This window comes from Lampetra fluviatilis, unplaced genomic scaffold (genome assembly GCF_964198595.1).
Source record: "Lampetra fluviatilis unplaced genomic scaffold, kcLamFluv1.1 SCAFFOLD_245, whole genome shotgun sequence".
NCBI classification, from domain to species: Eukaryota; Metazoa; Chordata; class Hyperoartia; order Petromyzontiformes; family Petromyzontidae; genus Lampetra; species Lampetra fluviatilis.
In genome coordinates, this window is record NW_027621754.1 from 1 (window position 1) to 55,000 (window position 55,000).

The 55,000-nt window shown below is 57.1% G+C and overlaps 3 protein-coding genes across 3 annotated transcripts; all 3 read right to left on the reverse strand.

Moving 5' to 3' along the window:
• Positions 1–796: 796 nt before the first annotated feature.
• LOC144955656 (ephrin type-A receptor 4a-like) lies at positions 797–2,182 on the reverse strand. Its single transcript, XM_078885817.1, has 2 exons — positions 2,111–2,182; positions 797–1,048 (listed from the first exon to the last, which is right to left on the reverse strand). The coding sequence occupies exons 1-2, from the start codon at positions 2,159–2,161 to the stop codon at positions 797–799; spliced, it is 303 nt and encodes a 100-aa protein (XP_078741943.1). The 5' UTR covers positions 2,162–2,182.
• Positions 2,183–2,473: 291 nt separating this feature from the next.
• Positions 2,474–19,513, reverse strand: LOC144955659 (ephrin type-B receptor 1-B-like). The gene is made up of 8 exons (XM_078885821.1): positions 19,459–19,513; positions 14,072–14,300; positions 10,688–10,806; positions 9,838–10,063; positions 8,257–8,377; positions 7,069–7,139; positions 5,217–5,339; positions 2,474–3,011 (listed from the first exon to the last, which is right to left on the reverse strand). Exons 2-8 carry the CDS (start codon positions 14,208–14,210, stop codon positions 2,743–2,745), a joined length of 1,068 nt encoding a protein of 355 aa, XP_078741947.1. The 5' UTR covers positions 14,211–14,300; positions 19,459–19,513; the 3' UTR covers positions 2,474–2,742.
• Positions 19,514–19,739: 226 nt separating this feature from the next.
• On the reverse strand, positions 19,740–53,470 carry LOC144955657 (ephrin type-B receptor 1-like; the record flags this gene model as incomplete). The annotated part of the gene is made up of 8 exons (XM_078885818.1): positions 53,422–53,470; positions 30,006–30,070; positions 28,647–29,139; positions 27,038–27,807; positions 26,827–26,956; positions 25,004–25,267; positions 21,440–21,595; positions 19,740–19,960 (listed from the first exon to the last, which is right to left on the reverse strand). Coding segments are annotated over exons 1-8 (2,148 nt in total), but the record flags the coding sequence as incomplete, so codon positions are not given.
• Positions 53,471–55,000: the final 1,530 nt, after the last annotated feature.

Genomic DNA, 55,000 nt, shown 5'->3' on the forward strand with positions numbered 1-55,000 from the left:
ATCATCAGCAGTAGCAGTGTCATCATCATCAGCAGCAGCAGTAGCAGTGTCATCGTCATCAGCAGCAGCAGTAGCAGTGTCATCATCATCATCAGTAACAGTAGCAGTGTCATCGTCATCAGCAGCAGCAGCAGCAGTAGCAGTGTCGTCATCATCAGCAGCAGCAGCAGTAGCAGTGTCATCATCATCAGCAGCAGTAGCAGTGTCATCATCATCAGCAGCAGCAGTAGCAGTGTCATCGTCATCAGCAGCAGTAGCAAGGTCATCATCAGTATCACCACAACCTGTGCCACCATGTCCATATCTTCGCCACCACCTCCACCATCACCACCACCACCTCCACCATCACCACCACCACCATCTCCTTCACCATCTCCTTCACCATCACCACCACCACCATCTCCTTCACCATCACCACCACCATCACCACCACCACCACCATCTCCACCATCTCCACCATCTCCACCACCACCATTTCCACCACCATCTCCACCACCACCACCATCTCCTTCACCATCTCCTTCACCATCTCCACCACCACCACCATCTCCACCACCACCACCATCTCCACTACCACCATCTCCAACCCCACCACCATCTCCACCACCACCACCTCCACCACCACCATTTCAACCACCAACTCCACCACCACCACCACCACCACCACCACCCCCACCACCACCACCACCACCTTCACCATCACCTTCACCACCACCACCCACCACCACCATCTCCACCACCCCCACCACCTTCACCACCACCCCCACCACCATCACCACCACCACCCCCACCACCTTCACCACCACCACCACCACCCCCATCCCCACCTCACCCACGAGCTGACGTATGCCGGGTCAACGTCCTGGTCGTCCACGGCCCTCGAGAGGCCGAAGTCTGACACCTTGCAGGCCACGCCGGAGTCCACGAGGACATTGCGAGCCGCCAGGTCACGGTGCACGTAGCCCATGGCAGACAGGTAGCACATGCCACTCGCCACGCCCGCCAGCATGCCCAGCAGGGCACCCTCAGAGAGTTGCCCATCACGACGCTGGAGAGGGGGGGGAGAGGTGGGGAGAGGGGAGGTAGGGGTGGGGGTGGGTGAGAGGGGGGGAGGGGGGGAGTGGGTGGGGGGGGGGTGAGGGGGGAGATGAGGGGGGGACGGGGGGAGGGACGGGTGGGGTGGGTGGGGGTGAGAGGGGGGAGGGAGTGGGTGGGGGGGTGGGAGGGAGAGGGGAGGAGGAGAGGAGGGGGAGGGGTGGGTGGGGGGGTGGGAGGGGAGGGGAGGGGAGGGGAGGGGGAGAGGAGGGGGAGGGGTGGGTGGGGGTGAGAAGGGGTGAGCGGGTGGGGGGGTGGGAGGGGAGGGAGGATATGAGGGGGGGAGCAGGGAGAGGAGGGGGGAGGGGTGGGGGTGGGTGGGGGTGAGAGGGGGTGAGCGGGTGGGGGGGGTGGGAGGGGAGGGTGTGAGCGGGAGGGAGAGGGGGATAGGAGGGGGGGAGGGGGAGAGGAGGGGTGAGGGGTGGGGGAGGAGGGGTGGGGTGAGAGGGGGTGAGCGGGTGGGAGGGGAGGGAGGGAGAGGGGGGATAGGAGGTGGGAGGGGGAGAGAGGAGGAGGAGCGGGAGGGGAGGGGAGGGGGGAGGAGGAGGAGGGGGTGAGTGGAGGGCGTTGTTGATATTTGGATATTTTGTTGGGATCAGAAAACGTGCATATTGGGATCTGGTGGGATTCATTGGGATCGCATTGATGAACCCTAAATATTCACTCACTCCCATCCACCCACCCACCCATTCACACACCCACCAACCCACCCCACTCACCCACCCACCCACTCACCCACCCACCCACTCACCCACCCACCCACTCACTCACTCACTCACTCACCCACCCACCCACCCACCCACTCACCCACCCACCCACCCACTCACTCACCCACTCACCCACCCACTCACCCACCCACCCACTCACCCATCCACCCACCCACCCACTCACCCACCCCGCCCCACCAACCCACACACCCACTCACCCACCCACCCACTCACCCATCCACCCACTCACCCATCCACCCACTCACCCCACCAACCCACTCACTCATCCACCCACCCACCACACCCACCCGCAGGTACGCATCGAGCGAGCCGTTCTCCATGAACTCGGTCACGATCATCACGGCGGGTCCTCTCGTCACGACCCCAGCATGCGCACCCTCTCACCCACTCACCCACCCACCCACCCACTCACCCACCCACCCACTCACCCACCCACCCACCCACTCACCCACCTACTCACCCACCCACCAACCCACCCACCCACTCACCCATCCACCCACCCACCCACTCACCCACCCCGCCCCACCAACCCACACACCCACTCACCCACCCACCCACTCACCCATCCACCCACCCACCCCACCAACCCACTCACTCATCCACCCACCCACTCACTCACTCACCCACCCACCCACCACACCCACCCGCAGGTACGCATCGAGCGAGCCGTTCTCCATGAACTCGGTCACGATCATCACTGCGGGTCCCCTCGTCACGACCCCCAGCATGCGCACGACGTTCGGGTGACGGAACTGGCCCATGAGGCTGGCCTCGCACAGGAAGTCGCGCAGCTGACGTGCGGTGTGACCGGACCTCAGCGTCTTCACGGCCACAACGACACCTCCACCACCACCACCACCACCACCTCCACCACCACCGCGTCGACTCAACGTGGAGGTCTCCTGCTGTTGCGTTGGGCTCAACGTCGCAGGAGGAGATGACGACGACGACGACGATGGCGGGTGACGACTGCGGCTGCCGCTGACGCCGCCGCTGTTTCGTCGATGCTGACGACTGCTGCTGCTGCTGCTGCTGCGGTGGTGACGATGGAGAGCTGGCACGCGGGCGGGCAGGTGCAGCAGGCGCCAGGGTGCAGGAGGTGGAGGAGGGGGGTGGCGAGAAGGAGGACGCTGCCGCTCTGGATGCCGTGACCCACAAGAGTGCCGCGGTAGACCTCGCCAAACTCGCCTGGGGTGGGGTGGGAAGGGGGGGGGGGTGGGGAGGGGGGGGGTGGTGGGGGGGTGGGGGTGAGGAGGGTGGGGTGGGGGGGTGGGACAAGGCGGTGGTGAGGAGGGTGGGGGCGGTGGGGGGGGGTGGGGGCGGTGGGGGGGGGGGCAAGGCGGTGGTGAGGAGGGTGGGGAAGTGGGGGGGTGGGAAGGGTGGGAGCGGTGGGGGGGGGGGGGCGGTGGGGGGTGGGGAGGGTTAGGGCGGTGGGGGGGGGGGGTCCGGAAAGAGTTGGGGGAGGGAGGTCGGGCGGACGGGTGGGTGGGTGAGTTGGTGGGTGGGTGAGTTGGTGAGTGGGTGAGTTGGTGGGTGGGTGAGTTGGTGGGTGGGTGAATTGGTGAGTTGGTGGGTGAGTGGGTGGGTGAATGGGTGGGTGAGTTGGTGGGTGAGTTGGTGGGTGGGTGAGTAGGTAGATGAGTGGGTGGGTGAGTTGCTGGGTGGGTTAGTGGGTAGATGAGTGGGTGGGTGGGTGGGTGAGTGAGTGGGTGGGTGAGTTGGTGGGTGGGTGAGTGGGTAGATGAGTTGGTGGGTGAGTGGGTTGATTATTGGGTGGGTGAGTTGGTGGGTGAGTTGGTGGGTGAGTGGGTGGGTGAATGAGTTGGTGGGTGAATTGGTGAGTGGGTGGGTAGATGAGTGGGTGGGTGAGTTGGTGGGTAAGTTTGTGGGTGGGTGAGTGGGTGGATGATTGGGTGGGTGAGTTGGTGGGTGAGTGAGTGGGTAGATGATTGTGTGGGTGAGTTGGTGGGAGAGTTGGTTGGTGGGTGGATGTCTGAGTGGGTGGGTGAGTTCGTGGGTGAGTTGGTAGGTGAGTGAGTTGGTGGGTGGGTGAGTGGGTAGATTAGTGGGTGGATGAGTTGGTGGGTGAATTGGTGGGTGAGTGAGTGGGTGGGTGAGTTGGTGGGGGTGGGTGAGTGGGTGGGGTGAGTTGGTTGGTGGGTGGATGGGTGAGTGGGTGAGTTGGTGGGTGGGTAGATGAGTGGGTGGGTGAGTTGGTGGGTGAGTTAGTGGGTGGGTGAGTGGGTGAGTTGGTGAGTGAGTGGGTAGATGAGTGGGTGGGTGAGTTGGTTGGTGAGTGGATGGGTGAGTTGATGGGTGGGTGGATGGGTTAGTGGGTAGATTAGTGAGTGGGTGGACGAGTAAATGAGTGGGTGGGTGAGTGGGTGGGTGGATGAGTGTGTTGGTAGGTAAGTGGGTGGATAGGCGAGTGATTGAGTGAGTGGGTAACTGAGTGAGTGAGAGGGTGGATAGGTGAGTGGGTGAACGAGTGGCTGGGGAAGTTGGTGAGTAAGTGAGTGGGTAGATGAGTCACTGAGCGAGTTGGTGGGTGGGTGATGTGAGTGGATGATTGGGTGAGTGAGTGGGTGGATGAGGTAGACAAGGTGGAAGTGGTGGTGGAGGTGGTGACGGTGTTGGAGGTGATGGTGGGGATGGTGGAGGTGATGTTGGAGTTGGTGGAGGTGATGGTGGAGGTGGTGGTAGAGGTGATGGTGGAGGTGATTGTTGAAGTGGTGGTGGAGGTGGTGGTGGTGGAAGTGATGATGGAGGTGATGGTGGTGTTGATGGTGGTGATGGTGGAGGTGATGGTGGATGGTGGTGGAGGTGGAGGTGATGGTGGTGGTGTTGATGGAGGTGATGGTGGATGGTGATGGTGGTGATGGTGGTGGTGATGGTGGAGGTGGTTATGGAGGTGGTGGAGGTGATGGTGGTGGTGGAGGTGATGGTGGTGGTGGTGGTGGAGGTGATGGTGGTGTTGATGGTGGAGGTGATGGTGGTGTTGATAGTGGAGGTGGTGGAGGTGATGGTGGAGGTGATGGTGGTGGTGATGGTGATGGTGGAGGTGATGGTGGTGTTGCTGGTGGAGGTGATGGTGGTGTTGATGGTGGAGGTGTTGGAGGTGGTGGAGGTGGTGGAGGTAATGGTGATGGTGGAGGTGATGGTGGAGGTGATGGTGGAGGTGATGATGGAGGTGGTGGTGGTGTTGATGGTGGAGGTGATGGTGATGTTGATGGTGGAGGTGATGGTGGAGGTGGTGGAGGTAATGGTGGTGGTGATGGTGGAGGTGTTAGTGGAGATGGTGGAGGTGATGGTGGAGGTGATGGTGGTGGTAATGGTGGAGGTGGTGGTGATGCTGGAGGTGGATCCAGAGGTGGAAAATCGCCCATGTCCCACCTGATCCGATGACTCGCTCGATCTGGACGCTCTCTGGATCGATGTCGCGGGCAAACTCCTGGACAGCCTCGTTGGGGTCTTCGTAAGTGTAGGGGTCAACGTACACCTTGGCATGCCGGGACGCTGGGGAGTAGGGCGGGTGGGGGGGTATATGGTAGTCGGGTCAAAAGGTTATAAAATCACGTGGTAGTCAGGTCATATGGTCAGAAGGTTATATAGGTAGTTAGGTCAGAAGTTCAGGAGGTCACAGGTTATACAGTCAGACGGTGATGTGGCTGTCACAATGTGTTATCGAGCTATTTTTCACAGTAGGGGCACTCATCCACCCACCCACCCATCCACCAACTCACTCACTCACTCACCGACCCATCCACTCGCTCACCCACTCATTCATTCACTCACTCACTCACTCACCAATCCACTCACTAACCAACTCACTCACTGACCCATACACTTGCTCACCCACTCACTCACTCACCCACCCACTCACCCACGCATCCACCCACCCACCAACTCACTCACTCACTAACCAAATCACTCACCGACCCATCCACTCGCTCACCCACTCACTCATTCACTCACTCATTCACCTACCCACTCACCCATCCACCCATTTACTCATCCACCCACCCACCAACTCACTCACTCACTAACCAACTCACTCACTGACGCATCCACTCGCTCACCCACTCACTCACCCACCCACTCACCCACCCACCCACCAACTCACTCACTCACCGACCCATCCACTCGCTCACCCACCCACTCATTCATTCACTCACTCACTCACTCACTCACCAATCCACTCACTAACCAACTCACTCACTGACGCATCCACTCGCTCACCCACTCACTCACCCACCCACTCACCCACCCCACCCACCAACTCACTCACTCACCGACCCATCCACTCGCTCACCCACCCACTCACTCATTCACTCACTCATTCACCTATCCATTCACTAACCCATCCACCCATCCACTCATCCACCCACCCACCCATCCACCAACTCACTCACTCACTCACCGACCCATCCACTCGCTCACCCACCCACTCACCCACGCATCCACCCACCCACCAACTCACTCACCGACCCATCCACTCTCTCACCCACCCACTCACTCATTCACTCACTCATTCACCTACCCACTCACTCACCCATCCACCCGTCCACTCATCCACCCACCCACCAACTCACTCACTCACTACCCAACTCACTCACTGACCCATACACTTGCTCACCCACTCACTCACTCACCCACTCACCCACTCACCCACGCATCCATTAACTCGTCCACCCACTCACTTGGTCAGTCACGTTACAATAACAGCAAGCAATGACAGAAATACACACTACAGGAGTGAAAAGTAGATGGAAGAGAGAGACGCAGACTCCAAATACACAGCAGCAGGCAGGCATCGTCAGGGGTTGGGATCGAACCTACGACCTCCTGCATACCAGGCGAGGTAGTTAACATCTCATCAGGGTCGCGATCGAACCCACGACCTCCTGCGTACCAGGCGAGGTAGTTAACATCTCATCAGGGTCGCGATCGAACCCACGACCTCCTGCGTACCAGGCGAGGTAGTTAACATCTCATCAGGGTCGCGATCGAACCCATGACCTCCTGCGTACCAGGCGAGGTAGTTAACATCTCATCAGGGTCGCGATCGAACCCACGACCTCCTGCGTACCAGGCGAGGTAGTTAACATCTCATCAGGGTCGGAATCAGAGGTCGCAAACGGGTTTTGATTCCTTACCCGTACCCGTACCTGGCCGCACCAGGGTCGCAAACGGGTACGGGTATCGGGTATCCGGTCGCGACCTCTGGTGTTAGCCTCGGACATACCGTATCGCGACTTGTAGTGAGCCACCTGGTCGCTCATCTCGTACACTTGCTGCTTCTGGACGTTTCTCCGTCTGAGACACACGGACACAGACACGGGAGTCCCCTTCCCCCCCCCGTCCCCCCCCCCCGTGTAGACTTCACGCAAGTTGAATCGGGGGTAATTGTGACGGGGGGGGGGGGGGGTGGTGTCGTCAGGGTCCGGGATCGAACCCACGACCTCCTGCGTGCCGGGCGAGGTAGTTAACATCTCGTCAGGGTCCGGGATCGAACAGACGACCTCCTGTGTACCAGGCGAGGTAGTTAACATCTCATCAGGGTCGGGATCGTACCACACTCACTCACATTTATTCACCCAAACCAACCCACTCACCCATCAATTTACTCACTTACCCACTTCAACACCCACCCACTCACCATCCACCCACCCAATCATCCACCCACTGACTCACCCACCCACTCACCCTCTCACCCACTCACTCGCTCACCCGCTCACCCACGCACTCGGCACTCGCTCACCTGCTCACCCACCCACTCACCTTCCCACGTGCTCACCCACTCACCCACCCATTATCGCACCCACCAACCCACTCACCCACCCACTCACCTACCCACCCACTCACCCACCCACCCACTCACCCATTCACCCACCCACTCACTCACCCACTCACTCACCCACTCACCCACCCACCCACTCACCCACCCACCCACCCACCCACCTACCCACTCACCCACCCACCCACTCACCCACCCACTCACCCACCCGCCCACCCACTCACCCACCCACCCACTCACCCACCCGCTCACCCACTCGCCCACCCATTCACCCACTCACCCACCCACTCACCCACTCACCCACTCACCCACCCACCCACTCACCCACCCACTCACCCACCCACTCACCCACCCACCCACTCACCCATCAACCCACCCACCAACCCATCCACCAACCCACCCACCCACTCACCCACCCACCCACTCACCCACCCACCAACCCATCCACCAACCCACCCACCCACCCACTCACCCACCCACTCACCCACCCACTCACCCACCCACTCACCCACCCACCCACTCACCCACCCACTCACCCACCCACTCACCCACCCACCCACTCACCCATCAACCCACCCACCAACCCATCCACCAACCCACCCACCCACCCACTCACCCATCCACCAACCCACTCACCTGGAGCAGCAGAGTGCTATGACCACAGCGGTGACTGCGAGGATGAGAGCCACCGCCGCTGAGGCCAGGCCGACGATCAGGGCGATCTTCTCCCAGGCCCGCGTGCCTGATCCTGACCCCCCTGCAAACACAGAAAGTTCACCACACCCCCGGTAGTAGCCCCAACCAGGCCTCGGCAAGGTAAGGTGAAAGGTAAAAGGTCAAAAACAACGAGCCTACCTTTTACCCTTACCCCATACAAATTACCCGATTTACAGGGTAATTACTGGGATACGACTACTTTTCCTGAAAGACCCAACGAACATGAGTTCCTGCATCCACGAAAGCTTTGAGTCAAGATTTAAAGAAAAATAAAATGGTATCCGGCATTCACAAGTGAAATCACTTTTCACTTGATCTTTGGTAGAGGCCCCTGGGGCTACAGGTACTGTGAGTCCCCCCAGTGATATTTTCAAAAGGAAAACAGTTAAAGACAAATCATCTTTTTTGGGGTCTTTCGGTTAAAAGTCGCGTAGATGGGTCCAAAGAAAAATAACAAAAAAAAACGCGGCGTTTTTCGATCGCAATAAAAAAAGGTTGTCACCCTTTTCCTGATGAACATGAGTTCCAGCAGCCACGAAAGCTTTGAGTTAAGATTTTAAGAAAAAGAAAATTGTATCCAGAACCACCCCCGACCGACCGCCTTTGTCTCCCCAGTGGCGATGTTCACTACACACCGCTACACGAGGTACTCGTTTGAGGCTGAGTCGACCTAGGGGAGGCCCAGGACTGGTTTAGATAGCAGCATCATCACTATCACCTCCCTCCACCACCTCCACCTCCTCCATCCTCCACGACTTCCACCTCCTCCAACTCTTCCACGATTTCCACCACCTCCTCCACCTCCACCACCTCCTCCACCTCCACCACCTCCTCCACCTCCTTCTGCTCCACGACCTTAACCACCGCCACCTCCTCCTCCACATCCTCCACCTCTTCCACCTCCTCCACCTCCCCGTGACTCTCACCCCCCTCGTCACCAACACGCTCACTCACCGTCCATGCCGTCAGTAGGCCTCGTGTCTCCACCACCTCCACCACCACCTCCACCTCGTCCACCTCTTCCACCACATCCACCTCCACCACCTCCCCGTGACTCTCACCCCATCGCCACCAACACGCTCACTCACTCACCGTCCATCCCGTTCGTAGGCCGCGTGTTTCCACCTCCTCCACCACCTCCTCCACCACCTCCTGTTCCACGACCTTAACCGCCACCTCCACCACCTCCTCCACCACCTCCTCCACCTCCTCCTCCACCACCTCCCCGTGACTCTCACCCCCCTCGCCACCAACACGCTCACTCACCGTCCGTCCCATCCGTAGGCCCCGTGTCTCCACCTCCTCCACCTCCTCCACCTCGTCCACCTCTTCCACGACTTCCATCACCACCTCCTCCACCTCCTCATCCTCCACCACCTCCACCACCACCTCCTCCACCACCTCCTTCTGCTCCACGACCTTAACTACCGCCACCTCCTCCACCACCTCCAGCACCTCCCCGTGACTCTCACCCCCCTCGCCACCAACACCTTCACTCACCGTCCGTCCCGTCCGTAGGCCCCGTGTCTCCACCTCCACCACCTCCTCGCCCCCCCGCGGCTTCCGTCTGGAAGTACATCTCCCCGCTGAGCTGGCCGTATCCGCCGCCGGGCGTCACGGATCGCACGCGGAAGGCGTAGACGGTGGCGGGGGAGAGGCCACGCACCTCGGCACGGGCGGTGGGCACCTCCAGGAGGCGAGACGCGTTGCCGTGGCGGTCCTGGCCCTGGCGGGGGGTCGTGGAGGGAGGGAGGAGGAGGAGATGGTGGAGACGGTGGAGATGGTGGAGGAGATTGAGAGGGATGGTGGAGGAGATGATGGTGGAGATGGTGGGGGAGATGGAGGGGATGGTGGAGATGGTGGAGATGGTGGGGGAGATGGAGGGGATGGTGGAGATGGTGATGGTGGAGGAGATGGTGGTGGAGATGGTGGGGGAGATGGTGGAGATGGGAGATGGTGGAGATGGTTGGAGACGGTGGAGGAGGAGGAGATGGTGGAGATGGTGGAGATGGTGGGGGTGGATATGGTGGAGGAGGTGGTGGAGATGGTGGGGGAGATGGTGGGGGAGATGGAGGGGATGGTGGAGATGGTGGAGGAGATGGAGGAGGAGATGGAGGAGGAGATGGTGGAGATGGGGGTGGAGATGGTGGAGGAGATGGTGGAGATGGGGGTGGAGATGGTGGAGGAGGTGGTGGAGATGGTGGAGATGGAGGTGGAGATGGTGGAGATGTAGGAGATGGTGGAGAGGGTGGAGATGGAGGAGGAGATGATGGTGAAGATGGAGGAGGAGATGGATGAGGAGGAGGTGGTGGTGGAAGTGACAGTGGACGCTGGAGCCCCCCCCCCCCACCTTGATGTAGTAACACAGCTGGTAGCCCTGCACGGGGTGGTCAGGTGGAGGCCAGACCAGGGTCAGGCTTTGAGGCCCAGCTTCTTCTTGGTGCATTATGGGAACGGCCGGCATGGATTCTAGATTGGCGGACGGGCGAGAATGGAGACGCGCCATTATCATCACCATCATCACCATCATCATCACCATCATCACCGCCATCATTACCATCATCATCACCGCCATCATTACCATCATCATCACCATCATCATCACCATCATCACCATCATCATCACCATCATCACCATCATCACCATCATCATCACCACCATCATCACCATCATCACCATCATCACCATCATCACCGCCATCATTACCATCATCACCATCATCATCATCACCGCCATCATTACCATCATCACCATCATCATCACCATCATCATCACCATCATCATCACCATCATCACCATCATCATCATCACCATCATCATCACCATCATCACCATCATCATCATCACCATCATCACCATCATCACCGCCATCATTACCATCATCATCATCACCATCATCATCACCGCCATCATTACCATCATCACCATCATCATCACTGCCATCATTACCATCATCACTATCATCATCACTGCCATCATCACCATCATCGTCATCACCGTCATCGCCATCATCACCATCATCACTATCATCATCATCACCGCCATCATCATCGCCATCACCGTCATCATCATCACCATCATCGTCATCACCATCATCATCATCACCGCCATCATCATCATCACCATCATCATCATCGTCATCACCGTCATCATCATCACCATCATCGTCATCACCGTCATCGCCATCATCATCACCGTCATCACTATCATCATCATCACCACCATCATCATCACCATCATCATCACCATCATTGTCATCACCGTCATCGCCATCATCATCACCGTCATCACTATCATCAACATCGCCATCATCACCACCATCGTCATCACCATCATCATCACTATTATCATCATCGCCATCATCATCATCACCATCATCATCACTATTATCATCACCATCATCGCCATCATCGTCATCGCCATCATCGCCGTCATCGTCATCATCACTATCATCATCATTACCATCATCATCACCACCACTACCACCACTACCATCATCATCACCATCATCACAATCAACACTACCACCACTACCACCACTACCATCATCATCACCATCATCACAATCAACACTACCACCACTACCACCACTACCATCATCACCACCATCACCACTACCACCACTAACACCACTACCATCATCACCACCATCACCGCCACCACTACCAACACGAATACCACCATCACCCTCATCCAATACCCGCTATTCGCCACTAAGTGGCGGTGACGTCACCACAGCGCCTGTTCGAGGCCAGGCCCACGTGACAGGAGGTCACGGGACAGACCCAGCAGGTGCCATGGGTTGACTGCTGTGCCAGGCTAGGTGCATGAGGAGGTCACGTGACAGACCCAGCAGGTGCCATGGGTTGACTGACTGAGATCACCACTGGTAGATGCACCACACCAAGCTGTACCCCCTACTGTGCCAGGCTAGGCGTAGGAGGTCACGGGGCAGACCCAGCAGGTGCCATGGGTTGACTGCTGTGCCAGGCTAGGTGCATGAGGAGGTCACGGGGCAGACCCAGCAGGTGCCATGGTTTGGCTGACTGAGATGACCGGTAGATGCACCACCAGCTGTACCCCCTCCTGTGCCAACTCGCTGCGTTTTACCTGCCCGGCGCTCTGCTCATTGTTGTGAGCGTCGCTCCTCCGCCCTCCGTTGTTTTGGAGGGCGACTGCCTCCAACTGCCCAGTAGCGTCCTTCACGAGCCTCCTCCACAGAAGGCCGATCTTGACACCGCTGATACCGGTCGTCGGCAAGCCCACTCAGATGCACATTTACCTGTACCGCATCAGCTCCATCTCTTCTCCAACCCATGTCGTGCCCAATTAGCTTCCTCTATGCGGCCAAACAGAAGCTGCTTGGGGGCATGCGGTGACTGGGCATGTGGGGGAGCGAAAGACCAGGTAGCTTCCACACAGCATTGAACCTGACTGATTCAGAGTGAGACCTCTGCTGTCAAACCAGGATGGATCGTAGGCAGGCCAGCCTAAATGTTTCTAACCGGTGAAGATGTTCCATTAGGGGGGTCCACGTTTTGCAAGCGTAGAGAAGGGAGGGAATGACTATGGCCGAGAAGACACTGAAGCTTCGTGCGGAGCGACAGACCAGGTAGCTTTCCACACAGCGTTACGCAACCGATGAAAAGATAATGCCGCTCGACTGAATCGGAGTCAGACCTCTGCTGTCAAACTGGAGCTGTTCATAAGCAAACTGCCCAGGTATGGGAAACTTTCCACAACTACCCAATCACCAATTGGGAGTTGTGGGGGTGGAGTGTCCGATGGTACAAAACACCCAGGCACGTGCTTAGTTTTGGTGGGGCTGATGGTAAGGCCCCACCTGTTAGTGGAAAGCTCCAGTTTCAGCATCAGAACCTCCAACTTATTCTCTGAGTGAGCAGCAATTACCAGATCATCGGCATACATCACGTGGTTGAGCAATAGGGATCCATCGATCAGCCTCCCATTGTATGTGTCAGATGGAGATTCTTCTGGTACATCCATCGAAGGCTTCACGAACTACGTGGTCGAAATGGATGTTAAATAATGTGGCGAGCCAGAGGACATCCCTGTCGCACCCCAAGGTGTACAGGGAAAGGCTCCGACTCCCGGCCACATAGTTTTACCCGGGCCCGCTCACCATCATGAAAGTCCTTAATGATCGTGAGCAGAGGGTTAATCACGCGATGCCTCTACCGCCTCAAACGCTCAGCCGCTATCCATACAGCCATGATCTTTCACCATCACCACCGCCGCCACCACCACCTCCACTACCAACACCATTGTCTTCACCACCACCACCATCTCCTCCACCATCACTACCACCTCCACCACCACCACTACCACCTCCACCACCTCCACCACAACCATCACCACCTCCACAACCACCACCACCACCATTGTCTCCACCTCCACCACCATTGTCTCCACCACCACCATCTCCACCACCACCACCACCACCTCCACCCCCACCACCATCACCACCACCACCACCTCCTCCACCACCATCACCACCACCATCACCACCACCTCCACCACCACCACCACCTCCTCCACCACCACCACCGCCACCTCCACAACCACCACCACCATTGTCTCCACCACCATCTCCACCTCCAACACCACCACCACCTCCACCGCCTCCACCGCCACCACCACCATCACCACCACCACCTCCTCCACCCCCACATCCCCCACCACCACCACCACCGTCACCACCACCACCATCACCTGCAGCGGGCAGGCTGTACTGCGCCGTGGCTGAGCGTGGAGGCAGCGGGCTGAGTGCGGACACCCCGTTCAGGGACTGCACCTCGAGTGCGTAGAGGGTGAGTGGCGCCAGGCCGCCCACCTCCACACGGGTAACCATCAGGTCGAGTCGGCCGGGCCAGAAGGTCAGGTGGGAGTCACAGCGGATGCAGCCGGCGGTCGTGCCGGAGCCGGTGATGCCGGTGATGCCCTACGGAGGAGATGGGATGGGGGGGGGCGGAGCGTCATCCTTCTGTCGTTCGCGTGTGTGGTGGTGTGTGTGTGGTGTGTGGTGTGTGTGGTGTGTGGTGGTGTGTGTGGTGGTGTGTGTGTGTGGTGTAGTGGTGTGTGTGTGGTGGGTGGTGTGTGGTGTAGTGGTGTGTTTGTGGTGTGTGTGGGTGGTGTGTGTGTGGTGGTGTGTGTGGTGTGTGTGTGGTGCGGGGGGTGTGTGTGTATGTGTGGTGTGTGTGTGTGTATGGTGTGGTGTGTGTTATGTGCTCACCGCCAACACCACCAGTGACGATTATCTGAACCCAGGCCTGGGCCTCCCCTAGATTGACTCAGCCTCAAATGAGTACCTGGTGTAGCAGTGTGTAGTAAACATCGCCACTTGGGAGGCAAAGGCGGTCGGGCGTGGCACTGGCCACCCACCCCCTCGTGTGCCGTGCCGACCTCCATAGGCGCTCGCTAACAGCACTTGCCCCTACAGTCTGTCTGGTTCATACCATCTGGCCCGTTCCATCTGCCTCGTTCCATCTGGTTTGTTTAATGTGCCTGTTCCATCTGGTTCGTTCCATCTGGTTCGTTCCATCTGGTTCGTTCCATCTGGTTCGTTCCATCTGGTTCGTTCCATCTGACTTGTACCGTCTGGTCCATTCCATCTGGTTCGTTCCATCTGCCTCGTTCCATCTGGTTCGTTCCATCTGCCTCATTCCGTCTGGTCCGTTCCATCTGGTTCGGTCCATCTGGTCCGTTCCATCTGCCTCATTCCGTCTGGTCCGTTCCATCTGGTTCGTTCCATCTGGTTCGTTCCATCTGCCTCATTCCGTCTGATCCGTTCCATCTGGTTCGTTCCATCTGGTTCGTTCCATCTGTTCCGTTCCATCTGGTTCGTTCCATCTGGTTCGTTCCATCTGCCTCGTTCCATCTGGTTCGTTCCATCTGCCTCGTTCCATCTGGTTCGTTCCATCTGCCTCGTTCCATCTGGTTCGTTCCATCTGGTTCGTTCCATCTGGTTCGTTCCATCTGGTTCGTTCCATCTGCCTCGTTCCATCTGGTTCGTTCCATTTGCCTCGTTCCGTCTGGTCCGTTCCATCTGGTTCGTTCCATCTGCCTCGTTCCATCTGGTCCGTTCCATCTGCCTCGTTCCATCTGGTCAGTTCCATCTGGTTCGTTCCATCTGCCTCGTTCCATCTGCCTCGTTCCATCTGGTTCGTTCCATCTGGTTCGTTCCATCTGGTTCGTTCCATCTGGTTCGTTCCATCTGCCTCGTTCCATCTGCCTCGTTCCATCTGCCTCGTTCCATCTGGTTCGTTCCATCTGGTCCGTTCCATCTGCCTCGTTCCATCTGGTTCGTTCCATCTGGTCCGTTCCATCTGCCTCGTTCCATCTGGTTCGTTCCATCTGGTTCGTTCCATCTGGTTCGTTCCATCTGGTTCGTTCCATCTGACTCGTACCGTCTGGTTCGTTCCATCTGGTTCGTTCCATCTGCCTCGTTCCATCTGGTTCGTTCCATCTGGTCCATTCCATCTGCCTCGTTCCATCTGGTTCGTTCCATCTGGTTCGTTCCATCTGCCTCGTTCCATCTGGTCAGTTCCATCTGGTTCGTTCCATCTGGTTGGTTCCATCTGGTTCGTTCCATCTGCCTCGTTCCATCTGGTCCATTCCATCTGCCTCGTTCCATCTGTAGTAGGTTCAAATTAGGTGCACACACACGCAACTTGGAGGCAACACTATTTATTAAACGGTAAATAATATAACACTCTACATGAGGTGGTGACCACCTTCCTCAACTCACTAACACTCTGGAACACGACACAGACTGGACCAGGCAGGCATCGGCCTGCCTGGCCCAGGACGACGACTCGGGACTTGACGACCGAAGATGTCTTCACCTTGGAGTACAGTACAACAGCAGCCTCGCTCTGCGTTCACACCACGCTTATATTTGGTTTGGCGTGGCTGGCTCCGCCCCGGCGTGGCTGGCTCTCTTCAGGCCACGCCTCCCTTCCCAGGACACGCCTCACTTCCCCCACCTCTGGGAGGGTCCGGATCCCTCCACCACGCGACCCCCCAGGCACCCCCTTGGGGCCCCCAGCCTTCGTACGGGCCGACACAGTAGTGACCTTTCTCTGTCACTACACATCTGGTCCATTCCATCTGGCCCGTTCCATCTGCCTCGTTCCATCTGGTTCGTTCCATCTCGTTCGTTCCATCTGGTTCGTTCCATCTGGTTCGTTCCATCTGGTTCGTTCCATCTGGTTCGTTCCATCTGGTTCGTTCCATCTGCCTCATTCCGTCTGGTCCGTTCCATCTGGTTCGTTCCATCTGGTTGGTTCCACCAGGTTCATTCCATCTGCCTAGTTCCATCTGGTTCGTTCCATCTGACTCGTACCGTCTGGTCCATTCCATCTGGTTCGTTCCATCTGGTTCGTTCCATCTGGTTCGTTCCATCTGGTCCGTTCCATCTGCCTCGTTCCATCTGCATCGTTCCATCTGGTCAGTTCCATCTGGTTCGTTCCATTTGCCTCGTTCCATCTGCCTCGTTCCATCTGGTCAGTTCCATCTGCCTCGTTCCATCTGCCTCGTTCCATCTGGTTCGTTCCATCTGGTTCGTTCCATCTGGTCCATTCCATCTGCCTCGTTCCATCTGGTTCGTTCCATCTGGTTCGTTCCATCTGCCTCGTTCCATCTGGTCAGTTCCATCTGGTTCGTTCCATCTGGTTGGTTCCATCTGGTTCGTTCCATCTGCCTCGTTCCATCTGGTCCATTCCATCTGCCTCGTTCCATCTGTAGTAGGTTCAAATTAGGTGCACACACACGCAACTTGGAGGCAACACTATTTATTAAACGGTAAATAATATAACACTCTACATGAGGTGGTGACCACCTTCCTCAACTCACTAACACTCTGGAACACGACACAGACTGGACCAGGCAGGCATCGGCCTGCCTGGCCCAGGACGACGACTCGGGACTTGACGACCGAAGATGTCTTCACCTTGGAGTACAGTACAACAGCAGCCTCGCTCTGCGTTCACACCACGCTTATATTTGGTTTGGCGTGGCTGGCTCCGCCCCGGCGTGGCTGGCTCTCTTCAGGCCACGCCTCCCTTCCCAGGACACGCCTCACTTCCCCCACCTCTGGGAGGGTCCGGATCCCTCCACCACGCGACCCCCCAGGCACCCCCTTGGGGCCCCCAGCCTTCGTACGGGCCGACACAGTAGTGACCTTTCTCTGTCACTACACATCTGGTCCATTCCATCTGGCCCGTTCCATCTGCCTCGTTCCATCTGGTTCGTTCCATCTCGTTCGTTCCATCTGGTTCGTTCCATCTGGTTCGTTCCATCTGCCTCGTTCCATCTGGTTCGTTCCATCTGGTTCGTTCCATCTGGTTCGTTCCATCTGCCTCATTCCGTCTGGTCCGTTCCATCTGGTTCGTTCCATCTGGTTGGTTCCACCAGGTTCATTCCATCTGCCTAGTTCCATCTGGTTCGTTCCATCTGACTCGTACCGTCTGGTCCATTCCATCTGGTTCGTTCCATCTGGTTCGTTCCATCTGGTTCGTTCCATCTGGTCCGTTCCATCTGCCTCGTTCCATCTGCATCGTTCCATCTGGTCAGTTCCATCTGGTTCGTTCCATTTGCCTCGTTCCATCTGCCTCGTTCCATCTGGTCAGTTCCATCTGCCTCGTTCCATCTGCCTCGTTCCATCTGGTTCGTTCCATCTGGTTCGTTCCATCTGCCTCGTTCCATCTGCCTCGTTCCATCTGGTCCGTTCCATCTGGTTCGTTCCATTTGCCTCGTTCCATCTGCCTCGTTCCATCTGGTCCGTTCCATCTGGTTCGTTCCATTTGCCTGGTTCCATCTGCCTCGTTCCATCTGGTCAGTTCCATCTGCCTCGTTCCATCTGGTTCGTTCCATCTGGTTCGTTCCATCTACCTCGTTCTATCTGCCTCGTTCCATCTGGTCACTTCCATCTGCCTCGTTCCATCTGGTCCGTTCCATCTGCCTCGTTCCATCTGGTCAGTTCCATCTGGTTCGTTCCATCTGGTCTGTTCCATCTGGTTCGTTCCATCTGGTCTGTTCCATCTGCCTCGTTCCATCTGGTTCGTTCCATCTGCCTCGTTCCATCTGCCTCGTTCCATCTGGTCCGTTCCATCTGCCTCGTTCCATCTGGTCAGTTCCATCTGGTTCGTTCCATCTGGTTCGTTCCATCTGGTTCGTTCCATCTGCCTCGTTCCATCTGGTCAGTTCCATCTGGTTCGTTCCATCTGGTCTGTTCCATCTGCCTCGTTCCATCTGCCTCGTTCCATCTGGTTCGTTCCATCTGGTTCGTTCCATCTGCCTCGTTCCATCTGCCTCGTTCCATCTGGTCCGTTCCATCTGCCTCGTTCCATCTGGTCAGTTCCATCTGGTTCGTTCCATCTGGTTCGTTCCATCTGGTCCGTTCCATCTGCCTCGTTCCATCTGCCTCGTGCCATCTGGTTCGTTCCATCTGCCTCGTTCCATCTGCCTCGTTCCATCTGGTTCATTCCATCTGCCTCGTTCCATCTGCCTCGTTCCATCTGGTTAGTTTAATGTGCCTGTTCCATCTGGCTCGTATCGTCTGGTTCGTTTCATCTGCCTCGTTCTATCTGGTCAGTTCCATCTGGTCAGTTCCATCTGGTTCGTTCCATCTGGTTCGTTCCATCTGGTCCGTTCCATCTGCCTCGTTCCATCTGCCTCGTGCCATCTGGTTCGTTCCATCTGCCTCGTTCCATCTGCCTCGTTCCATCTGGTTCATTCCATCTGCCTCGTTCCATCTGCCTCGTTCCATCTGGTTAGTTTAATGTGCCTGTTCCATCTGGCTCATACCGTCTGGTTCGTTTCATCTGCCTCGTTCTATCTGGTCAGTTCCATCTGGTTCGTTCCATCTGGTCAGTTCCATCCGGCCGCGCCCCACCCACCCACCCGCGTCGCCGCCCCACTCACCGCGGTGCCGCCGTGTCGCGAGCGTGGCTGCGGTGGCTGTGGTGGCTGTGGGGCGAGGGGGCACCCACCCACCCACCCACTCAGCCACTCACCCACTCAACCACCCACCCACCCACACACTCACCCTCCCTCCCTCCCACCCACCCACCCACTCACCCATCCACCCACCCACTCACCGTGTTGCCGGCGTGTCGCGAGCGTGGCTGCGGTGGCTGTGGTGACTGTGGGGCGAGGGGGCACCCACCCACTCACTCACCCACCCACCCACCCACTCACCCACTCAACCACCCACCCACCCACTCACCCACCCACCCACTCACCCACCCACTCACCCACCCACTCACCCTCCCTCCCTCCCACCCACCCACCCACCCACTCACCCACCCACCCACCCACTCACCCACTCACCCACCCACCCACTCACCCACCCACCCACCCACTCACCCACCCACCCACTCACCGTGTTGCCGGCGTGTCGCGAGCGTGGCTGCGGTGGCTGTGGTGACTGTGGGGCGAGGGGGCAGGCGCGGCAGATAATGTTGTAGCGCAGGTCGTCACGGCCACCCGTGTCGGCCGGCGGCTGCCACTCGAGGGCCACAGACGACGACGATGATGATGATGACGACGACGTTGTCGGTAGCGGGGACACGGAGAGAGCACGAGGCTCGGACGGTACCCCTGTGGGGGGGAGGGGGGGGAGGAGGGGGGGAGAGGGAGGGAGTGAGGTGGAGAGGGGGGAGGGAGTGAGGTGGAGAGGGGGGAGGGAGTGGAGGTGTGAGGGGGAGGGAGTGAGGGGGGGGAGGAGGGGTTGAGGGGGGGGAGGGGACGGGGGGGGGGGGAGTGAGGGGTTGAGGGGGGGTGAGGGGGGAAACAGCTCCCATCTCCCTTGGCAACAACTCCCATCTCCCTTGGCAACAACTCCCATCTCCCTTAGCAACAGCTCCCATCTCCCTTGGCAACAGCTCCCATCTCCCTTGGCAACAGCTCCCATTTCCCTTAGCAACAGCTCCCATCTCTCTTGGCAACAACTCCCATCTCCCTTGGCAACAGCTCCCATCTTCTTTGGCAACAGCTCCCATCTCCCATGGCAACAGCTCCCACCTCCCTTGGCAACAGCTTCCATCTCCCTTGGCAACAGCTCCCATCTCCCTTGGCAACAGCTCCCACCTCCCATGACAACAGCTCCCATCTCCCTTGGCAACAGCTTCCATCTCCCATGGCAACAGCTTCCATCTCCCATGGCAACAGCTTCCATCTCCCTTGGCAACAGCTCCCATCTCCCTTGGCAACAGCTCCCATCTCCCTTGGCAACAGCTCCCATCTCCCATGGCAACAGCTCCCACCTCCCTTGGCAACAGCTCCCATCTCCCATGACAACAGCTCCCATCTCCCATGGCAACAGCTCCCATCTCCCTTGGCAACAGCTTCCATCTCCCTTGGCAACAGCTCCCATCTCCCATGGCAACAGCTCCCATCCCCCTTGGCAACGGACCCCCAGCCAGCCTGAACACCTCTGTCAGCCAGGGTCAGACGCTCACAAACAATCTTGCGATGGCTTTACCGCCTCAAACGATCAAACTATCATTACAGCCACGATCTTTCACCACCACCACTGCCGCCACCACCGCTATCACCGACACCACCACCACCGTCACCACCACCGTCACCACCACCGCCACCACCATCACCACCACCGTCACCACCACCGTCACCACCACCGCCACCACCATCACCACCACTACCCCCCCCCACCACCCACACCACCACCACCCACACCACCACCGTCACCACCACCGTCACCACCACCGTCACCATCACTGCCACCACCATATACACCACTACCCCCCCCCTACCACCCACACCACCACCCACACCACCACCCACACCACCACTGTCACCATCACCGCCACCACCATAACCACCACTACCCCCCCACCACCCACACCACCACCCACACCACCACCCACACCAGCACCCACACCACCACTGTCACCACCGCCACCACCACCACCCCCCCACCCCCACCACCCACCCCCCCACCACCAACCACACCACCCACACCACCCCACCATCACCGTCACCACCATCACCACCACCCCACCATCACCGTCACCACCACCCCCACCACCCCCACCACACCCCCCCCCCCCCCCCCACCTGTACAGGCGAGGTGAGCTCCGTCTGTGTCAGCTCGGTAGTAGCCCGGCTCACAGGCGCACGCCGTGGCCCCCAGCGACGTCGCGTGACTCCGCGGGGGGCACGGACCACAGCCCCCCAAGCCGCCCTCCGCCTTGTACAGACCCACAGCGCACACTGGGGGGGTAGGGGGGGTGGGGGGGGTGGGGGGGTGCAAAGGTGAAGGTGTCACTCTCAACCCACCCGTCCATCCACTAACCCACCCGTCCATCCACCCACCCACCCACTCACCCACCCACCCACTCACTCACCCACCCACTCACTCACTCACTCACCCACCCACCCACTCACTCACCCACCCACCCACCCACTCACTCACTCACCCACCCACCCACCCACTCACCCACCCACTCACCCACCCACTCACTCACTCACCCACCCACTCACTCACCCACCCACCCACCCACTCACCCACCCACCCACCCACTCACTCACCCACCCACCCACCCACTCACCCACCCACCCACTCACTCACCCACCCACCCACCCACTCACTCACCCACCCACCCACCCACTCACCCACCCACCCACCCACTCACTCACTCACTCACCCACTCACCCACCCACTCACCCACCCACCCACTCACTCACCCACCCACTCACCCACTCACCCACTCACCCACCCACTCACCCACCTACTCACTCACCCACCCACTCACTAACCCACCCACTCACTAACCCACCCACCCACTCACCCACCCACCCACCCACTCACCCACCCACCCACCCACCCACTCACTCACCCACCCACTCACTAACCCACCCACTCACCCACCCACCCACCCACCCACCCACTCACTCACCCACCCACCCACCCACCCACTCACTCACCCACCCACCCACTCACTCACTCACCCACCCACCCACCCACTCACTCACTCACTCACCCACCCACCCACTCACCCACCCACCCACTCACTCACCCACCCACTCACTCACCCACCCACCCACCCACCCACCCACTCACCCACCCACCCACTCACCCACCCACCCACTCACTCACCCACCCACCCACCCACTCACTCACTCACCCACCCACTCACCCACTCACTCACTCACCCACCCACCCACTCACTCACTCACCCACTCACCCACCCACTCACCCACCCACCCACCCACTCACTCACCCACCCACTCACCCACTCACCCACCCACTCACTCACCCACCCACTCACTAACCCACCCACTCACTAACCCACCCACCCACTCACCCACTCACCCACCCACCCACCCACTCACCCACCCACCCACTCACTCACTCACCCACCCACTCACTAACCCACCCACTCACCCACCCACCCACCCACTCACTCACTCACTCACTCACCCACTCACTCACCCACCCACCCACCCACCCACCCACTCACCCACCCACTCACTCACCCATCCACTCACTCACTCACCCACCCACCCACTCACTCACTCACCCACCCACCCACCCACCCACCCACCCACCCACTCACCCACCCACCCACTCACCCACCCACTCACTCACCCACCCACTCACTCACTCACTCACCCACCCACCCACCCACTCACTCACTCACCCACCCACCCACTCACCCACCCACTCACTCACCCACCCACCCACTCACTCACTCACCCACCCACCCACTCACTCACTCACCCACCCACCCACTCACTCACCCACCCACCCACCCACTCACCCACCCACCCACCCACTCACCCACCCACTCACTCACTCACCCACCCACCCACTCACTCACCCACCCACCCACTCACCCACCCACCCACCCACTCACCCACCCACCCACCCACTCACTCACCCACCCAGAAGAGGAGGAGGTGGAGGAGATAGTGTAGTAGTGTAGTAGTAGTGTAGTAGTAGTAGTGTAGTAGTAGTAGTGTAGTAGTAGTAGTGTAGTAGTAGTGTAGTAGTAGTAGTAGTGTAGTAGTAGTGTAGTAGTAGTAGTGTAGTAGTGTAGTAGTAGTGTAGTAGTAGTGTAGTAGTGTAGTGTAGTAGTAGTGTAGTAGTGTAGTGTAGTAGTGTAGTGTAGTAGTGTAGTAGTAGTGTAGTAGTAGTATAGTAGTAGTAGTAGTGTAGTAGTAGTAGTGTAGTAGTAGTAGTGTTGTAGTAGTGTAGTAGTAGTAGTAGTGTAGTAGTAGTAGTGTAGTAGTAGTAGTGTAGTAGTAGTAGTGTAGTAGTAGTAGTGTAGTAGTAGTGTAGTAGTAGTGTAGTAGTAGTAGCAGTGTAGTAGTGGTAGTAGTGTAGTAGTAGTGTAGTAGTAGTAGTAGTGTAGTAGTAGTGTAGTAGTAGTAGCAGTGTAATAGTAGTGTAGTAGTGGTAGTGTAGTAGTAGTAGTGTAGTACTAGTAGTAGTGTAGTAGTAGTAGTGTAGTAGTAGTAGTGTAGTAGTAGTGTAGTAGTGGTAGTGTAGTAGTAGTAGTAGTGTAGTAGTAGTGTAGTAGTGGTAGTGTAGTAGTAGTAGTAGTGTAGTAGTAGTAGTGTAGTAGTAGTGTAGTAGTGGTAGTGTAGTAGTAGTAGTGTAGTACTAGTAGTAGTGTAGTAGTAGTAGTGTAGTAGTAGTAGTGTAGTAGTAATGTAGTAGTAGTGTAGTAGTAGTAGTGTAGTAGTAGTAGTGTAGTACTAGTAGTAGTATAGTACTAGTAGTAGTGTAGTAGTAGTGTAGTAGTGTAGTACTAGAGGTATAGTAGTAGTGTAGTAGTGTAGTAGTAGTAGTGTAGTAGTAGTGTAGTAGTAGTGTAGTAGTGTAGCGGTAGTAGTGTAGTAGTGTAGTAGTAGTGTAGTAGTAGTCTAGTAGTAGTAGTGTAGTAGTGTAGTAGTAGTGTAGTAGTAGTGTAGTAGTAGTCTAGTAGTAGTAGTAGTGTAGTACTAGAGGTATAGTAGTAGTGTAGTAGTGTAGTAGTAGTGGTGTAGTAGTAGTAGTAGTGTAGTAGTAGTAGTGTAGTAGTAGTAGTGTAGTAGTAGTAGTAGTAGTGTAGTAGTGTAGTGTAGTAGTGTAGTAGTAGTAGTGTAGTAGTAGTAGTAGTGTAGTAGTGTAGTAGTAGTAGTGTAGTAGTAGTGTAGTAGTAGTGTAGTGTAGTAGTAGTGTAGTAGTAGTAGTGTAGTAGTAGTGTAGTGTAGTAGTGTAGTAGTAGTGTAGTGTAGTAGTAGTGTAGTAGTGTAGTACTAGAGGTATAGTAGTAGTGTAGTAGTAGTATGAGTACTCACACTGACAGGATGACAAGCTCTGATCTGGACTGGCCCCTGGACTACAGGCGCACTAGTGTAGTAGTAGTGTAGTAGTAGTGTAGTACTAGAGGTCTAGTAGTAGTGTAGTAGTAGTAGTGTAGTAGTAGTAGTGTAGTAGTAGTCTAGTAGTAGTAGTGTAGTACTAGTAGTAGTATGAGTACTCACACTGACAGGATGAGAGGCTCTGATCTGGACTGGCTCCTGGACTACAGGCACACTAGTGTAGTAGTGTAGTACTAGAGGTATAGTAGTAGTGTAGTAGTAGTAGTGTAGTAGTAGTGTAGTAGTAGTATTAGTAGTGATAATACTCACGTTGACAGGATGAGAGGCTCTGATCTGGACTGGCCCCTGGGCTACAGGCGCACCGCCCGGGCCCGACGGGGCCGCTCCAGGCTCCCTCGGGGGTGCAGCGGCGCAGGACGGGGCCCCACTCCTCGGCCAGGCGCACGCACGAACCTCGCACCAGGGAGCCACCACCACCACCGGCACCACCGCCACCACCGCCACCACCGCCGGCACCGCCGCCACCGGCACCGCCGGCGGCGACACCACCGGCGACACCGCCAGGAGCACCGCCTAAACCAATACACCACCAGCAACATCATTGTCGACACCAGCACATACACCACCACCTACACCACCACCACTACCACCTACACCACCACCAGCACCATCATCTATACCACCAGCACATACACCACCACCTACACCACCACCTACACCACCATCAGCACCATCTACACCACCACCAGCACCATCTACACCACCACCTACACCACCACCACCTACACCACCGTCCAATACCACCTACACCACCGTCCAATTCCACCACCACCACCTACACCACCTACACCACCTACACCACCACCACCTACACCACCTACACCACCACCACCTACACCACCACCAGCACCATCATTGTCGACACCAGCACATACACCGCCACCAGCACCACCACCTACACCACCACCAGCACCATCTCAAACCACCACCACCTACTCCACCGTCCAACACCATTTAAAACCACCACCACCGCCACCTACACCATCCAACAACACCACCACCTACACCACCACCTCCACCACCATCTACACCACCACCTACACCACCACCTACACAACCACCTAGACCACCGTCTAACACCACCACCTACACCACCACCAGCACCATCTCAAACCACCGCCACCTACACCAACAACAATAACAACAATCGCCATTCGCCACTAAGTAGTGGTGACGTCACCACCTACAACACCACCACCACCATCTCAAACCACCACCTACACCACCACCACCTACAGCACCACCACCTACACCACCACCTACACCACCACCTACACCACCTACACCACTACCAACACCACCACCACCTACACCACCACCACCTACACCACCACCTCAAACCACCACCACCTACACCACCTACACCACCACCTACACCACCACCTACACCACCGTCCAACACCACCACCTACACCACCACCATCAGCACCATCTACACCACCACCTACACCATCAACTACACCAACAATACACCACCAGAACCATCATCATCTACACCACCACATGCACCACCACCGCCACCTACACCACCACCAGCACCACCTACACCACCTACACCACCTACACCACCTACACCACCACCACCTACACCACCACCACCTACACCGCCACCACCAGCGCCACCACCTACACCACCGCCTACACCGCCACCTACACCACCTACACCACCGCCACCACCTACACCACCACCGCCTACACCACCACCGCCACCACCTACACCACCACCAGCATCATCATCTACAACACCAGTGCCACCTACACCACCACCAGCACCTCCACCACCACCACCAGCACCATCATCTACAACACCAGTGTCACCTACACCACCACCACCTACACCACCACAGCCTACACCGCCACCACCACCTACACCGCCACCACCACCGCCACCACCTACACCACCACCAGCACCATCATCTACACCACCACCATCTACACCAGCACCTACACCACCACCACCTACACCACCACCAGCACCATCATCTACACCACCAGCGCCACCTCTAGAGCTCACGACTGGACGGACACTGGACCGACCCGGCGTTGACCCTCGGCTCCTGCGACTCCCTCACCGGCGCCCCTCTCCTCTACCGGTGCCTCCGCCGCCTCCTCCTCCGCCTCCTTCTGCCGGCCCTCACCATCCTCACCATCCTCCTCCTCCTCCTGCTCCTCCTCCACCACCACCACCGCCTCCTCCTCCTCCTCCCCCCCCACCACCTCGGCCGCCACCCCCGCCCCACCGCCTCCTCCACCACCGCCGCCTCTTGCCCCTCGCCCCGGGACTCTCCAGCGGCCCACGCGACCACCACCCCCTCCTCCTCCTCCTCCTCCTCCTCCGGCCCAGCCCGCCGGGGTCTCGGGAAACACGGCGAGCCAGCGCGCCGACCTCGGGCACTTGCGCTGGAGCACCCGCACGGCCACCACGGCCGCGCAAGCGCCCCGGTCCAGGAAGGCCAGCCGGAAGGCCGGCCGCGACAGGCCGCTGTAGCCGAGCACTCGCCGGGCCAGGCGCGGCGAGCCCGGCGATTCCGCACGGCGCCTCTTGCGCCCCGGCCCCGCGTTCGATCCTCCTCCTCTTCCTTCTCCGGCGGAGGCGGCGGAGGCGGTGGATCCTCCCCCGCCCTTGAAGGCCACAGCGGCGGCCACGCTGACGCCGTCGGCTAGGCCCGAAGCCTTGGCCTGGCCTAGGTCTTTGCCCGGCAACTTACCGCCGCCCCCCTTAGTCGGGGAGGCCAAGATCGAAGCCTTGGCCTGGCCTAGGTCGTTGCCTTCGACGGGGCCGCCGCCCCCCTTAGACGAGGATGCTAGGCCCGAAGCCTTGACCTGGCCTAGGTCGTTGCCTTCGACGGAGCCGCCCCCCTTAGGCGAGGAGGCTAGGCCCGAAGCCTTGGCCTGGCCCAGGTCGTTGCCTGCGACGGCTGCGGCCGAGGAGGCTAGGCCTAAGGCTTCGCCTGCATCTGCGTCTGCGGAGGAGGAGGAGCTGGTGGCCGACTCGGAGACGCGGAGGGTGCCGATCTTGATGAGGGGGAACGGAGAAGAACGCCAGTTGGTGTCTGCGGGAGGAGGGGGGGGCATCAGGGGAAAGGGGGTTGGAGGTTTACGTTGCGAAGGGGGGAACGGAGGACGGAGGTCAGTTCAAGTTTATGTATTAGGTGTAGCCCTGTGAGCCATTCGGCTCTTGAATCGGGTGCAACCGCAACAACAAACAAAAAACAAAAACACGAACAAAAAACATCTTAAAGTGAATATGTGACCGAGTGCAAACAGAAAATCCAAGAAAAGACAGCAAAATGTTGCAGAAAAAAATCACCGTACACCAACGCTGAATCGGGTGCAACCGCAACAAACAAAAAACAAAAACATGAACAAGAAAACATCTTAAAGTGAATATGTGACTAAGTGCAAACAGAAAATCCAAGAAAAGACAGCAAAATGTTGCAGAAAAAAATCACCGCACACCAACGCTGTGTGCAAAAATCCCAGTGGGATGCAAGTCAAACAACCAACAACAACAACCACAAGACAACTTAGATTAATTCTAGATTTGAAGCTTTCGTGACTGCAAGGATTCATACTCTGAGTTCTTTCGGTAAAGTCACCGTGTAGGTAAAAAAATGAAATTAAAATGAATAATAATCATTGTTTTATTAATTTTAATTTCATTTTTTACCTACACGTAAAGCCACCGTGTAGGTAAAAAAATGAAATTAATAATAATCATTGTTTTATTTTCATTAATTTTTATTTCATTTTTTACCTACACGGTGACTTTACCGAAAGAACTCAGAGTACGAACTTAGATTAAGGCCATCGGTGACCTCCGGCAACAGTTTGCCAGATCTCCGCGCGACGATCGCCGGACAACGTAGGAGACACCACGGACTCGTCTCACCTCTCAGCGACGGCCCGGCCGCCACTCCACCTCCATCACCACCACCACCACCACCGCCACCACCACCCTCATCGTCCTCCTCCTCCCGCACAAACACGGCAAGCGCCTCCTGGCAGCCGGTGCCGGCACCGGGGATGGTGGCGCAGTCCCGCACCGTGAAGCGCACGTCCACCAGCACCCGGCGGGCACCGCTGCGGCGAATTACCGGAGTGACCAGCCAGTTCTCCTGCGCCAACAGCACCGCCTCTGCCGGTGCCGGTGCTAACGCCGGTGCCTCCCGTGCCACGCCGTCCACGCCACCGGCTTCGCCGCCGGTTGCCGCCGCCGCCGCCGCCCGGTGTTTGCCGAACCCCGGTGGGGGAGATGGCGAGGGGAAGGAGGCCGTGCCGGGGGGAGAAGCCGGCGGTCCGGTGAGTGGACCGGTGAAGACGTTGCACACCTGGTAGGTTCGCACCATGTTGAGGTGCTCATCGTAGCCGCTGACCTCCTCCCACTGGGGCGGGGAGGGTGGGTGGGGTGAGATAGGGGTCATGGGGGAAGGGAGTAAGGGAAGAGGTGAGGAGTGAGTCTGTGGGTCTCTATGTGGTGAGTCTGTGGGTCTCTGTGTGGTGAGTCTGTGGGTCTCTGTGTGGTGAGTCTGTGGGTCTCTGTGTGGTGAGTGTGGGTCTCTGTGTGGTGAGTCTGTGGGTCTCTATGAGTGAGTCTGTGGGTCTCTGTGTGGTGAGTCTGTGGGTCTCTGTGTGGTGAGTCTGTGGGTCTCTGTGTGCTGAGTCTGTGGGTCTCTGTGTGGTGAGTCTCTGGGTCTCTGTGTGGTGAGTGTGTGGATCTCTGTGTGGTGAGTCTGTGGGTCTCTGTGTGGTGAGTCTGTGGGTCTCTGTGTGGTGAGTCTGTGGGTCTCTGTGTGGTGAGTCTGTGGGTCTCTGTGTGGTGATTGTGGGTCTATTTGTGGTTAGTCTGTGGGTCTCTGTGTGGTGAGTCTGGGTCTCTATGAGTGAGTCTGTGGGTCTCTGTGTGGTGAGTCTGTGGGTCTCTATGAGTGAGTCTGTGGGTCTCTATGAGTGAGTCTGTGGGTCTCTGTGTGGTGAGTCTGTGGGTCTCTGTGGGGTGAGTCTATGGGTCTCTGTGTGGTGAGTCTATGGGTCTCTGTGTGGTGAGTCTGTGTGTCTCTATGAGTGAGTCTGTGGGTCTCTGTGTGGTGAGTCTGTGGGTCTCTATGAGTGAGTCTGTGGGTCTCTGTGTGGTGAGTCTGTGGGTCTCTATGAGTGAGTCTGTGGGTCTCTGTGTGGTGAGTCTGTGGATCTCTGTGTGGTGAGTCTGTGGGTCTCTATGAGTGAGTCTGTGGGTCTCTGTGTGACTCACTCCGGTGTCTGGGTCTGTGATCCATCCCAGTTCGGAGAGTTCCTGAGTGCTGTCCAGAAGCGTCTCTGCGGAACATCGACATCAACATCATCATTAACATCATCATCATGAACATAATCAACATTAACATCATCATCATTAACATAATCACCATCAACATCATCATCATCATTAACATCATCATCAACATCGACATCATTAACAACATCATCAACATCATCATTAACATCATCATCATCATTAACATCATCATCATTAACATCATCAACATCATCATCATCACCATCAACATCATCATCAACATCATCAACATCATTAACATCAACATCATCGACATCATCATCATGATCATCACCATCATCATCATTGACATCATCATCGACATCATCAACATCATCATCATCATTAACATCACCATCATCATCATCCTCATTGACATCATCATCATCACCATCATCAACAACAAAATCGACATCATCATCATTAGCATCATCATTCACATCATCATCATCAGTATCATCATTATTGAATGACATGGCGAGTTCTGTCCAACGTGAGCTCACAGACACACCTGAGACTCACTCACACCTGGGAGTGATGGATGGGTGAGTGGGTGGGTTGATTGGTGAGTGAGCGTGTGTGTGAGTGAGCGTGTGTGTGAGTGAGTGTATGTATTTCCATTTGGTACAGATGTAGTAATTACTCAGGAGGCTTGACGACGGGATCGGAGGCACACTTATTTATTAACACAACTTGTATACAGTTAGCGAGTATACACAGGACCTAAGGGGTAACGTCCCCTTACTCGGCTAACAGGGAGACACAACATCTAAGCCCCGCTAACCTAAGCCCAAGTCCTCCACTAGGGAGCTAGGGGAGGCTACCTGTCCCAGCCCTGGTCAAGCTGGGATCCGACCCCCCTGAGTTCCCAGACCTGCTCGTCAGTCTGGGCTCTCGGGGCCACGCCACCGGCTTGCCCTGGTCGGCCCTGATAAGGACAGCGAGCCAGGGGAGCTCCGGGGCCTATGCTAGCTGGTCTTCCGTCTTCGCTGGTTAAAGCTGATACCTCGACCTCGAGCCCTCCGGCTCACCCCCTCTTATAGTCCGCGGCCCCCCCGGGAGGGGCCCGTGGGGGATGCAGGTGCGGACGTCGGTGTGGCCACCTCCTATGTGTCCGGCCCTAACCACGCCCCTTGTGTTTGTTTGCCATCCGCTCCCATACACAATTACACCTCTACATCACCCCCCCCTGTACAGCTCGCAGCCGTCCCCGGCTGCAACAAAACCAGAATAAAGGTGCATGCCTCCCCAAAACCGTGTGTGCCTCGCGTAAATTTAACAAGAACGATAACAGTCATAACAACAACAACAACAACAGGAACAGGTAGAAGAAGAAAGAGAAAAAAAATAACCCGGCGCACCCTCCCGAATAAATACCCCATTCCGCAAACCCAACATATATACATGCGCTCCGAATGTCCCTCCCCCACTGTCCGCAAGGGCCCCCCAACGGCCGACCTCACAATAGTCTGCGCGTTTTGGCGCGCGTTCTCGCGGCGGGCCCGTCACAAGGGCTCGACCCGGCACGCTCAGTGGTGGTTGGTGACGGTCCGGGTGCAAGAGAGTCTGGCGTCGCTGCCGAGTGACCCCCGACCCCTCCGGGAGGGGTTGGCGGGCGTGGACCCGTCACTCCTGTTGCACCTGGAGATGGAACAGTTGATGTCATGTTAGGCGAGAGCAGCGACGTCGGGGAGTCGGCGGACCCCTCACACGTTTGGCCATGCGTGTGTGTGTGTGAACCACGGGCCGGCGCAATGAACGGTTTCAACCTTGAGGGGTGCACGTACCACCGACGCCTCCCCCATTTGACGCGAACACATTGCGGCCGTAAGACCTGTACGACCTCCACTGGCCCCCGCCACGGCCGTACCAACTTTGACGAGGTTGCCAGTGGCACCTGGGGACAGTGCAACCATGCCCTGTCCCCTGGTTTCCATTTGAACACATGTACCCGCCCCAGCCGAAGCCTCTCGTTCGCCTTCTGGCGGAGTTCAGAATTTTGCACGGCCGCTTCCCGCGCCTCAGACAATTTGCTGATGTTAAATTTAACGTGTTCGGACAAGGTAGACTTCGCCTGAGGCGCCGAGAGCTTCAGCTGGGTCGTCACAGGGGGGTTAGCCTCGCGGCCATACATTAAAAAGAAAGGGGAAAATCCGGTGGCCGCATGGGGAGCCATCCTGTAGGCCTGCAACACACCGGCTATGCGAAGGTCCCAATCTGTCTGGGATTCGGACACCTGTTGGGACAGCATAGACGTGATGGTCCGATGTAGCCGTTCCACCATCCCGTCAGTTTGAGGGTGATACGGGGAGGTCCGAATTTTCTCCGTACCCAAGAGGTCGCACACCTCGCGGAGGAGTTTTCCCGAAAAATTCTTACCCTGGTCAGTAAGCAGCCGTTCCGGAGCACCTTTGTCGAGGACATAGCCCTGGACAAAGGCCTCCGCGATGGCTGCTGCCGACTGGTTGGCCAGGGGCCAGGCCATAGGCCATCTCGTGAAGTATTCGACCCCTGTCAATAAATACCTATTCCCCCTGGGTGTAGCGGGAAATGGGCCGAGTATGTCTAGCGCAACGAGCTCGTTAACCCGGGAAACCTTTATGGACTGCAGCGGAGGGTTGGACCCCCTAGCTGGTGGCTTTCGCTGCGCGCATTGTGTGCACGACCCCAGGAGATCCCCCACGTCCTTTGCCATGCCCGGCCAGAAGAAATCCAGCTGGAGCGTGGCAAAGGTCTTGTGAACCCCCAAGTGCAGAAGCCGCTCATGAACAGCCCATACCACCTTACCCCTCAATGCTGCAGGCACCACGAGCTGCTGGCGGCGGGTTTTTCCGTCCCAGTGCATTAAAAGACCCTGGAACAACCCCCACGAGTCAATGTTCGCCACCCCCTGCCCAACCCCCCCCTGCGCGACGGCGCAGAGCGAGGAGGGAGGTGTCCTCCATTTGGAGGCGTCCCCATTCCGCGACCGACAACCCCAGCAACGAATCCCTCCCTTCTTGCTCGATAGGACCCGAAGCCAAAGGCGCATCGGCGGCGGCCACGAGGACCGAATCGGTGGTGACGTTCGGGGGCCTACAACGCCCCGAACCCAGGAGGCAAGCGCACTCCGAAGTGGGTGGCAACCGTGACAGGGCGTCAGCGTTCGTGTGGCGGACGCCCTTACGATATGTGGTGACAAAGTCGTAGTCCTGGAGAATCTCCAACCATCGAGACAACTGGCCCGATGGTTGTTGAACCCGCAGAGCGTACTGTAGGGCCGCATGATCTGTACGGACGGTGAAACGCCGACCGTACAGATATGGGCGGTACTGCTGAATGAAATAAACAATTGCCAATAATTCCCGACGGGTAACGCAGTACCGTTGTTCCGCTGGAGACAGTACCCGACTACCGTAAGCCACCACATGCTCTACGCCCCCAATGAGTTGGGACAGCACGCCCCCGATGCCCGTGTTACTTGCATCTGTATCGAGCAAGAAGGGTTGTGAGAAGTCGGGGTAATTCAACGGCGGAGCCCCCACCAGGGCATTCCGGAGGGCGTGAAAAGCAGCCTCCTCCTCCAGCCCCCAATGAAACCTGACTCCCTTGGACGTCAAGGCATGCAATGGTTTCGCGATCGTAGCGAAGTCAGCCACAAACCGTAGATAGTACGACGCGAACCCAATGAAACTCCTGACCTCTCCCACCGAGGTGGGAGTCGGCCAGGAGCTGACGCATTCCGTTTTGGCGGGATCAGTGGATATCCCCGAGCGCCCAACAATGTGACCCAAATACCGCACCGATTCGCGGAGCAAATGGCACTTCTGCGGTTTAAATTTTAAATTGGCAGCCCGCATTTTGAGAAAAACAGCACGCAGCCTCTGGAGGTGTTCCTCGAAGGATTTGCTAAAGACGATGACATCGTCCAAGTAAATTAAACACGAATCCCATTGCAAGCCTGCCAAGACCAGTTCCATTAACCGCTGAAAAGTTGCCGGCGCAGAATGTAAGCCCATCGGCAAGCGGTTAAATTGGAAGAGACCTTGCGGTGTCCGAAAAGCAGTTTTAGGTTTTGATTCGTCATCCAGAGGAAGCTGCCAGAATCCAGATAGTAAATCGAGGGTGGAAAAGAATCGCGCCCCCGCCACGGCATCGAGCGACTCATCCATTCGAGGAAGCGGGTACGCATCTGCCACAGAAATTTTGTTCAATCGCCGAAAGTCGACACAAAACCGCAGTGAGCCGTCGTGTTTTTTCACCAAAACGATCGGTGCGCCCCACGGGCTGTTGGAAGGGGAAATGATATCGGCGGCTAGCATGTCATCAACAGCCGATTTGACATGATCCTTTTCGGCGGGACTGAGCCGAAAGGGATTCTGGCGGATTGGCGCGCTGTCACCCGTGTCAATATGGTGTCGCAGCAATTTAGTACAACCAATATCAAATTTGTGTTTACTAAAAACGTCGGCAAATTCTTTCAGGAGAACTCGCAGCTGCGCACGCTGCGTGTCGGACAGATCCACAGATCCCGCGCAAAGTGCATCCAGCCATCCGTCATCACAGTCCGAATGCGGTCGCGACGGAGGATCGGTGGTTACCTGACCCACGAGTGGTTCCTCATAGGGCGCCGGCGTTGCGTGTGCAAGCACGGTCCCTTGAGGAACCACGGCCGTTCGCGATCCTACATTAAGGACTGCAATGAAGGGGTCCCCATCCCCTTTCACCATGGTCTGAGCCGCTAGCAAATCGGGTCCATTGACCCCGGCCCGAGATGGTCCCAACAAGACCCCCCGATCCGCAACCCCTTTAGCAAACGGCCGACGCAACCTAAGAGGGACGAGCATCTGAGCCCCCGGGGGTACGCGCACAGTTTTTGTCACGAGCGCCTGCACGGTGGCAAACGCCCGACGCTCCGTGGTGGGGGAAGACAAAAATGTAACACGTCGGCCCGATGGGAGCTCGATGCACCCCTGGTCAATCAAGATACGGATGGGCATTTTGGCCAAGAAATCCGTCCCCAACAGGCACGGAACCGCGAGTGAGGAGGAAACCAAAACAGGCCCGGATAATTTAATGTCTCCAATGCAAATTTTGGCGCGGATTTGCCCAATAATGCCCAGCGAGCCCCCGTTAGCAGCATAGCATGGCACGTCAACAGGGAGCAAGGGACGACTTTGAACGGGAAGGATGTTATAAATCAAATCAGATATAATGGTCGCCGATGCCCCTGTGTCAATTAAAATCCGCACCTCTACCCCATCAATATGACCGACCACAACCGATGATCCCGCCGACGCAGCAACGACACGATGGGCGAGCTCCGACCACTGACCCGGTTGGAGCGCTCGCCGCATTTCAGAACAATCGCGCGCGATGGGCGGCGATTTTCGAACCCTGTTCAGTTGAGCGCGTGAGTGTGTGTCGGATGTGTGCATGGGCCAAACGTGTGAGGTGCCACGACTCGCCGGATTTCTCTGCTGGAGCTTGGGTGGAGACGGCGTGGCGTCCTGACGAGGTGTCGCTCCGCGCTGACGGGGAGCCCGGCATCCTGACGCAACGTGGCCTTGCAGGCCACAGTTGGAGCAGCGTGTGAGCGCCCCAGATGGCCTGGGCTGCTCCTGGCGGCTCGGTCCATTCCGAGCCTGCGGTGCCGCCGATCTCCATTCCCCCCGCCGCTCCACCCCGCAGACCTCCTCTGATGGGAGGGCGGTGGCCGCCATGGCATGGCCGGCCACCCCCTTGGCAGCCTTGCGACGCAGGGACCGCAAGCCCCCGTGGATGTGGCGCGCGACCAGCAGGGACGACATCTCTCCGTCGTCTTGAGCCAAGACGGCGATGTCCAGCTCATCGGCGAGTAGCAGCAGCTTTTCAGCCACCATGGCGTCCACTCCCTCCTCGTCCATCCGCGGGAAAGCTGCCTTTGCCAGGGCCAGGAGAGCCGTTCGGAAGGCCAGGGGCGATTCGTTGGCGCCCCGATGCCGATCGTGGAACAGCTGCCTGCAGTCCGAAGGCGGCCCATAGACGGCTGACAGCAGCTGCAGCGCCAGGTGCAGCGTGGCGCGCTTTTCCTTAGGCGCCGAGGTGAGGGTAGCCAGGGCGTCGTCGTCCAGCATCGCCGGCAGCGCGCATAGTGCCTCGGCGTCCGTCCAGTTCGCCATCTCTTGATGAGCGATGAACCGCCTTTTGAAGCCACCCCAATCTCCAGCCGCTCCCGCGAACTCCTTGAGAGGCGGCAGTCGCTGTTGTAAGGCGACGTCCGTGGCTGCGGATCTCGCTCCCTCGTTCCCAGCCGACGTTACAGTGTGGGCGGGCTGTGAGCATGGCATCGCCGGTCGCTCCGTTGTTGACGCGCTGGCCGGCGTTGATGATGTCACGGCTCGTGCTTGGCCCTCAGCAGTCACCTGACGCAGGCCGGCCCCGCCCTCTGCTCGCACTGTAGTGATGGCGGGAAATTTAACCGCGAGCCGCGTCGGGGTGGCGGGAAATGCCGGCGTGCGTCGGCTGCTGCCGTCTTCCCGCGCAGCCCCTCCAGCTCCCAGCCGCGTGATCTCCTCCAACACGGCGGCCGCGGCGTAGAGCAGCTCCGCCAGGCGGGAGTGAGCCAGCCGAAGTCCCTCGGCCGACGCATCCCCCCCCTCCTGTCGTAGCGGCGCGGGTGTACTCGGCCCCGGCTGCTCCGATCCGACCTCGGCCATCTCTGGTGGTGATTCGGCCGCGGTGTCCTCCCTCTCCGACTCCCTGGTACGTGTCGTCCCTCGTGTGTCCATCTTTGGACGTTTTACTTCTGACACCAGATGTAGTAATTACTCAGGAGGCTTGACGACGGGATCGGAGGCACACTTATTTATTAACACAACTTGTATACAGTTAGCGAGTATACACAGGACCTAAGGGGTAACGTCCCCTTACTCGGCTAACAGGGAGACACAACATCTAAGCCCCGCTAACCTAAGCCCAAGTCCTCCACTAGGGAGCTAGGGGAGGCTACCTGTCCCAGCCCTGGTCAAGCTGGGATCCGACCCCCCTGAGTTCCCAGACCTGCTCGTCAGTCTGGGCTCTCGGGGCCACGCCACCGGCTTGCCCTGGTCGGCCCTGATAAGGACAGCGAGCCAGGGGAGCTCCGGGGCCTATGCTAGCTGGTCTTCCGTCTTCGCTGGTTAAAGCTGATACCTCGACCTCGAGCCCTCCGGCTCACCCCCTCTTATAGTCCGCGGCCCCCCCGGGAGGGGCCCGTGGGGGATGCAGGTGCGGACGTCGGTGTGGCCACCTCCTATGTGTCCGGCCCTAACCACGCCCCTTGTGTTTGTTGCCATCCGCTCCCATACACAATTACACCTCTACACAGATACAATGGGAGGCTGATCGATGCCCGGGTGCGGTCAAGGGATGGCTCCCTATTGGTCAACCACGTTATGTATGCTGATGATTTGGTAATAGCTGCTCATTCAGAGGAGGAGTTGGAGACGCTTCTTCTGAAACTGGAGCGTGCCACTAAGAGGTGGGGCCTTACAATCAGCCCCACCAAAACTAAGCACCTGCCTGGGTATTTTGTACCATCGGACACTCCACCGCCACAACTCCCAATCAGTGATGGGGCAGTTATTGAGAGAGTGGAGAGTTTCCCATACCTGGGCAGTGTGCTCATGACCGGCTCCGGATTAACAGCAGAGGTCTCACTCTGAATCAGTCGAGCGGCATCATCTTTGCATCGGTTGCGTAACGCTGTGTGGAAGCTGCCTGGTCTGTTGCTCCGCACGAAGCTTCAGGTCTTCTCGGCCACGGTCATTCCCTCCCTTCTCTACGCTTGCGAAACGTGGACCCCCCTAATGGAGCATCTTCGCCGGTTAGAAACATTTAGGCTGGCCTGCCTACGATCCATCCTGGGTTTAAACAGGCTGGATTGTGTGAGGAGCTTACAAATCATCGAAAGATCTGGACAAAGTCCCATCGGTGAGCTCCTCCGGCAGGCAAGGCTGCATTGGCTGGGTCATGTTGCCCGCATGCCCAGCCACCGCATGCCTAAACAGCTTTTGTTCGGCCGGATCGAGGGGGCTAAACTGGCGCAGAACGGGCTAGAGAAGAGATGGAGTGATGTGGTACAGGAGGACGTGGAGCTGAGTGGACTTGCCGATGACTGGTACCAGCGGTGTCAAGATCGGCCTCTGTGGAGGAGGCTCGTGAAGGACGCTACTGGGCAGTTGGAGGCAGTCGCCCTCCAACAACAACGGAGGGCGGAGGAGCGACGCTCACAACAACGAGCGGAGCGCCGGGTGGCTAAAGCACAGCAAGTTGGCACAGTAGGGGGCACAGGTGGTGCATCAGCCAGTCATCTCGGTCATCTCAGTCAGTCGACCCATGGCACCTGGGTCTGCCCTGTGACCTCCTGCCAGCGGGCGTTCGACACTTCACGTGGCCTCAAGGTGCACATGGCCTGGCACAAGCGTCGTGGTGACGTCACCGCCACTTAGTGGCGAATGGCGGTTGTTGTTGTATGAGTGAGTGTGTGGGTGAGCGAATGAGCACCCTTCCAATCCTGCAGAACCCGTCTAGTGGTCCAGATTGTTGTTATGATGTCATATAGGGCAGTCTGTGCACAAACGCCACCCTCCCTCAGCAATTCGCTTGGGAGATCATCTCTGCCCGGTGCTTTTCCTGGTCTTAGACTCCGGATCGCGTTCAGTAATTCTTCAACGGATGGCACCTCAGCCAGCCACTCACAGGGGGTGACTTCCTCCTCCAATATTTGAGGCACCGCAGCCTCAGCAGGGTCATCCCCACTTTGTGCCACGTTCTTTTCCAGGCTGAGGGATGTCCCCTCCCCCAGGAGCTCACAGAAATGCTCAGCATATCTGCAAACCTGTTCCTGGGGGTCGGAGATTGGATCACCGTTCTTTCCCCTAATGATGGTAATAGGTGTGGCGCTGTAAGTTACTTTTTTGATGGAATTAAAGAGCGATTTTCGCGATCGCGGGCCACTGAGCAAAGACTGTGGCAAGCCGCATCATTCTCCGACGTGGGATGCTGTAGCCGATGAGAGTGGGCCTGTCGCTTTTTCTCAACCATCCTGAACACCTCTGTCAGCCAGGGTCTCTGGGGAGGTCTGGACCGTGTACCCAAAGCAGCCATTGCAGCTGCATGAGTCACAGTCCTAAACCTCGCCCATTTACCCTCGACATCAGGAGGAGTGGGGGACGATGCCAACCCCAGCCGCAAGCGATGATGAAATTCTCGCTTGCAACTTTCATCAGCTAACTGAGACCAGGCCACTAAGGGTTTTCAATGGGGTCCTGGGTGTACACCCACCACCGGAGTGGAAGAATGGCAGGTGCATCTTACAAATGACTAGTCGATGGTCAGAGGTCAGATCAGCCCCACGGTAGGTCCTGATGTCAAGGACATGGGCCCGCATCTGCTGTTCCGTCATTACATCGTCCATCAGATGTTTTTGCTTGGACCCGGCATGCATCCATGATGTTGTGTGGATGCACCGATGCCGGAACAGCGTGTTGGTAATCACAAGGCTGCTAAAAAATCTAGCAGCCTCCTACCGTTGTTATTGAGCTGATCTGGCCCATGCCTTCCAATCACTCCAGACCAGGTGCCAGCATCATGTCCAACTCGGACATTGAAGTCACCCAACAAGATGACTCTATCCTGAGGGGCCACTGTAGCCAGCACCTGTTACAGGAGGTCATGGAAGGCATCTGACTCATTGGCCTTGCCTGCATCCCTCCACAGATGTTCGTCTTCAGTGGGGGCATAAGTAACCACGACCACCACTCCTCGCCTCCGGTTGATGGGATGGTGAACCCAAAGTATCCTGGGGCTTACAGCTTCCCACACCTCACCGCCACGCTCCCACGCCCCCTTAATTCATTTGTGCAGAAGAAGAGCCACACCCTGTTGTTTGGCAGTCTCCTGCCCCGAGTAGAGGACTGTCCACCCCTCATGGTGGCAGGAGCCAGAGCCGGTCCACCGGACCTCCTGAATGCCACAGAGATCCAGGCGGTACCGGTCCAGCTCTCGACAGAGGAGTGGCATCCTCTCCTCCGCAGTGAGCGTTCGAACATTCCACGTGGCCACCCGTAGTGGCTTGTTCTTGTTTCTGGAGGAGCCCCGAGGGTGAAGATTCAATCTCCTGGCTCCGCCAAATGGGGTTTGGCCAGGAGACGTCACAGACGCCTGTCCCCCCGGGGCCTCTGGCACAAGCTTATTAGTTAGATATTTTAGTCGTAGTTTAGTGGTAATATATGCAAAGGTGGAGGGGTTACCATCCGCCCGCACCCGTCCAGAGCCCCCATTTAGCCGCTGTGGTGGTCACAGACGCCATGAGGGGAGAGGGCCAATCGGAATTGGCCCTCCCCCCCACAGCACTGTCCACGACAGCGTTGCCTATCCGGCACCGCGAGGAGGTAGGAGGTTATTTTGCAAGGAATCATGCTTACATTAACCACAATACTTGCAGTGAAATGCAAACAAAAAACAATACTCTTATAATTTACTCTGACAATGTATGCATTGTCTTTGAAATTGATTGGTCCACACCATAGACAGCTTTCTCTGGTGTGGACCAATCAGTTTCAAGGACAATGCACACATTATCAGAGTATTGTTTGCATTTGACTGCAAGTATTGTGGTTAGTGTAAGCATGATTCCTTGCAAAAGGTGTCAGTTTTGTTGCCAGAAAAAAGGGGAAACCCCTATTAGTATATTTTGGTACTGGCAAAGGAGGTCCCATGAGGTAGGGGGTTGTTATTGCCTACACACTCACCTACACACTCACCTACACTCGCTCACCTACACACTCACTTGCTCACCTACACACTCACTTACACACTCAACCACACACTCACCTACACACTCCTAACTACACTCGCTCACCTACACACTCACTTACACACTCACTCACTCACACCCTCACCTACACACTCACCAACTCTCACCTACACACTCACTCACACCCTCACCTACACACTCACCTACACTCTCACCTACACACTCACCCATTCTCACCTACACACTCACCTACACTCGCTCACCTACACACTCACACACTCAACCACACACTCACCTACACACTCCTAACTACACTCGCTCACCTATACACTCACTCACTGACCTACACACTCTCACCTACACACTCACTCACTCATACCTCACCTACACACTCACCCACTCTCACCTACACACTCACCTACACACTCACCTACACACACCTAACTACACTCGCTCACCTACACACACCTAATTACACTCGCTCACCTACACACTCACTTGCTCACCTACACACTCACTTACACACTCAACCACACACTCACCTACACACTCCTAACTACACTCGCTCACCTACACACTCACCTACACACTCCTAACTACACTCGCTCACCTACACACTCACTTACACACTCAACCACACACTCACCTACACACTCCTAACTACACTCGCTCACCTACACACTCACTTACACACTCACTCACTCACACCCTCACCTACACACTCACCCACTCTCACCTACACACTCACACACTCACCTACACACTCACCTACACACTCACTCACACCCTCACCTACACACTCACCCACTCTCACCTACACACTCACCCACTCTCACCTACACACTCACTCACACCCTCACCTACACACTCACCTACACACTCACCTACACACTCACCCATTCTCACCTACACACTCACCTACACTCGCTCACCTACACACTCACACACTCAACCACACTCACCTACACACACCTAACTACACTCGCTCACCTACACACACCTAATTACACTCGCTCACCTACACACTCACTTGCTCACCTACACACTCACTTACACACTCAACCACACACTCACCTACACACTCCTAACTACACTCGCTCACCTACACACTCACCTACACACTCACTCACACCCTCACCTACACACTCACCCACTCTCACCTACACACTCACCCACTCTCACCTACACACTCACTCACACCCTCACCTACACACTCACCTACACACTCACCTACACACTCACCCATTCTCACCTACACACTCACCTACACTCGCTCACCTACACACTCACACACTCAACCACACTCACCTACACACTCCTAACTACACTCGCTAACCTACACACTCACTCACTGACCTACACACTCACCTACACACTCACTCACTCACACCTCACCTACACACTCACCCACTCTCACCTACACACTCACCTACACACTCACCTACACACACCTAACTACACTCGCTCACCTACACACTCACACACTCAACCACACTCACCTACACACTCCTAATTACACTCGCTCACCTACACACTCACTTGCTCACCTACACACTCACACACTCAACCACACTCACCTACACACTCCTAACTACACTCGCTAACCTACACACTCACTCACTGACCTACACACTCACCTACACACTCACTCACTCACACCTCACCTACACACTCACCCACTCTCACCTACACACTCACCTACACACTCACCTACACACACCTAACTACACTCGCTCACCTACACACACCTAATTACACTCGCTCACCTACACACTCACTTGCTCACCTACACACTCACTTACACACTCAACCACACACTCACCTACACACTCCTAACTACACTCGCTCACCTACACACTCACTCACTCACACCCTCACCTACACACTCACCCACTCTCACCTACACACTCACCCACTCTCACCTACACACTCACTCACACCCTCACCTACACACTCACCTACACACTCACCCATTCTCACCTACACACTCACCTACACTCGCTCACCTACACACTCACACACTCAACCACACACTCACCTACACACTCCTAACTACACTCGCTCACCTACACACTCACTCACTCACACCCTCACCTACACACTCACCCACTCTCACCTACACACTCACCCACTCTCACCTACACACTCACTCACACCCTCACCTACACACTCACCTACACACTCACCCATTCTCACCTACACACTCACCTACACTCGCTCACCTACACACTCACACACTCAACCACACACTCACCTACACACTCCTAACTACACTCGCTCACCTACACACTCACTCACTGACCTACACACTCACCTACACACTCACTCACTCACACCTCACCTACACACTCACCCACTCTCACCTACACACTCACCTACACACACCTAATTACACTCGCTAACCTACACACACCTAATTACACTCGCTCACCTACACACTCACTTACACACTCACCTACACACTCAACTACACACTCACCTACACACTTACTCACCTACACATTCACCTACACACTCACTCACCCACACACTTACTCACTCACCTACACACTCACCTACACACTCACCCACACACTTACTCACTCATCTGCCCACTCACCCATCCACCAACCCACTCACTCATTTACCCACGCACAGTGCGCTAACCACTGCACCACCGCTCCCCACACACACACACACATAGTGCGCTAACCACTGCACCACCGCCCCCCACACACACACACAGTGCGCTAATCACTGCACCACCGCTCCCCACACACACACACAGTGTGCTAACCACTGCACCACCACTCCCCACACACACACACAGTGCGCTAACAACTGCACCACCGCTCCCCACACACACTGTGCGCTAACCACTGCACCACCGCTCCCCACTCACACACACAGTGCGCTAACCACTGCACCACCGCTCCCCACACACACACACAGTGCGCTAACCACTGCACCACCGCTCCCCACACACACACACAGTGCGCTAACCACTGCACCACGACTCCCCACACACACACACACAGTGCGCTAACCACTACACCACCGCTCCCCACACACACACAGTACGCTAACCACTGCTCCCCACACACACAGACACACACACTGACACACACACACTGACACACACACACTGACACACACACACTGACACACACTGACACACACCGACACACTCAGAGACTAACACACACACACCGACACACAGACACACTCAGAGACTTACACACACACACTGACACACACAGACACTGACACACAGACACTGACACACACACTGACACACTGACACACGGACACACACTGACACACACACTGACACACACACTGACACACACACACACAGTGACACACACACACACACTGACACACACACACACACAGTGACACACACACACACTGACACACACACAGTGACACACACACACACACTGACACACACACACACACTGACACACACACACACACAGTGAAACACACACACTGACACACACACACACAGTGACACACACAGTGACACACACACTGACACACACACTGACACACACACACACAGTGACACACACACACACACTGACACACACACAGTGACACACACACACTGACACACACACACACTGACACACACAGTGACACACACAGTGACACACACACACACACTGACACACACACACACAGTGACACACACACACACACTGACACACACACTGACACACACACACAGTGACACACACAGTGACACACACACTGACACACACACACACAGTGACACACACACACACACTGACACACACACACACAGTGACACACACACACACTGACACACACACACACACACAGTGACACACACACACTGACACACACACACACACACTGACACACACACTGACACACACACACACACTGACACACACACACACACACAGTGACACACACACACACTGACACACACACTGACACACACACACACACAGTGACACACAGTGACACACACACTGACACACACACAGTGACACACACACACACTGACACACACACACACTGACACACACACACACACAGTGACACACACACACACACACTGACACACACACACACACAGTGACACACACACACACACTGACAGACACTGAAGCCATCATTCTCAGTATCGTCGCTTGTGGTTGCTGGGCACCCTAATTTGTGATGCTAATTACACCCCCAGACCCTCCCCATCACCCCCTTCCCCCATCACCCCCCTCCCCCATCACCACATCACCCCTCCCCCATCACCCCTCCCCATCACCACCCCCTCCCCCACTCCCCTCCCCCACCACCCCCTCCCGCGCCCCTAACGACCCAAAGAGAACCCCTCCCCCCATCACGCATGGCGACCGTTACCACGACAACGCTCGCTCCCCCCCATCAGCACCAAACCCCCCCTCCACCCCCCTCCTCCACCCTCCTCCACCTCCTCCTCCACCACCTCCTCCACCTCCCCCTCCACCTCCTCCTTCTCCACCTCCACCTCCTCCACCTCCCCCTCCTCCACCTCCTCCTCCACCTCCACCTGCTCCACCTCCTCCTCCTCCACCTCCTCCACCTCCTCCACCTCCTCCACCTCCACCTCCTCCACCTCCTCCTCCTCCTCCACCTCCTCCTCCTCCTCCACCTCCTCCACCTCCTCCCCCCCTCCTCCCCCCCTCCTCCTCCACCTCCTCCTCCACCTCCTCCACCTCCTCCACCTCCTCCCCCTCCTCCACCTCCTCCACCTCCTCCTCCTCCTCCTCCTCCTCCTCCTCCACCTCCTCCCCCTCCTCCTCCACCTCCTCCTCCACCTCCTCCTCCTCCTCCACCTCCTCCCCCTCCTCCTCCACCTCCTCCTTCTCCACCTCCTCCACCTCCTCCACCTCCACCTCCTCCTCCTCCACCTCCTCCTCCTCCCCCTCCTCCTCCTCCACCTCCTCCTCCTCCACTTCCCCCTCCACCTCCTCCACCTCCTCCACCTCCTCCTCCACCTCCTCCTCCTCCCACCCTCCACGTGTCCCATGTGCTCGCTCTCTCTCCAGAGATTCCAGCAGCAGTAGCTGCATCAGCAGTAACATCAGCAGCATCATCAGCATCATCAGCATCATCATCAGCATCATAACCAGCATCATCAGCAGCATCATCAGCATCAGCAGCATCATCAGCATCATCAACAGTAACATCAGCAGCATCAGCATCAGCAGCAGTATTCTTAGCAGCAGTAGCTGCATCAGCAGTAACAGCAGCATCATCATCATCAGCAGCATCATCATCATCAGCAGCAGCAGGAGCGTCATCAGCAGCATCAGCATCATCAGCAGCATCAGCATCATCAGCATCATCATCAGCCGCAGCAGCAGCAGCATCATCAGCATCATCATCAGCATCATCAGCAGCAGTATCCTCAGCAGCATCAACATCATCATCATCAGCAGCATCATCAGCAACATCATCAGCAGCAGCGTCTCCAGAATGAGTATTTGTGCTGGAGGAGCGATAAAGTTATTGTCCATCGTGAACCCCCTGAAACACCCAGACCCAGGCTCTCAGTGTCTCAGACACGGCCATCGTGAACCCCCTGAGAGAGACACCCAGACCCAGGCTCTCAGTGTCTCAGACACGGCCATCGTGAACCCCCTGAGAGAGACACCCAGACCCAGGCTCTCAGTGTCTCAGACACGGCCATCGTGAACCCCCTGAGAGAGACACCCAGACCCAGGCTCTCAGTGTCTCTGACACGGCCATCGTGAACCCCCTGAGAGAGACACCCAGACCCAGGCTCTCAGTGTCTCTGACACGGCCATCGTGAACCCCCTGAGAGAGACACCCAGACCCAGGCTCTCAGTGTCTCTGACACGGCCATCGTGAACCCCCTGAGAGAGACACCCAGACCCAGGCTCTCAGTGTCTCTGACACGGCCATCGTGAACCCCCTGAGAGAGACACCCAGACCCAGGCTCTCAGTGTCTCTGACACGGCCATCGTGAACCCCCTGAGAGAGACCCCCAGACCCAGGCTCTCAGTGTCTCTGACACGGCCATCGTGAACCCCCTGAGAGAGACACCCAGACCCAGGCTCTCAGTGTCTCTGACACGGCCATCGTGAACCCCCTGAGAGAGACACCCAGACCCAGGCTCTCAGTGTCTCTGACACGGCCATCGTGAACCCCCTGAGAGAGACCCCCAGACCCAGGCTCTCAGTGTCTCTGACACGGCCATCGTGAACCCCCTGAGAGAGACACCCAGACCCAGGCTCTCAGTGTCTCTGACACGGCCATCGTGAACCCCCTGAGAGAGACACCCAGACCCAGGCTCTCAGTGTCTCTGACACGGCCATCGTGAACCCCCTGAGAGAGAGAGACCCCCAGACCCAGGCTCTCAGTGTCTCCGACACGGCCATCGTGAACCCCCTGAGAGAGAGACACCCAGACCCAGGCTCTCAGTGTCTCTGACACGGCCATCGTGAACCCCCTGAGAGAGAGAGACCCCCAGACCCAGGCTCTCAGTGTCTCTGACACGGCCATCGTGAACCCCCTGAAACACCCAGACCCAGGCTCTCAGTGTCTCTGACACGGCCATCGTGAACCCCCTGAGAGAGAGAGACACCCAGACCCAGGCTCTCAGTATCTCCGACACGGCCATCGTGAACCCCCTGAGAGAGAGAGACACCCAGACCCAGGCTCTCAGTGTCTCTGACACGGCCATCGTGAACCCCCTGAGAGAGACACCCAGACCCAGGCTCTCAGTGTCTCTGACACGGCCATCGTGAACCCCCTGAGAGAGAGAGACACCCAGACCCAGGCTCTCAGTGTCTCTGACACGGCCATCGTGAACCCCCTGAGAGAGACACCCAGACCCAGGCTCTCAGTGTCTCTGACACGGCCATCGTGAACCCCCTGAGAGAGAGAGACACCCAGACCCAGGCTCTCAGTGTCTCCGACACGGCCATCGTGAACCCCCTGAGAGAGAGAGACACCCAGACCCAGGCTCTCAGTGTCTCTGACACGGCCATCGTGAACCCCCTGAGAGAGAGACACCCAGACCCAGGCTCTCAGTGTCTCCGACACGACCATCGTGAACCCGCTGAGAGAGAGAGACACCCAGACCCAGGCTCTCAGTGTCTCCGACACGACCATCGTGAACCCCCTGAGAGAGACCCCCAGACCCAGGCTCTCAGTGTCTCTGACACGGCCATCGTGAACCCCCTGAGAGAGACACCCAGACCCAGGCTCTCAGTGTCTCTGACACGGCCATCGTGAACCCCCTGAGAGAGAGAGACCCCCAGACCCAGGCTCTCAGTGTCTCCGACACGGCCATCGTGAACCCCCTGAGAGAGAGACACCCAGACCCAGGCTCTCAGTGTCTCTGACACGGCCATCGTGAACCCCCTGAGAGAGAGAGACCCCCAGACCCAGGCTCTCAGTGTCTCTGACACGGCCATCGTGAACCCCCTGAAACACCCAGACCCAGGCTCTCAGTGTCTCTGACACGGCCATCGTGAACCCCCTGAGAGAGAGAGACACCCAGACCCAGGCTCTCAGTATCTCCGACACGGCCATCGTGAACCCCCTGAGAGAGAGAGACACCCAGACCCAGGCTCTCAGTGTCTCCGACACGGCCATCGTGAACCCCCTGAGAGAGAGAGACACCCAGACCCAGGCTCTCAGTATCTCCGACACGGCCATCGTGAACCCCCTGAGAGAGAGAGACACCCAGACCCAGGCTCTCAGTGTCTCTGACACGGCCATCGTGAACCCCCTGAGAGAGACACCCAGACCCAGGCTCTCAGTGTCTCCGACACGGCCATCGTGAACCCCCTGAGAGAGAGAGACACCCAGACCCAGGCTCTCAGTGTCTCCGACACGGCCATCGTGAACCCCCTGAGAGAGAGAGACACCCAGACCCAGGCTCTCAGTGTCTCCGACACGGCCATCGTGAACCCCCTGAGAGAGAGAGACACCCAGACCCAGGCTCTCAGTATCTCCGACACGGCCATCGTGAACCCCCTGAGAGAGAGAGACACCCAGACCCAGGCTCTCAGTGTCTCTGACACGGCCATCGTGAACCCCCTGAGAGAGACACCCAGACCCAGGCTCTCAGTGTCTCCGACACGGCCATCGTGAACCCCCTGAGAGAGAGAGACACCCAGACCCAGGCTCTCAGTGTCTCCGACACGGCCATCGTGAACCCCCTGAGAGAGAGAGACACCCAGACCCAGGCTCTCAGTGTCTCCGACACGGCCATCGTGAACCCCCTGAGAGAGAGAGACACCCAGACCCAGGCTCTCAGTATCTCCGACACGGCCATCGTGAACCCCCTGAGAGAGAGAGACACCCAGACCCAGGCTCTCAGTGTCTCTGACACGGCCATCGTGAACCCCCTGAGAGAGACACCCAGACCCAGGCTCTCAGTGTCTCCGACACGGCCATCGTGAACCCCCTGAGAGAGAGAGACACCCAGACCCAGGCTCTCAGTGTCTCCGACACGGCCATCGTGAACCCCCTGAGAGAGAGAGACACCCAGACCCAGGCTCTCAGTGTCTCCGACACGGCCATTGTGAACCCCCTGAGAGAGAGAGAGAGACACCCAGACCCAGGCTCTCAGTGTCTCAGACACGGCCATCGTGAACCCCCTGAGAGAGAGAGACACCCAGACCCAGGCTCTCAGTGTCTCTGACACGGCCATCGTGAACCCCCTGAGAGAGAGAGACACCCAGACCCAGGCTCTCAGTGTCTCTGACACGGCCATCGTGAACCCCCTGAGAGAGACACCCAGACCCAGGCTCTCAGTGTCTCCGACACGGCCATCGTGAACCCCCTGAGAGAGAGAGACACCCAGACCCAGGCTCTCAGTGTCTCTGACACGGCCATCGTGAACCCCCTGAGAGAGACACCCAGACCCAGGCTCTCAGTGTCTCCGACACGACCATCGTGAACCCCCTGAGAGAGACACCCAGACCCAGGCTCTCAGTGTCTCCGACACGACCATCGTGAACCCCCTGAGAGAGACACCCAGACCCAGGCTCTCAGTGTCTCCGACACGACCATCGTGAACCCCCTGAGAGAGACACCCAGACCCAGGCTCTCAGTGTCTCCGACACGACCATCGTGAACCCCCTGAGAGAGACACCCAGACCCAGGCTCTCAGTGTCTCCGACACGACCATCGTGAACCCCCTGAGAGAGAGAGACCCAGACCCAGGCTCTCAGTGTCTCTGACACGGCCATCGTGAACCCCCTGAGAGAGAGACACCCAGACCCAGGCTCTCAGTGTCTCCGACACGGCCATCGTGAACCCCCTGAGAGAGAGAGACACCCAGACCCAGGCTCTCAGTGTCTCTGACACGGCCATCGTGAACCCCCTGAGAGAGACACCCAGACCCAGGCTCTCAGTGTTTCTGACACGGCCATCGTGAACCCCCTGAGAGAGACACCCAGACCCAGGCTCTCAGTGTCTCTGACACGGCCATCGTGAACCCCCTGAGAGAGACACCCAGACCCAGGCTCTCAGTGTCTCCGACACGGCCATCGTGAACCCCCTGAGAGAGAGAGACACCCAGACCCAGGCTCTCAGTGTCTCTGACACGGCCATCGTGAACCCCCTGAGAGAGAGACACCCAGACCCAGGATCTCAGTGTCTCCGACACGGCCATCGTGAACCCCCTGAGAGAGAGACACCCAGACCCAGGCTCTCAGTGTCTCTGACACGGCCATCGTGAACCCCCTGAGAGAGAGGGACACCCAGACCCAGGCTCTCAGTGTCTCCGACACGGCCTCTATGCACCACGTGGGCCAGTTAAAGGGGTGGCTATTAATTAATTAATTATCGCCACCCCCGTATATCCCACAGAGACTGCAAATCGATTCCATTTTCACGTGGTGGGGGTGAATCCCAGTCACGTGACCGGCCCCTACCCCCTATCCCTCCTTAGCCCCGCCCACTTACCTATAGCCCCGCCCACCCACGGCTCCCATCACCCTTAGCCACGCCCACTTACCTCTAGCCCCGCCCAGTCACCTCTAGCCCCGCCCGCGTACCTCTAGCTCAGCCCACTTACCTCTAGCCCCGCCTACTCACCTCTAGCCCCGCCCACTTACCTCTAAGCCCCGCACACTTACATCTAGCCCCGCCCACTCACCTCTAGCCCCGCCCACTTACCTCTAAGCCCCGCACACTTACCTCTAGCCCCGCCCACTCACCTCTAGCCCCGCCCACTTACCTCTAAGCCCCGCACACTTACCTCTAGCCCCGCCCACCCCTCCCACGTGGTGCTATACACGCAAAGGTCCCCCAGGTAGCTCAGCGCAGGAGGGGTGCAGGGGCAAGCGCTGAGCTTGTTAGCAGCACCACAACCACAACCACCACAACAACAACCACAACAACCACAACAACAACCACTACAACCACCACCACAACCACCACAACTACCATAACTACCTCCACTACCACAACGACCTCCACTACCACCACAACAACCACAACAACCATCACAACCACCACGAAAACTACCACAACTACCACAACTACCACAACTACCACCACAACCAATACCACTACAACCACCACAACCACCACAACCAATACCACAACCACCACAACTACCACAACCACCACAACTACCACAACTACCACAACCACCACTACCAATACCACCACACACAGACAAACACAGATATACACACAGACACACAATAAACAATAGACACACACACACAGACACACTGACACACACACACAGACACCGACACACACAATAAACACACACACACAGACACACCGACACACACAGACACACCACACACTGCCACACACACACTGACACACACAATAGACACACACACACACAGACACACACACTGACACACCACACACTGCCAAACACACACTGACACACACAATAGACACACACACAGACAGAAAAAGACACACACAGATACACATACAAACACACACAGACACACACACAGATACACACAGACACACACAGACACACAGACAGACACACACACAGACACACACACAGACACACACACACAGACACACACACAGACACACACACACAGACACACAATGAACAATAGACACACACACACAGACACACACACAAATACACACAGACACAGACAGACAGACACACACACACAGACACACACACAGACACACACACAGACAGACACACACACAGACAGACACACACACAGACACACACCGACACACTGACACACACACACCACACAATAGACACACACACACACCGACACACACTGACACACAGACACACTGACATACAGACACACCACACAATAGACACACACTGACACACACACACTGACACACCGACACACAGACACACACTGACACACACACCACACAATAGACACACCGACACACACAGACACACAGACACACACACAGACAGACACACACACAGACACACACAGACACACACACACAGACACACACACAGACACACACACACAGACACACAATGAACAATAGACACACACACACAGACACACACACAAATACACACAGACACAGACAGACAGACACACACACACACAGACACACACACAGACACACACACAGACAGACACACACACAGACACACACACACAGACACACACCGACACACTGACACACACACACCACACAATAGACACACACACACACCGACACACACTGACACACAGACACACTGACATACAGACACACCACACAATAGACACACACAGACACACACACACTGACACACCGACACACAGACACACACTGACACACACACACACACCACACAATAGACACACCGACACACACACAGACACACACAGACACACCGACACACTGACACACACACCACACAATAGACACACACACACCGACACACACACAGAGACACACACACACACCACACAATAGACACACACAGACACCGACACACAGACACACACTGACACACACACACAGACACACACAGACACACCACACAATAGACACACACACCACACAATAGACACACACACACAGACACCGACACACAGACACACACTGACACACACACACAGACACACACAGACACACCACACACAGAGACACACTGAAACACTGACACACAGACACACACTGACACACAGACATACACACACAGACACACTGCCACACCACACAATAGACACACACAGAGACACACTGACACACTGACACACACAGTGACACACAATAGACACACACACACCGACACACTGACACACACACACACCACACAATAGACACACACACAGACACTGACAAACAGACACACACTGACATACACACACCACACAATAGACACACACACACAGACACCGACACACTGACACACACACACACCACACAATAGACACACACACAGACACTGACAAACAGACACACACTGACACACACACACCACACAATAGACACACACACACAGACACCGACACACTGACACGCACACACACCACATAATAGACACAGACACTGACGCACAGACACACACTGACACACACACACAACACAATAGACACACACACACAGACACCGACACACACAGACACCGACACAACCATCCGCGTCTCCCATCACCTTCGAGGGCCGACGCGTGGGCGATGACGAGCGCCAGGATGAGATCCATGAGCTCGGTCTGGACAACAACGGGTAGAAGAGTTTATCCACCCCTCCCACACACGGGTGGTGATGATTGGTCGTGGGTGGTGGGTGAGTGGGTAGGTGGCGATCGTGATGGTGCTGAGCGGGTCTGTGTGTCGATCCTATTGTTAGGAGGGGAGGAGAGAGGGGAGGGAGCGTGGGGTGTGAGTGTGTGTGAGGAGCGGTGGTGCAGCGGTTAGCGCGTTGTGTGTGTGTGTGTGTGGGGAGCGGTGGTGCAGTGGTTAGTGTGTGTGAGGAGCGGTGGTGCAGTGGTTAGTGTGTGTGGGGAGTGGTGGTGCAGTGGTTAGTGTGTGTGTGTGGAGTGGTGGTGCAGTGGTTAGTGTGTGTGTGTGGGGAGCGGAGGTGCAGTGGTTAGCGCACTGTGTGTGTGTGGAGCGGTGGTGCAGCGGTTAGCGCACTGTGTGTGTGTGTGGGGAGTGGTGGTGCAGTGGTTAGTGCACTGTGTGTGTGAGGAGCGGTGGCGCAGCGGTTAGCGCACTGTGTGTGTGTGGGGAGCGGTGGTGTAGCGGTTAGCGCACTGTGTGTGGGGAGTGGTGGTGCAGTGGTTAGCGCACTGTGTGTGTGTGGGGAGCGGTGGTGTAGCGGTTAGCGCACTGTGTGTGTGTGGGGAGTGGTGGTGCAGTGGTTAGCGCACTGTGTGTGTGTGGGGAGCGGTGGTGCAGTGGTTAGCGCACTATGTGTGGGGGAGTGGTGGTGCAGTGGTTAGCGCACTGTGTGTGTGTGTGGGGAGTGGTGGTGCAGTGGTTAGTGCACTGTGTGTGTGGGGAGTGGTGGTGCAGTGATTAGCGCACTGTGTGTGTGTGGGGAGTGGTGGTGCAGTGGTTAGCGCACTGTGTGTGTGTGGGGAGTGGTGGTGCAGTGGTTAGCGCACTGTGTGTGTGGGGAGCGGTGGTGCAGTGGTTAGCGCACTATGTGTGGGGGAGTGGTGGTGCAGTGGTTAGCGCACTGTGTGTGTGTGTGGGGAGTGGTGGTGCAGTGGTTAGTGCACTGTGTGTGTGGGGAGTGGTGGTGCAGTGATTAGCGCACTGTGTGTGTGGGGAGTGGTGGTGCAGTGATTAGCGCACTGTGTGTGTGGGGAGTGGTGGTGCAGTGGTTAGCGCACTGTGTGTGTGTGGGGAGTGGTGGTGCAGTGGTTAGTGCACTGTGTGTGTGGTGAGTGGTGGTGCAGTGATTAGCGCACTGTGTGTGTGGGGAGTGGTGGTGCAGTGATTAGCGCACTGTGTGTGTGGGGAGTGGTGGTGCAGTGGTTAGCGCACTGTGTGTGTGTGGGGAGCGGTGGTGCAGTGGTTAGCGCACTGTGTGTGTGGGGAGCGGTGGTGCAGTGGTTAGCGCACTGTGTGTGTGTGTGTGTGGGGAGCGGTGGTGCAGTGGTTAGCGCATTGTGTGTGTGTGGGGAGCGGTGGTGCAGTGGTTAGCGCGCTGTGTGTGTGGAGAGTGGTGGTGCAGTGGTTAGCGCACTGTGTGTGTGTGTGGGGAGCGGTGGTGCAGTGGTTAG

What these genes read in the sequence shown, in the direction of transcription:
- LOC144955656 (XM_078885817.1), bottom strand. Translation starts at nt 2,161, where the DNA reads ATGATCGTGACCGAGTTCATGGAGAACGGCTCGCTCGATGCGTACCTG. An exon ending in CGCTCGATGCGTACCTGCGG is followed by an intron (nt 1,049 to 2,110) that starts GTGGGTGTGGTG and finishes CCCCCTCTCCAG; the next exon opens with CGTCGTGATGGGCAACTCTC.
- LOC144955659 (XM_078885821.1), bottom strand. Translation starts at nt 14,210, where the DNA reads ATGGTTACCCGTGTGGAGGTGGGCGGCCTGGCGCCACTCACCCTCTAC. An exon ending in GTACAGCCTGCCCGCTGCAG is followed by an intron (nt 10,807 to 14,071) that starts GTGATGGTGGTG and finishes CCGCCAATCTAG; the next exon opens with AATCCATGCCGGCCGTTCCC. An exon ending in AGCTGTGTTACTACATCAAG is followed by an intron (nt 10,064 to 10,687) that starts GTGGGGGGGGGG and finishes ACCCCCCGCCAG; the next exon opens with GGCCAGGACCGCCACGGCAA.